General features: G+C 41.0%; 1 protein-coding gene across 1 annotated transcript; it reads left to right on the forward strand.

The window, feature by feature from the left end:
• Nucleotides 1–12,050: 12,050 nt before the first annotated feature.
• On the forward strand, nucleotides 12,051–54,195 carry LOC308280241 (uncharacterized protein; the record flags this gene model as incomplete). Its single annotated transcript, XM_080720502.1, has 21 exons — nucleotides 12,051–12,284; nucleotides 13,122–13,343; nucleotides 13,795–13,890; nucleotides 14,001–14,231; nucleotides 14,687–14,837; nucleotides 15,235–15,442; nucleotides 23,437–23,671; nucleotides 27,639–27,857; nucleotides 28,336–28,431; nucleotides 31,908–32,138; nucleotides 34,478–34,637; nucleotides 35,443–35,505; nucleotides 35,843–36,368; nucleotides 41,169–41,409; nucleotides 42,415–42,636; nucleotides 43,427–43,522; nucleotides 43,810–44,040; nucleotides 44,502–44,652; nucleotides 44,950–45,261; nucleotides 51,969–52,031; nucleotides 52,655–54,195. The coding sequence occupies 21 exons, from the start codon at nucleotides 12,051–12,053 to the stop codon at nucleotides 53,194–53,196; spliced, it is 4,530 nt and encodes a 1,509-aa protein (XP_080576628.1). The 3' UTR covers nucleotides 53,197–54,195.
• Nucleotides 54,196–72,089: the final 17,894 nt, after the last annotated feature.

Here is a 72,089-nt window from a genome sequence, read left to right on the forward strand (position 1 = left end):
CCTAAGAAAAGCTTTAGGCAAGGGATAATTGACAGAGAGCCGGTCATTGAAGATAAATAAACCCAGACAGAATGATTTGTCTTTATCACCCTGAAGGAGTTTATTTGTCAATGATGAACGTCTCGCCGTCCATTATCCCGTTTATTACACGGCTACTTGATAAAGATATGTTGCTTCTTGTTGTTGGTGGTGGTGGTGGTAACATGCCACCCCGACTGTCAATCTCTTTGAATGTCAAGCATCAACAAATCCAGAGAACTTGACAGCACAACTGAGCAGAAGACATGAAGCACAGGTTACAAGACATGTAACTGACATTAGGTCAGTTACTGTGCATATTAACTGGCTGAGCCATACGGACAACTGATCAACGGTTTTATTTGTATTTATCTATTGATCTTCTATCCTGTCTTTACTGATCTACTTTGTCTCTCTGCTTGTCTCTCTCCAGAGCTTCAGGTCTCTCTCTATGTCCACTGCATCTCCAGTCTTGCCCACTAGCGTCGTTCTGACGTCCTTCACAGATGTGAGTGATGCTGTGTCTGGTCTAAGAGGCATACTAGAAGACATGCTGAAGACAGCTTGGCTACAGATATCAGATAGAGGTGAGATGAATGTTCTGTGTGAATGTGTCTTTATTGGTCCAAAAGGTCCAAAAGTCATAATTCATTTGCTGCCAAAGGGTCAACTTTAGTTTTTTAGCACTTCTGTCTGAAATGTTCAACTTGAGTTACCATTGTGTGGATACTGTGAATGACTTACACTTAGTTGTGTAGCCACATTGTGTGCAATTAGAGCACTTGTAGGAGGAATGTCTGATAGAAAAGTGGAATGGTTAGTTGTAGGAATGAACAAGTTGGTCCCTTAAAATGGGAGGACGTCTGAAAACCAACTTGGGGGGCTCTTTGAATACTTGTTTAAAGGGATATTACACTTTCAAAAAACTTTTGGTCATTGTATGGTCTAATCAGGCTTGTATGAACACCCTGAACAGTTTTTAATTTGCTTCATTCAATATTTAGATATTTGATGTAAATGTTACCAGCTCCAACACGCCCAGGCCCTCTCCACATACACACCCATTGTAACTTCAAACTCCATTTTAACCATGATAGATTCATTAAAAACACCCATTATTTTTTCTGGTGACTCATAATACCCTCCTAATACGTGAGCAGACCGTGTTTTTTCAATAACTTTTTTCAATAACTTTTTTCATTTATTTTCAATAAAATATTATTGTATTTAATGTTTTCCATTTTCCCAAAGAATTATTAAAAATAAAAGAAAAAGGTTATTGAAAAAACACGGTCTGCTCACGTATTAGGAGGGTATTATGAGTCACCAGAAAAAATAATGGGTGTTTTTAATGAATCTATCATGGTTAAAAGGGAGTTTGAAGTTACAATGGGTGTGTATGTGGAGAGGGCCTGGTCGTGTTGGGCCTGGTAACATTTACATCAAATATCTAAATACTGAATGAAGCAAATTAAAAACTGTTCAGGGTGTTCATACAAGCCTGATTAGACCATACAATGACAAAGTGTAATATCCCTTTAAGTCTCGAATCTGTCTCAATGATATACCAAAATTTGTGTAAGATCTTTCTAAATTCGAATTCGCCCATCGACGAGTATCTAATACAAAATGGAGAATTATTGTTTTGTTTTGTGCATGTGGCAGGAATCAGACAATCCTCCCTGATGGTTTCTTTACGCAGTTGAGTAAGACAATCTCTTTCAGCACCGGATGGAGCTCCACCGCCACAGCAGGATGACCAGCGACAGGGGCTCCAGTTCCTTTCCTCAGGGATTGACTCCAGCGAGGATGAGGGTGCGGCAGGACCACCTACCACCACGTGGCAGACGAGTCAGAAGAGGGCTACGCAGTGGACCATGTTCACTACACCCGGTCCTATGGCAAGAAAACATGGTAATTTTCTTCTATGCCCCTCACTGAGGTGGCTGTGTTCCCCGCTATCCTTTGCTCCTACCATTACGACCAATGACTTTGATACTTTCATTGATTTTCAAAAATATTTTTTGCTCATTGAGGCTTAGAAAATGTTTCCATCTTCTGACAATACACAGGCCGACGTGAACTCAGTTGACACTGAATTTGTTAATACTCCTGTATTGAATGAATCTGTGCCTTTCAGAAACACTTGCCTCCTAGAGATAGAAAGGAGCTCCATAAACATAACATATTTCTCTTTGGCTGAACATGATGTACAGGGTGCTCTGAAAAAGAAACAGGAATACAAAGCCCATAACAATTTGCCTAAAGCTGAAAGAGATTGTGTTGCTAAACTGCATAAAGACACCACCATTATTATCATTTTTATATCTTTTATTGTGCAACATCCTCATGCATTGGGTGGACTGCAGTCTCAGGATAGCCAACATTGCTCACAGTAAGCACAATCCATCTGCACTGCAGTTTTACCAGTTTTTGTAGATGTAAGAATAAAGAAATACATAAAAAGAATAAAACTTTTCAGAAAAAGGCATGATCACATGCGCTCAATGCTCACCTTGTCAATACAGACCTTTGACGCTGATTATGCATGCCTACGCACAGGGCCGTTTCTCTGCACAGGCTCACTATGGTACTGTGCCTAGGGCCCGTATTGTGGGTGTTTACCTTAAAATTGTATTGGGGGGGTAGAGCGCTGTAGTGTTTACATATGAGCTGGAGGGGAGCGATTTACATTATATTAGGCTACTTACATTATAATAGGCTATAAATTATTGTTTAGTGACCTGAGAACCTGTCCATCTTTCTTGTCATGTAGATACCAGTGTCTTTTTTTGAGATTCTGAAATCTTAACTCCCCATGAGTCCCCATCTTTAAACCAATCCAGTGACTTTGATTGTTGGGCTGAGCATGGATCACATTGTAAATACCATCATTTATCTATTTCACTGCAGATTAGGTTATCATCCCTAACCCTTAAATTCAACAGATTCTTTCAATGGACTAAAATGTATTTATTTGGCCTTCCTGCCCTGGCATTTGGCCAACACGAAAGGCCAAGTGGCCTTGCCCCTAAAACGATGAAATTCCAGGCCTGGATGTCACAATGTGATGTCGCAACAATGTGATAGCTCATAGGTCAGATATAGACATTGAGGCATTACCCGGGCTCTGACAGGCGTTACTGACAAGATGTGACAGTGTTCATGGTTAACTGCGACCTACGGTCACAATAAGTGTGACAATATTTTTATTAATGTGAATTCACAGGTGTACCTACGAGGTGGCAAGTTGACTCACCGAAGCCTCAGACCAGAAGGGAATTTTTACAATGTGAGTACATATTGATCTGTAGTGTAGTGATGACTGCAGAATACACACACGCAAATGCACGCATACACGCACACACACACGTAACAGGTTGTGAGTTTTTACTGTTGATCAGAATATTCTAAAACAATGCCAAATTACACACTTGCAACGTGTCTTCATCACAGGCATTGTGAGCTTAAAAAAATTACAAAATGTGTAAACGTTCCTTGAAAAGCCCTCTAAGCTTAACACCAGACATGATTGGATGATGGATCCCTCGCATGTTTGCATGCACTCAGTGAATGATGTTTAATGTTTTCTGTCTTTTTTTCTCAACAGATTTCCATCCTCTCACACTGGACAGAAACACAGTTCACAGAAACCTCTGTCTCTCTGAGAACAACAGAAAGGCGACATGGGTGAGACAGGCTCAGTCGTATCCTGCTCACCCTGACAGGTTTGATGATGACGATGAATATGTTATGTGTACAAATGGTCTGACTGGACGCTGTTATTGGGAGGTAGAGCGGACTGGGCCAGTTGACATAGCAGTGATTTACAGAGTAGTCAACAGGGAAGGATGGACTCTTGGACATGATGACAAGGGCTGGACTCTTGAATGTTGCTATTTTGGTAAAAACAAATACACTGTCAGGCACAATGGTATTGGCACTGACCTCACTGTCCGCCCCTCTGGCTCCCGCAGAGTAGCTGTGTATTTGGACTGGCCTGCTGGGGTTCTGTCCTTCTACGACGTGTCCTCTGACACGCTGACGCACCTGTACACCTTCCAGAACGCATTCACTCAACCCCTCTACCCAGTGTTTGCTATTAACCGTATGTCCTCAGTGTCTCTGTGTCAGGATAGATAATGGGCCTCATTCATGATGCTTGGATAATCACAAGTTTTTTACTCTAGCGCAAATATGTTTTCTTTATTCTTGATTCTTTTTTTTTGCGCATGGCAGATCATGTATAGCTGTACTAGAATCCGTTATTCTTCATGCAAAACCTTACATTGTAAGATTGAGATCTGTTCTATTTGAGAGACAAAGTTGAACTCCTTCAGAGCGGTGCCGGTGAAGTTCCTTTCACGTTGGGTATTTCCAGTTGCTCTTTATGGTGTTAAATGGGGCGCCGGTTCAATGCGAACGATCTACACGTGAATGCGTTTTTCCTTTTATGAACAACTGGGATTCATCTACTTATATCACACTTGTGATCCACACAGATCAAGGCTCTATCGGTGGGGCCTCTGTGTGTCTTCTCGCATGCGCAGTAGTGTCACCTCCATGCACAAGCTTGTGAGTCGAGCCCATTGGTCATAACGGTTTCCGCTTTCCGCTTGTGTCTGGCCACAGCTGTAGTAAACTGCTGACTGCCTCTGATTGGCTTCCTGCCAGCATCCAGAAAGGGGTTCAGGCCAGGTTCAAACAACATCCAAAATCATGCTCACTGTGTTGGTGCCATGGTTCATGTTCTAGTTTCAATGCAATGTTTATGTAAACGAGAGGTTCACACTTTTCCTTAGCATCACCATATTAGACAGCAAAAAGCGTAGCTTCAAAACAATAAAAGCTGAACTTGCACTCGCGTCCAGCCAATCACAGCCCCTTCTTCCCGATTTTCTTTTTACTTATTAATCTGCGTATAAAATATAGATTCCACAGAAAATCTCTTAGTTACACCAACATTGCTCCCGTGAAGCAGTTGGTTCAAGTTTACTTATTAAGATGATAAATCTCTTAGACAAAAAAAAGTCGATTTACAGGCTCACGTTTCCCTCAGAATATGGATGCTGGGGTTCAAGTGGTTACATTTGGAGATAATTAAAATGACTCTCTTCATATGCCAATGGTCAATGGCCAGGTCAGAACAAATTGGTCAACCCAATGTGGAAAAAAATGGGTGGGGACGGACAGACGGACGGACGGACGGACGGACGGACGGACGGACGGACGGACGGACGGACGTTCCCTCATTCTATAGTTTGATAACAGTAGAACTGATCATTATGATTTCTGTTAAGATGAATTAAGATTTTCTTAATGCCATTGTTGCTCATTGTAATAATATTATGTATGTAGAGTTTATTGATTTATTTGGTATATTTTGATTGCAGCGTTTCTCAAATGTGGTTATGCCCTGCCTAGGGGTACACAGAGGTACTACAGGGGGTACTTGAGAGAACATGGAAAATGGAAACATTTATTTTGCTTGTACGTTTAATGATGAAACATTGACAAATGTAGGCCTATGTGAACGTTCTGCTCTGTAGCTTTAAACCAAATTAAGTAAAGATTTTACTGTTACGGATTAGAAACAGGCTACTTACTTATTTTCAACATATTGACATCGTACTCGACTTTTTATGTCAGTATTTTCTAGTCAAAATGTTGTTGTTGATTAAAGGGGAGACTTGGATTCAGCATTCAGGAAAAGGGGTACTGATTAATCCCAATAGATTTGAGAACCACTGATTTTTTTTTGTACAAAGCCATATATTTGAGCAAATGCTATCTTGCAATAATGTCATTGTATCGATGTATTGTGTATGGTCATGAGATGGGTTGTATAATTGTGTGCTTTAATTACTCTTATGTAATGCTTTGTGCAGGCAGGTACTGTAGTAACCTGTGTAACGTCTACCTGCTTTGTCACATCAAATAAAGTCACCTTGTTTTGCTGAGTACTTCTATCTCTAAGTGAATGTAATATAAGGAGCACACACAATAATCTGAGACTTAAATAAATAATAAAACGGATACATAATCTAATTTCAGACTAAGAGCCCATAAATTGAGAGAGGGATAAAACAGGGACCCCCACTACATATTGCATAAAATTGTCTTAATAAATCAGCTTCACAGACTTGTTTGATAGCACTATCATCAGTGTTGTGTAAATAAAAAAAAAATGCTTTGTTTGTTTACACACTATTCTATTAATATGTTCGATTCATGTTCATGTGTATTTTCAGACATTTAACCACTTAAACGTCAATAATTATTAAAGTTGACCTTTGGCGTTGTACTAGGTCTGCTCTTCTTTCCCTCTACACCAAACTTCTCCAAAAATAGCAGATCTAAAGCTCAATCTGCTTTTCTTGATGCTAAACTAACTCTCTGGACCCCCTAGGCCTAGGGGTCTCAGACACCCTGTTGAAGACTCATGTTCTAACTTCTAATGTAAGCATATGGAATGGTATGATAGACACACAGTTAACATAAACAATATGAAAAAAAAGCAAGTTAACATGCTGAAATACTGTACATTGTAACAGTAATACGTTTTCTCATTCTAACTTGATTGAGAAAACTTGGCACTTACTGTAACAAAATGGAGGATGTGATGCTACACATGATTGTCTGCCAAGGCACATCGTGCCTTTAGGCATATAGATTCTGTTAACGCCTCATTCATTGTGTATTTATGTGTGGAGGGTAACAACTTACAGTATATTTTTATGTTGGTTTTAAATGCATACAGCTTCTAAATAGCTGATGGTTATGAGGGATTTTATCTTGTGGTGTTTTTTGTGGGGGAATTCCACGTGCAATCTGTGTATCAGATAAATATGCATGGATCAGCTCATGAACAAACACTATTTATGAATGAACGCAACCATTGTCACTTTCAGGAATATAAAAGAAGTCAAAGACATATCGCAGGTATTTTTACAATCACTTGCTTTTTGATGTGCGCAGGACATCATCATTTTATTGAGGCATCTAAACAGCGGCAGGTATCGTTTCTAGCTCGAGGTATCGCGAGATTTGGTTTCCAGACAGGAAATGGTGGACAGTCTCACGATACTAGCTATTTCAGAAACATACTTTGTGCTTTTTAGATATAAAATGATACAGTGTACACACCAAAAAGCAACACAGCAGAAAACAATGTGTGACACGTCTAATTTTATTTTCCTGAGCTGATTAAGGTCTCTATCGTTCAGAAATAGTGTTTGTTCGTAAGCTGTCCAGCCGGTGCGCCAATGTTATTTCACTGTACTTCCCAGTGCGATAAATCTGCCGTCTGGAATTGCAGGCAAGGATTGCAGGGTAGAGAAAATGACGTCAGTGTCCTTTCCTTCTTTTACTCAAAACTTGTATTAGACTAAGTTCATACTTACCTCCCGTATTCCACTGTAAATATATTTTATTTCGTATTTATTTCATTTTTCTTCTTTGACAGTTATTTCCTTTTGCTATTGACGATATTCTCTGCATAGTAGGCCTACTGTGTTCTATCCGTCTGTCATTAAATGTTATATGAGATACATAAAGGTTTCCTGTGTAAATAAGCCAAAAAGCTTACTAGGATCTCCTTTTAGTTGACCTTGTACCAGTGAACTGTACTGTCATGAAACTGTAACTTTTCCTATGCAAACTACTAATAAAGTCTTCAATCAATCAATCAAACCTTCCTTGATAGGATTCACTCAACTGTGGCAGCTTGTAGGGTTAGAAGAGTAGGCATATAGTAGAAAAGAACGGTAGTCGTACAGAACTGGACTAGATGGCCATTGGTGAATGTCTGCCTCGCACTGTTGGTGTTTGTACTGAAGGTACTGTTAAAGGAGTAGTTCACCCCCAAAATAACTTTTTTTCTATTGATTACTCACATGGGGACCCAAATGCATTGGGGTCAACATCCGGAATCAGTGGAGGTACATTTATTGTAATAAAATTATTGTTTTAGGAATACGACAAAAAACTAACAAATATCCATGAATTCAAGTCTCCATGGCGTGAGTAGCCTATTAGGCTACTAGGCTACTCACGCCATGGAGAGTAGTTCTGTTCACCCCCAAAATGACTTTTTATCTATTGATTAAATCAATAGATAAAAAGTCATTTTGGGGGTGAACTACTCCTTTAAGTACTGCATGTTGTTTATAGCTCTTATGCCTCATTCACACTACAGATATATAGTTGAACGTTTTGCTTGGTAATTCAATGTAATCTCAATGGAAACCAGCTTTAAAGATACAGGACACACAAAGAACAAAGCTTTAAAGCTGGTTTCCATTGAGATAACATTGAATTACCAAGCAAAACGTTCAACTATATATCTGTAGTGTGAATGAGGCATTACACCCTAATTAGGATGCAGGCCTGCAGATCAAATCTATCACAGCCTTCACCTCTAATCAATGATGTCAGACACGTACGTATGTACGTACGCACGCACGCACGCACGCACGCACGCACACACGTGTCAGTCAGGAATGTCCCTCGTGGGCTACTGTAGAGACAGGCCTGAGCTCCTCTCACTTCCTGTTTCAGATTGTTTGGCTCACTATAAAAGCCACAGTTTATGTCCCTGTGGTAGCAGGTTGCCTCTGTTTGCTGTGCCTTAGGTAGGTTTATATTGCAAGTAATGGGAGAAAGCCAACAATACTTGCCCTTGGCCTTGAGACTGACCTGTTTGTCACACTTTAGGCCCTGCTCCATAGACTGCTGCCCTGTGTTGTGCCTCCATGGACTGTGTTCATTAATGAATGAGACAGAGGTAAATGTCATTCAGTTTTTATATATATTATGTTTTATAGAGTGATAACGTGTATGATTTGTTTCTTTTATAGATAGACTGCCACTGCCGTTTTGTTCTGTTTGAGTTTTGTTGTTGATTTCAGTTCTTCCTTTTTCTTCGTTTTTGTGTAATAGTATTTATTGGAATGGCATTTTAACCTGAACATTCTTTGTTCAACATCCTTGTATTTCCCCCAAGAAATATTTATACTCATACATTTATACTTGTGGTAATCTATTACTGTGAATATAACATTGTTTCCTCTGTTGTTCCTAATATACGTGAACGACATGGCATCTGCTTGCGACTGCAACCTGTTCCTGTTCGGGATGACTCGGCTCTCCTAGTCTCGGGCAAGGACCACTTGCAGGTTGAAAAGACACTTAACTCTGAACTAAGTAAGATCTGCACATGGCTTAACGATAACAAATTATCAATTCATCTGGGAAAAACTGAGTCCATCCTCTTTGGATCAAATCATAACCTCAAAAAAGTCGATAACTTCACAATCAAAGTGGGTGACAAGGTCATAACACGAAAAAACAAAACATCCTTCCTACTTAGGATGTATCCTTGAAGCTAATCTTTCCAGCGAAAAGATGACTTCTAAAGTAATAAATAAAATCAACCAACGAACTTGTTTCCTGAGGATCGCACCAATGGTAAATTTCAACACACTGAAGACCATAGCTGGTGCTATGGGAGTGTGGATCCCTAGCATCCTTTAAAATTGCCCTGAAAAACCACTTACAGGCAGCAGCTGTTCACAACTGGTAAAAAAAAAAAAAACCTAGCCCAGCCCTACCCTCCCCTGCCCGCTCTTTGTATATACTTACTGTTTGCTTCGACTTACTGTTTTCTTCTTTTTGTTCTTTCATTTTATTTTATTTACATATCTACTGCATAGTACTGTGTTCTATTCATCTGTCATTCAATTTTATATGAGATACTTAAATGGTTTCCTGTGGAAATAAGCTTATTCTTTTCTAGGATCTCCTTTTAGTAGACCTTGTACCAGTGAACTGTACCGTCATGAAACTGTACCTTTTCCTATGCAAACTTCTAATAAAGTCTTCAATCAATCTTCAATTCTGCATGCTCTGCTTTACTTTATTGAATGCCTTAGCTTTTACCTTTAGGTGGTTGTGTAGGGCACTTGTTGCTAGGCCCTTACAGTAGTTCCCCTCCCTTCCTTTTTGGCAACGCCTGCCATCCTGCAGTGCTCCTTTTCCCTTATTTCCCTTTTATTGCAGTTGTACTATATAGAGCTTCTCGTTTAACTGATGTTTTAAACTATTTTTGATACAATAAAGTCCTTTAATCATTTCTGAATTATTGAATAAACATTGTAATCTTTATCATTGTAATACGGCCCGGTCGTACACACACACACACACACACACACACACACACACACACACACACACACACACACACACACACACACACACACACACTCAGTGGTGTGATACAATGGCTCTGTTTGAAATATATGTTAATCACGTCGCTCAAACAAATGTTATCTTGCGTTGGGATTGCACTTGTAGCTCTATTCTTAAACATTCACACTTCATTTGCATGATTAGCAATAAGCATCAGAATATAGAGCTATCTAACACAGTTGTTAACCAAAGAAACCACTAGCCCTAACTTAAATTAATTCAATGGACTTAAAATCATTATTTAATTTGATTGCCTTCCTGCCATGGCATATGGCCTTTGTGCCATATTAAAAGGCTTGCAAACAAACACTGATACAGAGGTTGTAAACAGTTACTGATTTTCCTGATTGGCTGGCTTTTCTTCTAGGCACCTCCAGGCTCCAGACCAACCCACAGTACTGTCTCCAACTATCACTGCACAACATGTCTGCAGGTAAGTGATGCCTCACACCTGCAATACTGTCAGTGTGGATTTACGAGTGTGCCACTGCTACCTGTGTACCTGTGATTTAATAAGTATGTTATTAAATCACACACATACGGTAGGACTGATGAAGGTGAAGAATCATCATCTTATTTTTTCACGGTCGCTTCTGCAGATGAATGTCAACTTTGACTTGATCTGGAAGTGAATTCACCAGGTAAGAATCTAATTAAGATTTGTTTTTGGGCTTTTTATGCCTTTATTTGATAGGACACGGTAGACTGACAGGAAATGGGGAGAGAGATGGGGAATGACATGTGGCAAAAATCATCCAGATTGGGAATCGAACCGGCGATGCCAGCAGGCATCATGGCCTAGTATGTGGTATGTGCCTAGACCACTAAGCCAGCGGGTGCCCCAAAATTAAATTAAGTTTGATGAGTAGTGAGATTTTTTCAAAACTATCACCATTATCTTTTATTATACAATTATTGCATACAGTCATGACAATGTAGTAAATGCATAATGTATTATATGATAGTTTTGTAAAAATCCTTATTTGATACAGATACAGGGTAGTGCTGCTGGAAATTAATGTACCCAACGTCCCTCCAACACTTTTTTCATCTGTGTCGTGTGCGGCATCACCATTAATGTTTTCATATTTGTGTATTTGTTTGTCACCAATAATGTTTTAATATTTGTAGTTTGTTTTCGCCACAGATGTTTTCATATTTGTCCAGTGCGTTACTCTGACTCTGACTCTGAAACAGAATTTCCCACACCCTCCTTTAAGCACAATCCATATTCCAACTGTATTTCACCCATTATGGTAAAGTCATGTGGTTGTTTGACATAGATATACATGATATGATGATGTGATAAACCTTGATTTAATGTAGCTCATGGGCGTGCAGAGGGGCGGCACACACCTTGTATGACATCACTTAATTGTGTGTATTTTACTGCATTTCTGGCCCATGAGCTACAAGTTTGACATGTTTTAATTTAGTAGATCAGCCTACAGTACATTTAAATGACATCTAAAATGACTGCACTACAAGGCGTTGATATCAATATGTCTTGACAAAATAGTTCCTGTTCACTGTCTTTCAAGCCACGCCTCCTGAACACAACCAGGAAATCTCCACCCATTTTCTCTTATCGCTTCACTCAGTGAAAGTGAAAGTCAGTAAAATAGTTTATTTTCTCTGTCGGTGTACCAGTGCTGCTCAGTAAAACCTTTTTTCTCTGTCAGTGTGTGAGTGGTGCTCAGTAAAACCTTTTTTCTCTGTCAGTGTGTGAGTGGTGCTCAGTAAAACCTTTTTTCTCTGTCAGTGTGTGAGTGGTGCTCAGTAAAATGGCACAGCGGCAGCAAATTGTTCAGGACCAGGATCACTACTGCTGCTGTCCTATCTGCCTGGACCTTCTGACGGAACCAGTGACTCTAACCTGTGGCCACAGTTACTGTAGAAGCTGTATTGAGGGTTGCTGGGACCAGCAGTATGAGGAGAGGAGAGTCTACAGCTGTCCCCAGTGCAGAGAGACCTTCAGTCCAAGACCTGTACTGAGGAAGAACAACATACTGGCTGAGGTGAGTGGATTCTTACTTTACTGATCATGTGAGTCAGACACAGAGCCCTACTCCTGGGAACAAAAAGAGAAACACCTTACAACATAATTTACCGTCCAAAATGCTTTAATGCCACAGTCACAATCCAGAAATTCCATGCTACAATGCACCTAAATATCAGAGCCTAAATCAGCATGTAAATATTAAATAAAGATCATGGGGTTGGGACCGCCCCCTCATATACAGTACCATAGATAGACTGAGTAGAGAGTCTAGGGGGATACAAAAGAAGGAATGTAAACACCTTTCTTTGCTCAATGTGCCCTGGGATTGAAATCTAAAGAAGTGTGAATTACTATTTTAGTCAGAGGGAGGTTTGTCGGACTGGTCAGTCTAAGTAAGCAATATCTGATTGATTGATGGATGGATTGATGGATTGATTGACTGAATACTTTACTGACAGTTTGCAAATAATACAGTGGTAGGACTATTAGTACATACTACAAAGCCCTTGTGCTTTCTTGGGTTTAATTCCTATTAGTAGACCTTGTATCTGAACTGTACTGTACTGTGCTTTTCCTATGAAAACTGCTATTAAGGATTCAATCAATCAATCAATGTAGGAACGTTAATATTTGGGGCTTTAATCCTTTTTAACTATCTGCTTATATTGTGCTACTCTTAACATACTGATGATATGTACGCCATAAAAAATACAAAATAATATTATTATTATTAAAGTTGTTTATGTTGTATGTACAACAACATAAGCAGTCAACACTCCACAGTATGGAATTAAAAGGTCGAAGGCACAGTGTTGAGATTGTAGCACATTCTATAATTTGTGATTACTTTCAGGTTGTGGAGAATCTGAGGCGTACAGGAGGCCAGTCTTCTGCTACTGAGGCCAAACTGGTTCGAGCCACTGCACGACTGCAGGACATCACGTGTTCCAGTCATAATGAGCCAAAGAAGGTGTACTGCCGCACAGACCAGCAGTGTATCTGCCTTCTGTGTGCCATGGATCACCATAAAGGACATGACACTGTGTCAGCTCTGGCAGAGAGGACTGACAAACAGGTAGGACCACAATAACTTGTTGGACAACAAATATGCCTATTGTCCATTATTTGAAAAATCAAAGTGGAAGTAACTAGTAATTAATCATGTACACATCAAAGAAGAAATGAGGTGGTTGTTTTGGGGTGGTAAATGAATTAATTTGTTCAATGGCTTCTGTTTAAAACCAAAATGAGAAAAGAGCACAACAGAGATATAGAGAGAGATACACAGAGTACAATACCTCTGTCAGGCCAGATTCAGCTCAAGGGCTAGACTCCTGTAGAGCCATACGGCCATAGGCTATAGGGTGATGTATAGGTATTTTACCCAATGAAAAATCAAAGAGAATGATGTGATGTAAATTATATGTCCCTGATTTTATTAAAAATGTTTACCGACTTAGTTTGTTGACTTCAGATGATGCGTGGATGGAACTCCAACTGTCTCTTCCTACATTGATTCCTTGCAGAAACAGGTGGTGACGAGTCAGCAGAAAGTCCAGCAGAAGATCCAGGAGAGAAAGAAGGAACTGAAAGACCTGATACCATCTATAGAGTTTCTGAAGGTGAGTTCATGAAGGAACTGAAAGTGTGTGCGTGCGCGCGTGCGTGCGTGCGTGCGTGCGTCCGTGCGTTAGTGTCTAAATGTGTATTGATGTCTCACTGTGTTAACTAGAGTTCTGCAGAAGCAGCAGCCGATGCCAGTGACAAGATCTTCAGTGAGATGATCTCCTCAGTTGAGAGAACACGCAGTAAGGTTAAAGAGCTGATCAGGGATCAGGAGAAGACTGCAGTGGCTCATGCTGAGAGACTCCAGAGGAGTCTGGAGGAGCAGATCGCCCAGCTGGAGAGGAGAAATGCTGAACTGGAGGAGTTGTCCAGCACTGATGACATCCATTTCATTCAGGTTCAACATAATCATTAAAACACACAGACAAACACAGAAAAGAATCAAGAATAGTATGATGAAATAACACCCATATTTATAAAAGGACGTTCAAGTGTACTGTATATGCACACATTGTTGAGAAATAAGCTCAGGAAAGGTGATTGGTCTTTCTTTATCATCCTCTGAGGATTATGAAAGTCTGACACCTCATTACTCTGTGTGCGGTTAGGGTTAGAGATAGGGTTAGTAATGGGGAGAGTCGGACAACGTCAGAGTAATGACACATCGGAACAACAACTTAGCAGATGACATGAAGCACTGGTTACAAGACATGTGACTGACATTAGGTCAGTTCCTCTGCGTATTAACTGGCTGAGCAACACAGAAAACCGTTTTGATCAATGTATTAATCTATTGATCTCTTATATCCTGTTTGTACTGATCTACGTGTCTCTCTGCTTGTCTCTCTCCAGAGCTTCAGGTCTCTCTCTGTGTCCACTGCATCTCCAGTCTTTGTTCCCCGTCCCCTGACGTCCTTCACAGATGTGAGTGATGCTGTGTCTGGTCTAAGAGACATACTAGTCGACATGCTGAAGACAACTTGGCTACAGATATCAGACAGAGGTGAGATGCATGTTTTGTGTCTTTATTGGTCCACCAGTCATCGTAAAAAGTCATAATTAATTTGCTGCCAAAGGGTCGACTTTAGTTTTTTTTCACCTCATCTATTGCCTCTATGTTGGTCTTAACTACATAAGCAGGTCCACAAGGGCATTTAATGAGATAGACCAAAAAAGTGGTAAAGCGTGTGATGACTCCTCGTATTTTATTTTGTGTAGATGTGTGAATGACTTACACTTGGTTGTGTAGCCACATTGTGCGCAATTAGAGCAATTGAGTAAGACAATCTCTTTCAGCACCGGATGGAGCTCCACCGCCACAGGTGTATGACCAGCTACAGGGGCTCCCTCCGAGAGCGGCCCAGTCCCTTTCCTCTCTTTTTGGAGGACATCCCACCCAGCGTCATCATCGCGGAGGTGGATCGAGAATGAGGGTACAGCAGGACCACTTACAGGACCTCCCTCCGATGTCCTGGCCCTCCAGCGAGGTCGATTCCAGCGAGGAGGAGGGTGCGGCAGGACCACCTACCACCACGTGGCAGACGAGTCAGAAGAGGGCTACGCAGTGGACCATGTTCACTACACCCGGTCCTACAGCAAGAAAACACGGTAATTCACTTTTCCTCCATGCACCTCACTGAGGTGGCTGTGTCTGCCCTCAACAAGGGGCTATGCTTTGCTCCTACCACCACATCCTAATAGCAACTTTATTGTGTCTTCGATGTGAACTCAGTTGACACTGAATTTGTTAATTCTCCTGTATTGAATAAATGTGTGCCTTTCAGAAAAAAAATAAGAATAAAAAGAAAGACAATTAACATTAACAATAAGGAACTGAACATCTATGGACATTTATCATGCTGTCATTCCCATCAATTACACTCCAAAGGTTCACAAATCACAGACAGTTCCTTTAGTAGGTAGACCAATTGTCAGTGGCATAGGTTCTTGCAATGTTTACACTTTTATAGTCTAGACCATTTACCTTCCCCGAAAACGTTAATAGTCCATATATGTACGGTATATGGATATATATTAATAAAGGATACAATAAATAAAATGTCCATAATGTATGGGCATTCCCAGATGATGCCTTGTTAGGGTACCCCCTTATGCCCATATATGGAGATCCCCAGGCATCAAACCCAGGCCCTAACTCGCCAAGGCTTTGCTTGGCTTTACTAATTAACATACATTTTATGCCAATATATGGAGATCCCTGTCCCAATGTCATCAATATTAAGGACATATTTGGGAATGCCCATATGTGGTAATGCCCATATATGGGCATGTTTTGACATAACATTGTTGACTATCATGCAGGGGTCTCCATATATGGGTAACTGGTCCGATATACATCACTGGCCAGATGGCCAAGAATTGGTGCGAGGGCGAGGTCGCATGTCACCCTGAGGCGTCTTACTAGTACTTAATTTCCTGCTCTACCCCACACCGAAAATAGCCGATAAGCTTACAACGTTACAGTACAGTTAACGTTGCAGAATTTTCGCCCAAAGTACCCTTTTAGAAATTTCAGCCCCTGCCTCTCTAACATTCTCTGCACGTCCCGTCCCTTAAAATACAGTGTACAGATTTGTCCTTTCCTCTTCTATTATGATGAACTCCCACCTTCTCAGAGCTACCATATGTTTGTAACGAGTTATGAAGTGCAAGTACATGCACACTAAACAATAGGCTTCCAAACCTATATTTTACCAACATTGTGTTGTATGTTACAATCAAATTTGAATCAGTTACTTACAGTAGTTGTTTTACACTATTGTATTAGGATAATTTAGCATCTGAGATAGTGCTCTGGCACACAGTAACATATAGATCAAGATCAATCAAATCAACAACTAGGCCTAAATGATTTATTACATAATTACCGGTATAGCTGTTATGGGAACAAGAGGAACATGTTGAACATGTTTGCATTCAACGAGCCTTGCATTGTGCAACATCCTCATGCATTGGGTGGACTGCAGTCTTAGAATAGTCAACATTGTTCACAGTAAGCACAATCCATCTGCCCAGCAGTTTTACCAGTTTTTGTAGATGTGATAAAACGCTTCAGAAAAAGGCATGATCACCCTGCCTGCAAATGTGCTCACTGCTCACCTTGTCAATCTAGACCTTTGACGTTGATTACAGTATACACATGCCTGTGTGTGTCATGTCATCGTATATGATCAAATTTGACATTGACATGACAACATAGCCTAGCAATCATATCATATGGGTTAGACAACACAACCTTTTTAATAGTTCATTTATAGTTCTTATAGTTTATGTAGAATTAACACATACTATAGATTGCTAAAGACAATTTTACCAGGCCTATATAAAGGAAGTGCCAGTGTGACAATATTTGTATGAATGTGAATTCACAGGTGTACCTACGAGGTGGCAAGCTGACTCACCGAAGCCTCAGACCAGGAAGGACTTTTTGCAATGTGAGTACATATTGATCAGTATTGTAGTGATGACTGCAGAACACACACACACACACACACACACACACACACACACACACACACACACACACACACACACACACACACACACACACACACACACACACACACACATGCACACGCACACATATTTATATTTAAATAAGTAGAAATAGAAGGCCTACAAGCTCACAATGTGTCACATCATGGTGAGTTGTGATCAGCAATATTGCAAAAGCAGCCATTCATAAAGCTCACACTGATCGTCTCTATTTCAAACATAGCAACAGAGCCGATCTACAGTACAAGCTCTCAGCACATTGCAATGCGTGGTGTGATTGTAGATCTGGTATATTTCCAAACAAGCCAATCTACAACCTCACAATCATCGTACTGGGTTTTGAGCTTGTAGATCTAAAATATTTCTAAATAGCCAATCTACAAGCTCATACTGTAACACAATGCATTGTGACAGGTGACAGGTGTTGTTCCGATCTGCTTCAAACTTGGCACCAACGCTGTTAAAAGAATCACACTCACAATGGGACACTACAGCAGTGTTACAGCCGTGTCTAACATTTCAAATGTCCATAACTCGGTGACCATTGCGCTGATCAGCTCAATATAGGGCTGGATTGCTTAGAAGGTTGCTCAGAAAGTGTTGCATCATGATGCAATGTGAGCTTGTTGATTGGCTATATTAAAAAAAGCAAAAATAGCTGATCTACCCTTTTTTAATGAATTGATGATGATTTATTATGTTTACTGTCTTTGTTTTCTCAATAGTTTTCCATCCTCTCACACTGGACATAAACACAGCAAACAGAAACCTCCGTCTTTCTGAGAACAACAGAAAGGTGATGTGGGTGAGACAGGCTCAGTCGTATCCTGCTCATCCAGACAGGTTTATTGACAATACATTTGTTATGTGTGCAAATGGTCTGACTGGACGCCGTTACTGGGAGGTAGAGTGGAGTGGAACAGTTGACGTAGCAGTGATTTACAGAGAATTCAAAAGGAAAGGATGGAATTTTGGATGGAATAAAATGTCCTGGACTCTCGAATGTTACCATGATTCTAACAAATACACTGTCAGACACAATAATAAGGCCACTGACCTCCCTATCCGCCCCTCTGGCTCTCACAGAGTAGCAGTGTATTTGGACTATGCTGCTGGGGCAGTGTCCTTCTACAGAATGTCCTCTGACACACTGACACACCTGCACACCTTCCAGAACACATTCACTCAACACCTCTACCCAGCATTTTACATTAATGATGCTGCTTCGTCAGTGTTTTATACTCAAGCGCAAATACGAATAATTTTACTTTATTATTGATTTCTTTTTTGCACTTGTGTAGCTGTTACTAGAATCTATTATTCTTCATGCAAAACCTCAAAAGTTTAAACTTTTGTCACAACAAAGCAAACCAAAATGATGTATGTTAAATAGGGCTGGGATGCGATTAAAAATGTTAATCTAATTAATTACAGGCTCTGTGATTAATTAATCGCAATTAATCACATTTTAATCGCACATCGATATTTGACCTGAGAAGCATTTTTTTTCAAGTAAAACATATTTTGTTGTATGAGGGAATCAACAAGTGCGTTTTTTAAATCTAAATTTTGCATCCACTGGGCCAAGCAAAGTGCTCTGATCAGCTACTTCTGCCTTTGCGTTTGTTGTTTCTTCTAGTTGGTGCATCGCTTTGATCAGTATGCCCGAAACTGAAGGTTTTGTGGTGCAATAACTAAGTGCGATTAAAATGCGTTAATCTTTTTAATCGCGTTAATTTTCTGTAATTAATTAATCGCAATTAATCAGTTAAAGTCCCAGCCCTAATGTTAAACAATCTTAGATTTTTTTGTTTTACTTTTCATTTACACGAGAGCAATATTTCATCCATTGCGACACAATACTTTGTAAGCTTGCAGATCTGTTCTTTTTGAGAGACAAAGTTGAACTCCTTCAGAGCGGTGCCTGTGAAGTTGCTTTCACGTTGGGTGAAGTTGCTTTCACGTTGGGTATTATTTTTTATTGTGTTAAATCGGGCGTGGAACAATGTGAACGATCTACTCGTGAATTCGCTTTTCATTTGGGAATTCATCATCTCATACAGTACACCTGTGATCCACACAGATCAAGGCTCTACTTACCTACCCTCTTTCATGATGATTCATATCTACATTAAAATCTACACAACAATATTCTACGAGGTTTACGAGGAGCTTTGTGAATGAGGCCCATTGTTGTCTCCAAGTGAGGAGCATGATTCCTTTCTGCCACCACAAGCAAAGACCAGCCCTTAGGTCCACCCTCATAGAATTATATAAATCTAGAGAGGTAACAGTAAATCCCCACCCATTTGCTTGAATGGAGTTGCTCCCCAAGCACACACCTTTTTACAGCTTCTTCTTTTGGGTTGGGGACTAACTTAAAGTTTCAATGCAATGTTTCTATAAACAAGACGTTGATGCTTTTCCAAAAGCGTAGCTTCAAAACAATAAAAGCTGAACTTGCTCTAGCGTCCAGCCAATCACAGCCAATCCCCCTTCCTGACTTTTAACTTTGTTTTTAATTTACTTAATAATCTGTGTATATAATAAAACTAGTCCTGTGCCCGGGGGTGTGCACAGTATATGAGGCATTGAATGTAGGAGTCTCAGAAGTAGTGTTGGAGAACCCAAACTGGTGCCTGTTGGGAAGAATAGTCACCATTGATGTCCAGTTTGCAATACCCGTTGTATCTGTCTATGGCTCTCTTTATGCAGATATTTGGTGGTCTGTGTCTAGACCAGCCTGTGTCGTGATGTCATCTCCAAATTTGGGCATTGTAGTGATGTCCGTGCAGTGATGCCAGTCAGTGATGTCAGTTGGGCATTGCTTTCCGTCTGTCTGTCTCTCTTTTATGCCCATGGTATTCCGTGTCCAGGCCAGTTTGTGATGTCATCTCCAAATTTGGGCACTGTAGTGATGTCAGTCAGTGATGTCAGTTGGACATTGTTTCAGCATACGGCTGTTACCATGGTGGTGACACTGTTTTGTATCAGTGATATCAGCATGCAGACGGCAGGCGGACAGACATTCGCTAAATTAATAGTTAGATAAACATTTAATTAAAATTAGTCTGTTCATATGCCAATGGTCAATGGCCAGGTTAGAACACATTGGTCAACCCACTGAGGAGAAAAATGGATGGGGACAGACAGACAGACAGACAGACAGACAGACAGACAGACAGACAGACAGACAGACAGACAGGTTTCGTCATTCTTAGGTAGGATAGAGCAACTGATTTGTTGCATTGTTTTTTTTAACCTGTAGAGCACTGGTCGGTGACAGTAATCTTTTTATGTGCTATATAAATAAAGTTTGATTTGATTTTTGATTTGATAATTAGGCTATATGATTTCTGTATGTAAGATTCTCTTAATGCCTTTGTTGCTCATTGTACTTGCATATCTTTGACAGTCTGTAATAGGGCTTGTGAGTTTGATTTATTGTATAAATCAAAGCAATGTATTTGATCAAATGCTATGTACTGCAATAACATAATGTTTGTACATGTATTGTGCGATGCCTGTTGTAACCTGTGTAAAGTCTACATGCTTTGCTGTCACATCAAATAAAAACAATGAGAAAGTCATCTTGTTTTGCTTTCTTTATAAGTGAATGTAATAATAAGGAGCACACACCACAAGAAACCTGAGACTTCTCATTTCAAACCAAGGACCAGTAAGCTGCGAGAGAGAGATGAAACAGGGACCCCATTACATGCACTTGACAGCACTATCATCGCAGGGATCGCACCTGTAGTGTTGCATTCTACTTTTAAACATTCATACTTCATTTGCATGATTTACAGAATATTATGTTTTTTATAACAAACTGTCATTCTCACACGCATGTCCTATAAGCAACTAGAAATTTTGAACATAAAATAGTGTATTTTCTCCAACAAGTTGTAAACATGCGACGTTTAAAACGGTACATTTTGTATTGACAGTTTTGTTCCTCTTTTGCTTTGGCAAGGTAAATGTAGACTATATCTATCTCATGACAACCACTTAAAAAAACCTTCCTTTTCCCCGGTAGGCCGATACCAAATATAGTCTGCAAAGATAGCAAATCTTCTGTATGCTATTGGGTTCAAAGTGATTGCTCGGTCATTGTGTTGTCTACAGGTTACAACAGCCTTCATATCATTCTGGTGCTGTTGGAGTGCTAAGTGCTTTGATAGTCTACTGATATTCTTAAGTAAGCCATAGAATCACAATTTAATTTAATATACATTTTCTTTTTGCAGAAATACAAACATGCAAAGAGTAGACACTGGATAAGAAATCTGTACAGGAATACAATGACTAGGATTCTTGTTGCCCTCTGTAGGCTACACATGGTATGACATGGCTGTACTCACAGCATTTACAAGAAATGGTCCCACTTCTTGTAAATGGCAGAGAACGATCTGTCTCCCCCTATTGGAGGAATTCCACACAGAAACCCACAGGCACAGACATGTCAGTCAGCTGTGGTCCTTTTTGGAAGCTTCATATTCTGTCTTTATATTCATTCTATTCAAGTCTTTATTAGCAGATTGTCTTTCTTTATTCATTCTATTCAGGTCTTTATTTAGCAGACTCACAACTTCCTCCTGTATAAAGGACTTCTCTTCTTGAAGCAGGTAAGACAGACCTTGTCTTTAAGTGTAAACACATATGTAGACTACACCTTAATCTCTTGTCATTGTCCAAATGAAAGATATAAATGTATCTGAAATTGTGACTTTTTAATGAATCATACATGTCTAATTCATTCACAAATTTTTAAAAAAAGACTATCTACAGTTCTACAGTATAGGATATAGACGGCAAAGCATATACATGTAGATCTATAACTGAGGGTGTGTGTGTGTGTACAGTAGGCAATTGTAGGCTCTGGGGGGGGGGTGCAAATACATCATACTATAAACATATGAACACTGAATAAAAACGGCACCATCCAACATCTTTAAAGTACTTTAGCCAACAAAACAATGAAAGTAGCAGGCGGTTGCACAGTAAGCAAATCAAGCGGTAAGTGTCACAGCTTGCTTACATTATATCCTTCACACACATGTAGGGGTGATAGACAGCCCTATAATTCCTTGCTCATAAGTGAAAGCCAGTACCAGGCTTTAATTTTTTAATTTCATACACAGGTATTTTGTTCTTTCAGTCCCTTCATATTTATTTCTCCAGATCACCACCATTGCGGTTTGGCATATACTGTAGCTTACTGAAAAATAATACCAGTAAGACGCCTAAGGGTGCCATGTCTCGCCATGCCATATCGGACCAGTTACCCATATATGGAGTCCCCTGGTACCCATATATGGAGATCCATGTACTGTATATAGAGATATGCTGTGAGACCCGAAACATGCTTGCTTACTCAGTTATTCGTTATGTGAAACGTGTGGTATGAGGCCGATGTGGCCTCCATATATGGGCATTGCCATATAAAGTCCAGTTTGATATGGGCTTAATATTGATGACATCAGGGATCTCCATATATGGGCATAAAAGGGATTCTGTTAGTGTAGTTCCCCTGACATCACAGTGATGTCAGAGCGGAAAGCCCAGACTGTAAAAAAGCGTACACGTCCGTTTAGTTATTTTTCCACTCTCTGACATTGGGAGTAGGACATTATGACATTAATATTGTTGATTTGTTGAGTTCCCTGTATCTTTTGGCATGACATTATTTTCCTTTGTATTATTTGTTACTTTCAATGATACTATCTATCTCGGATATCAAAAGGCACTTTGCACTTTACCTTTTAAAGTCACATGACCATGGTCAACACAGCTGTCTGCAATGAGTGATCACATTGATTGTTTGAGGAACTGGGAATAAGTCTTCTCTTCTCAAACCACTTCCCTTTATGTTGAAACTTGTCATGTGGAATAAATACAAGACCAGGTATAGGAAATAATCCTTTTGAAAATCACTATGCCATTTATTTAATCTAAAATGACTGCACTACAATTGATATCAATATCAAAACATCCTCCGCCCATTGTCTCTTATCTCTTCAAATGTCAGTACAACAGGTTACTGACTGTTTGCTCTATTCTGTCAGTGTGTGAGTGGTGCTCAGTAAAATGGCACAGCTGCAGCATGGAGTTGTTCTGGACCAGGATCACTACTGCTGCTGTTCTATCTGCCTGGACCTTCTGACGGAACCAGTGACTCTACCCTGTGGCCACAGTTACTGTAGAAGCTGTATTGAGGGTTGCTGGGACCAGCGTGATGACAGAGTCTACAGCTGTCCCCAGTGCAGAGAGACCTTCAGTCCAAGACCTGTACTGAGGAAGAACAACATACTGGCTGAGGTGAGTGGATTCTTACAAATGACTTTACTGACATACTGTATGTGACTAGATCTGAATGAGAATGAGTAGGCCCTACTCTGGGAACAAAAGGACAAACACCACACAGAATCATTTTCTGTCCAAAATGCTTTGATGCCACAGCCACAATGATACAATCCAGAAAAACCAGGCTACCATTCACCTAAATGTCAGAGGCTAAATCAGCATTGGGAGTAGAGTTCTAAACAAGCCGGTTAATTAAGGTCCGGCCCTAACTGGCCTGACTAATTTGCATACATTTTAGGCTCTACCCAGCCTGAGAACGTCAGTCGGGTATAGGTTTGTGGAATGAACTATCACAGAGTAAATAGTAACTACTAACTAGAGAAATTGCAATTTGGGAAATTGCGAGTGTGGTTGCCTAAAAGGTTACCTTACTCTTATATCACTAAAAGTTACTCACTATATATGGTGTTTCCCATTCAAAGTCAATGGGAAAGGTCAGATACCTAAAAGTTACCTTACTATATATGGTGTTTCCCATTCAAAGTCAATGGGAAAGGTCAGATACCTAAAAGTTACTCACTATATATGGAGTTTCCCATTCAAGTCAATGAGACTAAGAATTGTAAAAACTGCAAAATTCCCCAGAGTAATAATGTGGTTGCCCTGGCAACCACACTAACTAGAAAGATGCAATTGGTAATTGCAAGTTTGGTTGCCGTGACTATACTGTGCAGCAAGCTAACTGTCATGTGAAGCCAGAATCTTCGATTGGTCCACCACTCCTCCATCGAGTTCCACTCCCTCATTGAATTCCAATTGCACTTTTCCCCCATTGAAAATCTGGTTTGCATCAATTTCCAATGACAGCAGAAATGTTTATCTAGTGAAACGTTTATCTAGTGAAAAGAAAGTTTCCCCAGAACTACAGTGTGTTGCCCTTCGGGCAACTACACTAACTAGAAAAGATGCAATTGAAATTGCAAGTGTGTTTGCCTACTATATATAACCAGATAGCCAAATTGTCGTGTGAAGCTCGACCAATCTTCTAGCTAGCACCACTCCCCCATTGAACTCAATGGATTTGTCATTCACAAATAAAGTTTATCTAGAATAAATAAAGTTTCCCCAGGACTACACTGTATTGCCCTAATAAATTAATACCAAAATATATTTATTTTTACATTGAGCCAGAGGCCCTACCCGGCCCGACTAATTAGCATACATTTTAGGCCCTATCCTACAATAAATGTCGGGCAGGATTTGAAAACTCTAAATTGGGGGCCTGTGGTGAAAACCTTGCATTGGGGCCCGGTGGGGGGTCCCTAAGCCCCTGAGACAGACGGTCACATTTAGAGCACTGCAGAGGGAAGGTGTTTGTGTCTGTCTGGCTAGTTAGTAGTTGATGATGCTCCAGGCCCGGCGCCACGAGGGGGCCTGGGGGTGCAAAGCCCCCTGAGTTGCAAGTTAGGCCCCCTTAGTTTATATTCTATGTAAATTGTAAAGTCAAGAAAATATCAAAAACCAAAAAAATATTGGCTGAATATTATTATTGTCATAGAAATTACAATAACAGTATTGAAACACAGTTTCGATACTGTTAATTATCTTATGATTATTATCAGCAGCTGGCGCAGCAGCACACCTCCCGTAAATCCCCAATTTAAAATCACCTCAAACACAGGCAGAAGCTAGCCAGCACCATGGACAGAGCTGTGTTCCTCTTCCGTTCGTGGGAAATAGACAAAACGCGCAAAAATTAATCCCAACACAAAACAGTTCGCAGGGTAAACATGGACATCAGAAAGTGGTTTAGTAAAAAATAAAGAAGACAGTGGCTACCTGTGCGACGGCAAGTAGGCTTAGCCCTGCCCTGTAGCAGCGGATTTCTCGTTTAATGAAGGGTACGGCTGGAATAGCCTATGCAGTGATTACTGATCCTGCCTTTTGTTTTCATGTGAGTTTAGTAGGCTATTGGTTATAGTTGTAATGCCGACAGGAGCCTTCACTGAAACGACATGCATGATATGCGTGACCGCGTCCATCAAGGAACATAATATGAAATTCTTACTATGGAAGGAATAGAACTATATCAACTTGACTGGTAAGTGTTGCAATTTAGCTGGCTAATTGCTTCTGCTGGTTTTATTTATCTGTCATGTCTGAGACAGACGCATAGGCTATTTTAGGCTATAGGCTTAATTCCTCCAGTGTTACCAGATGGGAAATGTTGAATTATCGTACCGGAGGCTCAGAATTATCGTATTTGACATGAAACTATCGTACACGGCCAAAAAAGAGAAATCACTCGCGTAAAAACGTAATTTCACCAAAAAATGCGTCTTTTCTTTAGTGTAAGAAACGACCTCGTTTTAGACTCCTGCGTGACAAAAACGCATCAGATATGCTGTGTGGAGGCAGGCAACTTCTTGGAGCTTACACAAATAAAAGCCTGAACCTGGTCTGGAAAGATACAACCAGTGTTTTTAATGCCTCCAAGTACAGATCTAGGGTCAGATTGACTGATTTCCTGGCTTATTTTGAGAAGCCAAACCAGATCCCAGATCAGCAGCCAGGGAAAATAGTGAATTCACGCTCTTTTTGATGATATGCCGAAATTATCGTACATTTGGGCATTTTTGGAATTATTGATCGTACATCGTACAGAGGGTCAAATTATCGTACAAATACGATAATTATCGTACGTCTGGCAACACTGAATTCCTCTATCATTGTATTTGTATCATTGTAGAAAAAAGTCTGCCGAACGCACATTGCATTCAGACCACGGAACTGTGGTGTTGCCAGGTTTTCTATTATAAGCGACCTTGGTCTTTTTTCTTGTAAAGTCTCTTGTTGCCATGTTTGCTTATTATAAGAGACTTTGGTCTTGTTTCCTTGTAAAGTCTCTTGTTGCCAGGTTTGCTTATTATAAGTGACTTTGGTCTTGTTTTCCTGTCTTGTTGCCAGGTTTGCTTATTATAAGCGAATTTGATTTTGTTTTCCTGTGTAGTTGCTTATTTGGCATTGCTTTCAAGATTAATTCTGATGTAATACAGCTAAAGGGTGAAAATGGTTGCTTCTTTTGGGCTTGTTTTCATAGACCTGTTCACTTGTTTCCCTCCCAGAAAATAAAGGTTGCAACTCTCTCAGTGAGAGAAAGTGAACACATTGCATATTTACTGCTATAGCTTTTTGATTGATTGATCGATTGATTGATTGATTGAATACATTATTCACAGTTTGCAGATTGTACACTTTAGTTAAATAAATGCAATTTAATGGCACTCCATTTTATTAGCCTATATATTTTATATCAGCTATTGTGTTGTTAACTATATAATGTTCAGTAAACAGTGAAACACCAGGCATGGATTACAGACAGTTTGGTCTAGTTTAGTGGGTACGCAGCAGAGGAGATGTTCATATGAATGACTGGCATGATGCTGATGGTAGCTGATGGTAGCCCGACTCATGCGCACGGGGTGGGGGATAACTTGCCCCCTCACAATTTTCAAAAGCCCCCTTAGTCATTTCATCCTGGATCCGGGCCTGTGATGCTCGTTAATGCATCAAAGGAAGGCGATTATGTCTCTGCACTGTCAAATAGGTCACTGTCATTAACAATTTCTTAACATTACAAGTTAATGTTTGGCCATCACTGGCTGCTGTTATACAGATGCATACTTTTCAGACTGTAACAATGAAATATGGTTGGTCCTTGTGTGACCCTCAACACAGGATTTAAGAATCCCAGGGCATAATTATTGGTGCCACAACCAATCATCATTATAGTAATGGTGGTACAGTATAAGGGCAGCAGCAACACTAGTATCTGCACTGTTAGAGGGGTACCAGCTTGGTACCATAGACAAGGCCCTTGGGGAAAACTAATTGGGGAACCGTCATAGAAAGTATTACTCTGATCATCAGTGAGTGTGTCCCCCCCCCCCCCCCCTCCCACCCCTTTACTGATTATTTTCAGGTTGTGGAGAATCTGAGGCGTACAGAAGGTCAGTCTTTTGCTGCTGAGGCCAAACTGGTTCGAGCCACTGCCCGACCCCCGGAGAAGTGCTCCATTCATGATGAGCCAATGAAGGTGTACTGTCGCACAGACCAGCAGTGTATCTGCATGCTGTGTTTCATGGATCACCATAAAGGACATGACACTGTGTCAACTATAGCAGAGAGGACTGACAAACAGGTAGGACCACAATCACTTGTTGGACAACACATATTTAAGCAGTATTACACGAGAGGTTCTGCTTTATCATGCTTATCGGCACACTATAGCCCTGCTGCAGGAACAAGGCGAAGTGCCGAAGGCGTGTTCTGTAGGCAGGGCTGAAGTGCTGATAATTATGATAAAACACGACCCTCAAGCGTGATATTGCGATTATACAACAGCTACCCTTTAAACACACACACACGCATGCGCACGCACGCTCGCACACAGAAAACACGTCAACTTAATTTCATTGTAATCTAATCAAGATATTCTATAGAAATTGTATTTCTCTAATGCCAGATTTCCCTACTATGTCCCTGAACTGCGAGTGTAGCCGCTTAGCCAGCTGAGTGGTAAAAAGTATAGGCATTTGAGGGGGGGGGGGGGGGACTTCAGATGATGCGTGGATGGAATTGGAACTCAAACTATCTCTTCCTACATTGATTCCTTGCAGAAACGGGTGGTGACGAGTCAGCAGAAAGTCCAGCAGAAGATCCAGGAGAGAAAGAAGGAACTGAACGACCTGAGACCGTCCATAGAGACTCTAAAGGTGAGTTCATGAAGGAACTGACTACTGAGAGACCTGAGACGGCTAGTCCATACACTGAAGGTGCAGAAATCATACATATAGTTCCTGACATTGTGTTATTTATTGAGGATGGAGGAAAGATGGTGATGATATACAGAGTTCTCACAAGCCATACAGTACCAAACTCTGAGAAATTAACATTAATATCTGATCAAAATTAGTTTTCTCGGCTACCAGGCTTGCTGAGTATTGTTTAACATGCATAATAGATGTCTATACTTTATCGATGTCTTGATTAGAACGTTTTTTGTATAAATTATACTCCTCATGCGCAGCCAGACAGTTTACCCCTCCTCCTCACACTAAACAGAATATAGTTTCTGTTTCCCAAAAGCATGAACGACAAGAATGCTACCAACATAACTAATATTACCAGTAAGACTCCCTAATCGGTAAAAATAGGCCAAAAGTTTGTTTTACCAATTATCAAGACATACGGGCAGTTGACAGTTTGCCATGGTTACTCATTGGAAGTTGAATCTCCATATATGGAGATAACCTACGCATCACACTAAGTCTGACCTCACCAGCCCATATTTGGGCATGAGCAACTTATGTCTCCATATATGGAGATATGATGACATCACACAGTCCTCAGCCGATGATGTGGCGTGATGTCATACAATACACAAACGAGCCCTACAGTATAAAGGGGCAATTCTTGCCAGGAAAGAAGCATTTCTTCGACTCAGACCTTATCGCCAGGGTTGGCTTATAGCAGCTGTCGGTAGGACCATATGGATTCTGTTAGTGTGGATCTCCTAACAGGGCATCATCTGGGATACAATCCCTTTTATGCCCATATATGGAGATCCCTAACAGAATCCCTTTCATGCCCATATATGGAGATCCCTAACAGAATCCCTTTTATGCCCATATATGGAGATCCCTAACAGCATCCCTTTTATGCCCATATATGGAGATCACTAACAGCTAACAGAATCCCTTTTATGCCCATATATGGAGATCCCTAACGGAATCCCTTTTATGCCAATATATGGAGATCCCTAACAGAATCCCTTTTATGCCCATATATGGAGATCCCTAACAGAATCCCTTTTATGCCCATATATGGAGATCCCTAACAGAATCCCTTTTATGCCCATATATGGAGATCCCTAACAGAATCCCTTTTATGCCCATATATGGAGATCCCTAACAGAATTCCTTTTATGCCCATATATTATGGAGAAATCCCTGCTCTGAGTATCTGACATCAGTGTGATGTCACCTGTTTATGTCCATATATGGAGATCCCTGCTAGGGTAAAAAAACATGGTTGCTATGGTAAACAGTTGGTTGCTAGGGTAAACAGTTGGTTGCTAGGGTAAAACCATGGTTGCTAAGGTGGTTGCTAACGTACACTAACAAACCAGCAACAACAGACTGTTGCCACAGCAACGTACACAAAGGTTTGTGTACACATGTGGTGTGATGTCATACTGATGCGGAGATATGAGCAGGGCAAAGGTGTGACGTGTGACGGACGGACGGATGGCCGGTGGAGGTTTTCATAGTAAACTGCTCCCTGACGGTCGCAATTATAAACCAGTAAGACTCCCTAATCGGGAGATAAGCGACCGTTGGTCGCTTATCTCCACAAATATCACAACCTCCACCTCTCACGTCATACGGGCAGCCATAGTTACACCTGGAATGTTGAATCTCCATATATGGAGATAACCTACGCATCACACAAAGTCTGACCTCACCAGCCCATACTTGGGCATGGACGACTTATATCTCCATATACGGAGATGGCCATATATGGAGATACGATGACATCACAGAGTCCACAGCTGATGATGTGGCGTGATGTCATACAATACACATGCCAAACTTTGCGCACACACTCTTTGCCTGCCAATCCACAACCTCCACCTCTCACGTCATACGGGCAGCCATAGTTACACCTGGAATGTTGAATCTCCATATATGGAGATAACCTACGCATCACACAAAGTCTGACCTCACCAGCCCATACTTGGGCATGGACGACTTATATTTCCATATACGGAGATGGCCATATATGGAGATACGATGACATCACAGAGTCCACAGCTGATGATGTGGCGTGATGTCATACAATACACAAACAAGCCCTATATAAAGGGGCAATTCTCACCAGGGAAGAGAGCATTCCCCACTAGCTGAGTATCTTAAGATGGTTGGATGTGATGATAAGCTATAAGCTTAGTTGATCCTGGCGATAAGGTCTGAGTCGAGGAATGCTCTCTTCCCTGGTGAGAATTGCCCCTTTATATAGGGCTTGTTTGTGTATTGTATGACATCACGCCACATCATCAGCTGTGGACTCTGTGATGTCGCCACATCATCAGCTGTGGACTCTGTGATGTCATCGTATCTATGAGTTGGGGAAAAGTGTGACGTGTGACGGACGGACGGACGGACGGACGGACGGACGGCCGGTGGAGGTTTTGGTAGTAAACTGCTCCCTGACGGTCGCAATAATAATTATCATGATAATGATAATGTGTGACATTCAGAACATTCCCTCAGTACATCCACCATTGTCTGTAGGAATTATTAGCTTCAATAAAGAAACAACGAGCACAAGACAGACAAAATATTCGCTTACCTAATAGTCATTAGTAGGTATGTTTCTTGCATTGTTATTTATAATATCACCAGTAAGACTCCCTAATCGGGAGATAAGCGACCGTTGGTCGCTTATCTCCACAAATAGGCCAAAAGTTTGTTTTACCAATTATTACACTCTATGTGAACATTTACATCAACAAATCCCAAGTACTATGCAGAACGACCCATTTCAAGTTTTTAATGTACAACAATATTTAGAAAATAGGTCTACAAGCTGACAGTCCTCGTCCCTTATATTCCCATAGGTTATATGGAGATCTCAGTGTTTGTCAGTCCTTGTTCATTTATGCCCATATATGGACATCTCTATATCTACTGTAACAGTCCTTGTCCCTTTTATGCCCATATATGGATATTCCTGATGTCATCAGTATATGAACATATATGGGCTTTCTGATATGCCCATATATGGAGATCTCTTAACTGTAAGCCCTTGTCCCTTTTATGCCCATATATGGATATCCCTGATGTCATCCGTATATGCCCATATATGGGCTTTCTAATATGCCCATATATGGAGATCTCTGTATCTCCATATATGGGTATAAAAGGATACTTCAGGTCTGACATCAGGTTTGTTTATATTGGGTTGCTAGGTTTGACATCACAAACTCTATGGGCCATCTGACCTAGAAATCTATATTTGGGCATAGATGACTCATCGTGACCTCATCACACGTCGACCGCACGTGTGACGTGCGGTCGACCGCACGTGTGACCGACGGACGGCCGGTGGAGGTTTTCATACTAAACTGCGACCTTACGGTCGCAATAATCTATCTGTCGTATGTGTGTTGTCTCGCTGTGTCAACTAGAGTTCTGCAGAAGCAGCAGTGGCTGCCAGTGACAAGATCTTCGGTGAGATGATGGCCTCAGTTGAGAGAAGGCGCATTGAGGTGAAAGAGCTGATCAGGGATCAGGAGAAGACTGCAGTGGCTCATGCTGAGAGACTCCAGAGGAGTCTGGAGGAGCAGATCGCCCAGCTGGAGAGGAAAAATGCTGAACTGGAGGAGTTGTCCAGCACAGATGACATCCATTTCATTCAGGTTCAACCGTTTATTTTTTCTCACAACATAATCATAACACACAAATGAATAAGAATTGTAAGATGAAAACACCCATAGTTACAAAAATAAGTTTATTCTATATGGACAGATAGGGCTATATCATGTGTGTGTGTGTGTATGAAGCCTGTTGAATCATGTTTACATCCACATTATATTTTACGTGCTTTCGTGTTGTAGGCTATATAAGAAAATATGGTTGTGAGTTGTGACTGAGTTTATTGGGCTTTGCTGCTGATGCAGCCTGCAGCACTCTGTACGGCGCAATATTGGCAGATAGTGGCAATGATTTTGTCGGTGGTCTGTTATTGAGCTCAGTCATTCAAAATTGCACATAGTTGAATTCAGTGATTGACCAGGATCATTTAACCAAGCTGTGTAATAAAATCAGACTGTATAATTGTTGTTGCTGGTGGCAACATGCCACACCAAATGACAATCTCTTTGAATGTCAAGCATCCATGAAGCAAAGGTCACAAGACATGTGGCTGACATTAAAGGGATAGTTCACCTCCAAAATGTTTTTTTTTTCTTTCTTTTTTCTCCTTTCCTTTCCTCACCCCACGGAGACTTGAATTCATGGATATTTTTGAGCAGTGCTTCTGGAAGGAGCTAAGCTCCAACATCTGGATTTGTCCGGTTCCCAAAAAATATCCGGTGCCCCCAAAATATCTTGGCCCAAAAAAGTGACGTGTGGCCTACATCTTTGCACAAAAAGTTGAAAAAAATTATGAATTCAAGTCTTCATGGGGTGAGTAATCAATAGAGGGTATGCGCATGCATAAATTGAGTGGCAAATCGAGTGGCAAAGTGAGTGGCAAAGTGAGTTTAACGTTGTTTAATGCAATCAGATATGACTTTTCTGTTTGGATGTATGGGCTGTCAAGGCCAGAAAGTAGTTTTTGCCACTCAGTAGGTGTTCCCGCATAACTTCCGGGTATGATGATGATGTCACACGTATACCCTCTATAGAAGAAAAATAATGCCATCCCTTTAAGTCATTGCGACCGTGAGGGAGCAGTTTACTATGAAAACCTCCACCGGCCGTCCGTCCGTCCGTCCGTCCGTCACACGTCACACGTCACACCTTTGCCCTGCTCATATCTCCGCATCAGTATGACATCACACCACATGTGTACACACACCTTTGTGTACGTTGCTGTGGCAACAGTCTGTTGTTGCTGGTCTGTTAGTGTACGTTAGCAACCACCTTAGCAACCATGGTTTTACCCTAGCAACCAACTGTTTACCCTAGCAACCAACTGTTTACCATAGCAACCATGTTTTTTTACCCTAGCAACCAACTGTTTACCATAGCAACCAGATATGCAGAGCAGGGATCTCCATATATGGGCATAAACAGTGACATCACACTGATGTCAGATACTCAGAGCAGGGATTTCTCCATAATATATGGGCATAAAAGGGATTCTGTTAGGGATCTCCATATATGGGCATAAAAGGGATTCTGTTAGGGATCTCCATATATGGGCATACAAGGGATTCTGTTAGGGATCTCCATATATGGGCATAAAAGGGATTCTGTTAGGGATCTCCATATATGGGCATAAAAGGGATTCTGTTAGGGATCTCCATATATGGGCATAAAAGGGATTCTGTTAGGGATCTCCATATATGGGCATAAAAGGGATTCTGTTAGCTGTTAGTGATCTCCATATATGGGCATAAAAGGGATGCTGTTAGGGATCTCCATATATGGGCATAAAAGGGATTATGTTAGGGATCTCCATATATGGGCATGAAAGGGATTCTGTTAGGGATCTCCATATATGGGCATAAAAGGGATTGTATCCCAGATGATGCGCTGTTAGGAGATCCACACTAACAGAATCCATATATGGTCCTACCGACAGCTGCTATAAGCCAACCCTGGCGATAAGGTCTGAGTCGAAGAAATGCTTCTTTCCTGGCAAGAATTGCCCCTTTATACTGTAGGGCTCGTTTGTGTATTGTATGACATCACGCCACATCATCGGCTGAGGACTGTGTGATGTCATCATATCTCCATATATGGAGACATAAGTTGCTCATGCCCAAATATGGGCTGGTGAGGTCAGACTTAGTGTGATGCGTAGGTTATCTCCATATATGGAGATTCAACTTCAATGAGTAACCATGGCAAACTGTCAACTGCCCGTATGTCTTGATAATTGGTAAAACAAACTTTTGGCCTATTTGTGGAGATAAGCGACCAACGGTCGCTTATCTCCCGATTAGGGAGTCTTACTGGTTTAATGTGCGTATTAACTTAGTGATCTGTCTGTACTGATCTATGTATCTCTCTGCTTGTCTCTCTCCAGAGCTTCAGGTCTCTCTCTATGTCCACTGCATCTCCAGTCTTGCTCAGTATCGCTCTGCGTCCTCTGACGTCCTTCACAGATGTGAGTGATGCTGTGTCTGGTCTAAGAGACAAACTAGAAGACATCCTGAAGACAACTTGGCCACAAATATCAGACAGAGGTGAGATGAACATGTTCTGTGACACCAGTCATCGTACTAAACAGTAGCAAAGTCCCAATTCATTTGCTGCCAAGGGGTCAACTTTGTTTTTGTTTGTTTTTTAGTGCTGAACCACCTTCTGTCTCAAAGGTTGTAGGTCCCTATATAATACAAGCACACAAAACATTAGGCTTCCATATCTACTGTATATTTTACCAACATTGTGTTCGATGTTCCAGTCAAACTTGAATGAGTTACTTCAACAACTAGGCCAATAGTTGCTTTAATATAGCTGTTATGGGAACAAGAAGAACATGTTGAACGGCATTCAACGAGCATTGTCTTGTGCAGAACCCTCATGCAATGGGTAGACCGCAGTCTTAGAATAGCTCTAAGCACATTCCAGCTATGTAGCAGTTATACCAGTTTTTGTAGATCACACTACCTGCAGACTGTGCTCACTCTTCACCTTGTCAATCTAGACCTGAGAAAGTCTTACACCATGCACTATGCTCTAAGACCACCAAGGAAGGTAGAGTATGCCAGTGGAACAATGGCTGTCTGTCCGCGTTGTCTTGCATCTTCAATACGACAAATATACGGCAACATTAATGAGACTCCCAACACTTACAAGTCACCAATCATTCAAATTCTTGAAAGAAAATAATGTGAATATTTAGGAAAAAAATACAAAATGTGCCATGGACTAGTCTTGCCATGGACACGTTTGTCTGTGTACAGACATGCTGATGACCCCTGAATGAAAACAAGGATGTATAAAGGTGTGACAATGTTTCTATTAATGTGGGTTCTTCTTTGAACGCAGGTGTACTTTCGAGGTGGCAAGCTGACTCACTGATGCCGAAGACCAGAACTGACTTTTTGCAATGTGAGTACATATTGATCAGTAGTGTAGTGATGACTGCAACACACACATACACACACACACACACGCACACACACTCGGCTTTTTTTTTTCAATTTCTGCACAGTAATGCTTTTTTTTCTCTTTCAATTCCTGCAAAGTAATGATTTTGGACATACAAAGACATAAAATTGTAACCTTGTAGTTCAGTTATAATTATTATATTATAGTTATAATTATATTTATTATTATTTTTAATTTGTTTGGTGAAATACATTTTGGTGGTGGTGGTGATGATGAGGATGATGGATACCTCATGTTTGGGTACGTCTGTGTGTTTACTGTCTTCTTTTCTCAACAGATTTCCAACCCCTCTCACTGGACACGAACACAGCACACCGAAACCTCCGTCTGTCTGAGAACAACAGAAAGGTGACATGGGTGAGGCAGGTTCAGTCGTATCCTGCTCATCCTGACAGGTTTGATGACAGGAAATATGTTTTGTGTACAAAGGGTCTGACTGGGTGTTTTTACTGTGAGGTTGAGTGGAGTGGAACAGTTGACATAGCTGTGATTTACAGAGACTTCAAAAGGAAAGGGAACGATACTGAATGTTATCTTGGATGGAATGAAAAATCCTGGACTCTGGAATGTTATGATGATGATAACAAATACATTGTCAGACACAATCGTAGGCACACTGATCTCCCTGTCCGCCCCTCTGGCTCCCACAGAGTAGCTATGTATTTGGACTATGCTGCTGGGGCTCTGTCCTTCTACAGAGTATCCTCTGACACACTGACACACCTGTATACCTACCAGCACACATTCACTCAACCCCTCTACCCAGCGTTTAATATTATGGATGCTGGTTGCTCAGTCTCTTTGTAACAGGAGAGATGATGGGCCTCATTCATGATGCTTCGATGAGCACCCCACCCCCCCTTTATTCTTGATTTTCTTGTGCTGGGTAGTAGGTAGGTAATCAGGTGTAGCTGTTACTAGAATCTGTTATTCTTCATGCAAAATCAATTAGCCTACAATAGTGAAAAACCTCAAAAGATTGAACATTTGTCATAACATAAAAGTAAAGCAAAATGATTCATGTAAAACTTTTTATTATGCAATAGGTTATAGACATAAGGCAATATATAGACATGATGCAAGAGCTACATATTATGTCCCTCCTAATGTTTGCCTAAAAAGTCATATGCTTCCCCCTCGGATCAATATAAAGCGGTCAATAATCTATCAGGCAGTGTGATTGCAGCATTCTAGTGTATCCTGGATTCTAGCTTTTTTTCCCTACCTTTTTCTCTACCTGGGTGGAAACTTATACTATTATCCTGCCATGGTGTGCTAGCCTATGGTCATGTATATTTTTGAACTTTTTTCTTTTCATTTTCACATGAGAGCAATATTGTATTTAGCAGATCCATCCCACAAGGGACTGCTTGCCAAATGCACTGATCTACATGTCCTCAAGGCGTTGCAACATGATGCCTTGTAAGCTTGCAGATCTGTTATTTTTGAGAGACTTAGTTGAAGCATGGTTTCACATTGGGTGAAGTTGGTTTCACGTTGGGTATTTCCTGTTGCTTTGTATGGTGTGAAATGGGGTGCAGATTGGAACAATGCAAACGATCTATCCATGAATGTGCTTTTCATTTACGAACAGCTTAGATTCATCATTTGACCAATCTATATAGTAATAGGCCTAACACATGATTGTATTGGTGTATTGTGTATGGATTGTGAGATGGGTTGTACAATGTTGTGCTTATTAAGTCTTCTGTAATTCTTTGTGCAGCCCTTTAGTAACCTGTGTAAGGTCTACATGCTTTGTTACATCAAATAAAAGCAATCAGAAAGTCACCTCTTTTTGCTGAGTGCAATCCAAGTGAATGTAATAATAAGGAGCACACGGCACAAGAAACCTGAGACTTGAATACATTCTAATTTCGAACCAAGGACCAGTAAGCTGAGAGATTCATGTTCATGTGTATTTTCAGACATTTAACCACCTAAAACCTAAATGATTATTAACCTTGGCCTTTGCAGTCAACATAAACAATATTAACACCTACTGAAACAACACATGATACTGGCATGTTTAAAGGAGCTATAGTCAACTTTTTTATTGTAGGGCCGACACTTTGTTTACATCCTAGTCTATAGACTATAATGTAAACAAAGTGTCGGTCTGACAATGGCCAAAATGATTATTTTATCGTTATTTTACATTTTTTGTGGTCATTTTTTAATAGAAACACATATATGAAGCTTATTTTTTTATAAAATATTTTCGAAACATTATTTTTATTTTAGCATCCGTTTTTCAAGAAAAAGTTGACTATAGCTCCTTTAAAGAAAGCAAGTTCACATGCTGAAATACATTAAATTAAGGTAAAATGTTGGGGCTGAGGTTGGGAATTGAGGGCATTGTTCACAGGTGGCTCAACTTTTGACCTTCAACTTGATCAATATTCACTCATACAGGTATGTGTTCTAGGGCATTCACGAATAGTGATTTTTAGTATTCGAATTATTCGACCTCAAAGTATTCGAATATTCGACAGGACTGTCCAAACTGTCAAATATTAAGCAAGAGGCGAACATTGTTGCGAGGCGTTGTGAACATGTTGATCGGCTATTTTCACAATATTTATCTGCAGAACCGAGTCACATTAAATGTAATACCTACAATTCCAAGTGCTTGTCAGGGTGGTGGTCCCCAGTTCAAATATGTTTATTTTGGGGGTCACAGACTAAAAAGGTTTGAGAACCCCTGGTATAGAGCATTAACAAATTCATCCACCAGGGACATTGACAACTCATTCTTATGACTTCTATCTAGCCAAGTTTTATAAACTATATATTTTTTAAAGAGAAAACAATATAAAAAATAAGCGAATATTCGACTTCGGTGAACAACGTCGAATAGTGACTTTGATATTCGAATATCCGAATATTCTAATATTTGGTGAATGCCCTAATATTTGGTGTTCAAATGCAAAGGGATTAATTCATAGAAAACTTGAACAAATCTTGAAACAGCTGAAGGGAATGTGAAATGCAGCTGGTTTTATTTAACTGGCGTTAATTGTAAGAACTGACATACTAGCTCTTGAGTCTTGCTCTACAATAATAATTCGTAAATAATCCTTGCCGAGCCATGACAGGAGCTTATCTCCTGTTTCCTTAGCGTGAGGCAGCTTGATGTACACCCCCTGGACATGACACTAGTATGTCACAGCCACAGGGACTTGCCTCAATCCAACCCTTGATGCTGAGTGCCAAGCAGGGAGGGACTGGGTCTGAGTCTTTGGTATTACCTGGCTTGGGATCAAACATTGACCTCCCAGTCTCAGGGTGGACATGCACTCTAACCACACGGCCACTGAGCTGGTAATAATAATACATATGATACTAATAATGGCCCAGATGTATAAGTACCCAATGGTGCTTTACATATAATGCTAATCTGCTAAGTGGTGACTCTAGCAGCTATAAAGTATTGGGTATATGCTATCTATTAATGTAGTTCCACTGCGCCAGTTTACCACTTACTTACCAAACCTGGTGGTATCCCTGCAGTGTTACTTAATGACCTGCAGATGGTGCTACATTTAAAGGTATATCACATGAATAGCACACACAGCTGGTGGAGAATAAGCCTATTAATGTGTACCATTTCACTGCTGTCATTAAGGCCTTTTTAGAGTTCACCACAGCAGTCAAGGAACTTTAAAATAATCTTTTAATAACAAAGGAGTGCATTTGATTTTTATTTATTTGAGGGCTCTACATTATGTGTACGACAAATGGTGCTTTATATATTGTATTCTTTATTTAATACATATTTAATATTTTTGTGCTTTTTGACGCATAATCAAATGTTTAATGGTCATGATTCACCAGGAGCATGGGTGGCTTGGTTCCAGGCTTAAAATAGTATAAAAGTTTAAAACCCAGTAGGCTAATGTTTTTTTTTTTTAAATAGAAATGTCAACTCATTGTGACTTTCTAATCATTGGATTCCATTGGCATATTCATTTTGAGTTCTTGTCCTTTCCCAGACTCAGGAATGTCCTTTAACAGCCTCTGCAGACATTTTCAAGAACCATCTAAAACACTACCGTTAAACAAGCATTTGTAGAATGTATTTCTTCCCCTCCGGGTGTGTAATATGTCTGCCGTTTTGCTTCCTGGAGTTTTATTATATTGTTTAAAATGTGGCTTTGAAGTTTGCAGATCTGTACTGCATTTGTCTTAATGTTTGAGCAGGTAATTAAACTGGTAAATAGATTAATTTGTTTTATTTTCAGTGAAGACGAGATCAACTCAAATGCAGGTAACAATAGAATGCCACTACACCTCATTCCATTAGTGAGTCAAGTGTCAGAGCTGTCGGAAAGCTTGAATAAGCTTCAATAATAGCCTGGTCAATGGGTCCGGTGTGCAGCCCATGCAGTACCTGCACATTAAAACTATAGGTAGAGTAAATATTATACAGTTAATAAATGCTTCGATCCTGGAGACTGAAGGGGTATTTTTGCTCTCTCAGTCCCTTCATATTTTTCTCCAGATTACCACCATTGTGGATTGGCAGACAGCTTACTGAAAAACAATCTTAATGATATTAAGTATAGTCCTACATTTTGGAGCTGTGTGTGCCAGAGCATTTTAAACACCCTGACTGAAACACACACCCTCCTTTAAACAATCCAGATTTCAACTGTATACTTCAAAACAAGCACAGATTGTGCATGATGGTGAATGAAGTCATGCGGTTGTTTTACCTACATAGATGATAGATGATATGACGGAGAGATTAGGCTTGCTTTATTATAGCTCATGGGGACAGTATGGACAGAGGCACAGAGTGGACAGTAGAGGCACACACCTTGTGTGACATCACGTCCGTGTGTGTATTGTAGGCCTACTGCTTCACTGGCTGCATCTGGCCCATGAGCTACCAATTTGACATCCCTGTTTTAGTAGATCTCAGCCTACATTTTTGAACATCATTCACTGACATTTATTTTGAAAGGTGTTGAAAGAATACAAGACTCTCATTGCTAGGTATAGGTATCCTTTTGAAAATCACTATGGCATTTATTTAATCTAAAATGAATGCACTTTAAAGCATTGATATCAAAACTCAATATGTCAGCGAAAAATAGCTCCTGTTCACTTTGTCTTACAGTTCTCAAATTCTGCCCGAACCCGATCGTACCTGAACCCGACCCAACCTTAGGGTAGGGTAGGGCCTAAAATGTATGCTAATTAGTCGGGCCAGGAAGGGCCTCGGGCTCAATGAAAAAAGAAAATGTATTTTGTTATTTTATTACTATTATTACTGTGATAGAATTCTTTCCAAACCCGACCATACCCGACCACCCCGACGTTTTCGGGCCGGGTAGGGCCTAAAATGTATGCTAACTAGTCGGTCTCGGGCCGGCCAGTTAGGGCCCAGTTAGGGCCAGGTAGGGCCTCGGGCTCTACCTGAAGCCCTACCTAATTTTCAGGAATCCTCCGCCCATTTTCTCTTCATCGTCAGTAAAACAGTTTACTGACAGTTTGCTCTGCTCTGACAGTGGTGCTACAAAAGCTTTTTTTCTCTGTCAGTGTGTGTGGTGCTCAGTAAAACCTTTTGTCTCTGTCAGTGTGTGAGTGGTGCTCAGTAAAATGGCACAGCGGCAGCATGGAGTTGTTCCGGACCAGGATCACTACTGCTGCTGTACTATCTGCCTGGGCCGTCTGACGGAACCAGTGACTCTACCCTGTGGCCACAGTTACTGTAGAAGCTGCATTGAGGTTTGCTGGGACCAACAGGGTGAGCAGAAGAGAGACTACAGCTGTCCCCAGTGCAGAGAGACCTTCAGTCCAAGACCTGTACTGAGGAAGAACAACATACTGGCTGAGGTGAGTGGATTCTTACTTTAATGATCATGTGTGGCTAGATCTGATTGAGACAGAGTAGGCCCTACTCCTGGGAACAAAAAGAAAAACACCTTACAACATAATTTACCGTCCAAAATGCTTTAATGCCACAGCCACAATCCAGAAATACCAGGCTACCCCTCACCTAAATATTAGAGCCTAAATCAGCATGTAAATATGAAATAATGATCATGGTGTTGGGAGCGCCCCCTCATAGACCATAGACCAGGGGGATACAAAAGAAGGAATGTAAACACCTTTCTTTGCTCAATGTGCCCTGAGATTGAAATCTAGTCGTTGAATAGAAGTGTGAATGATTATTTTAGAGTCAGAGAGGGGTTTGTCGGACTAAGCAATTTTAATTCTTTAAGCTTTATTTTCAAAAGCAGGTGGGTCAATCTAAGTAAGCAATAACTGATGGATGGATGGATAGATTGATGGATGGATTGACTGAATACTTCATTGACAGTTTGCAAATAATACAGTGGTATGACTATTAGTACTACATACCACAGTCATTTTCAATTAATTGAATACAAAAGGCCCCAATGTAAACAGGCCCTTGTGCTTTCTTGGGTTTAAATCCTATTAGTAGACCTTGTATCTGAACTGTACTGAGCTTTTCCTATGCAAACTGCTAATAAAGGAATCAATCATTAAATCAATCAATCAATCAATGTAGGAACATTAATATTTGGGGCTTTAATCCTTTTGAACTATCTGCTTATATTGTACTACATACTGATCATATGTACGCCATAAAAAATACAACATATTATTTTAAAGGTGTTTATGTTGTACAACAACATAAGCAGTCAACACTCCACAGTATGCAATTCAAAGGTCAAAGCCACATAGTGTTGAGATTGTAGGACATTCTATAATGTTTGTGTTTTCATCATGAACCTCATATTTCCCATTGCTGCTGTTATTGTTGTTTTGTCATCAGTGAGTGACCCCCCCCCCCCCCTTTCTGATTACTTCCAGGTTGTGGAGAATCTGAGGTGTACAGGAGGCCAGTCTTCTGCTGCTGAGGCCAAATCGGATCGAGCCACTGCCCGACTGCAGGACATCACATGTTCCAGTCATAATGAGCCAAAGAAGGTGTACTGCCGCACAGACCAGCAGTGTATCTGCCTTCTGTGTGCCATGGATCACCATAAAGGACATGACACTGTGTCAACATTAGCAGAGAGGACTGACAAACAGGTAGGACCACAATAACTTGTTGGACAACAAATAGGCTTATGTCCATTATTTGAAAAATCAAAGTGGAAAGAACTAGTATGTACCGTACACATGAATTCAAATAAGAAATGAGGTGGATGTTTTGGGGGGTAAATGAATACATTTGTTCAATGGCTTCTGTTTAAAACCAAAAACCAAAGAGAATGATGTGATGTAAATTATGATTTTATTTAAAGCTATACTGTGTAAGTTGCTCAACTTGTGGTCAGTAGCTCTATAGAAAACCTCGGTCGCGTCCGCGTCTTTCGGACGTTTTTCGGTTCTCACACCCCCGCGTCTGCCTCCACCTCGCCGAGTTCTATCTTTTGAGGGGTCCCTGGTTCCTGTGCGTTCAGCCATTCCGGAGATACACTCCTTCACTCATGCTTCACGGTGCACCCGAGTTTAGAGACACACGGGAGACTACAAATATGCCCGCCCTAGCGACCCCACTCCAAGATGCGCTGTGATTGGCCGGCAGTGTATAACCCTCGCTGTGATTGGCCGGTAGTATGACAACGTCATTTTGCCGCGAAATTCTCCCCCCCTCACGGCTCATAGAAAACATATAAAGAGAAGGCTTTTGAAGCAGAAAATAACGGAGTGGGGGTTCTAAAACTTTAGCGATTTAACAGTTAGGACCATTTTAAGATTTGTTTTATAAAAAAAGTTACATGGTATAACTTTAAATGTTTGACTGACTTAGTTTGTTGACTTCAGATGATGCGTGGATGGAATTCAAACGGTCTCTTCCTACATTGATTCCTTGCAGAAACAGGTGGTGACGAGTCAGCAGGAAGTCCAGCAGAAGATCCAGGAGAGAAAGAAGGAACTGAAAGACCTCAGACCGTCCATAGAGACTCTGAAGGTGAGTTCATGAAAGACTGAAAGACCTGAGCCATAGAGACCCTGAAGATGCTGAAATCATGCTTATAGTTTCTGACATAATGTTATTTACTGTGGATGGACAAACAGAATATTCACATATATAGCCTAATGCTAGTCACTAGTTAGGGATGTTTCTTGTATTGTTTTTTTAATAATATAATCTAATATAAGATAATGTAATAGCATACAGTAATGCAATCTGTCCGTGCGTGCGTGCGTTCGTTAGTGTCTCATCAATGTGTATTGATGTCTCACTGTGTTAACTAGAGTTCAGCAGAAGCAGCAGCCGACGCCAGTGACAAGATCTTCGGTGAGATGATCTCCTCAGTTGAGAGAACGCGCAGGAAGGTTAAAGAGCTGATCAGGGACCAGGAGAAGACTGCAGTGGCTCATGCTGAGAGACTCCAGAGGAGTCTGGAGGAGCAGATCGCCCAGCTGGAGAGGAGAAATGCTGAACTGGAGGAGTTGTCCAGCGCTGATGACATCCATTTCATTCAGGTTCAACATAATCATTAAAACACACAGACAAACACAGGAAAGAATCAAGAATAGTATGATGAAATAACACCCATATTTATAAAAGGACGTTCAAGTGTACTGTATATGCACACATTGTTGAGAAATAAGCCCAGGAAAGGTGATTGGTCTTTCTTTATCATCCTCTGAGGATTATGAAAGTCTGACACCTCATTACTCTGTGTGCGGTTAGGGTTAGAGATAGGGTTAGTAATGGGGAGAGTCGGACAACGTCAGAGTAATGACACATCGGAACAACAACTTAGCAGATGACATGAAGCACTGGTTACAAGACATGTGACTGACATTAGGTCAGTTCCTCTGCGTATTAACTGGCTGAGCAACACAGAAAACCGTTTTGATCAATGTATTAATATATTGATCTCTTATATCCTGTTTGTACTGATCTACGTGTCTCTCTGCTTGTCTCTCTCGGTCTCCAGAGCTTCAGGTCTCTCTCTATGTCCACTGCATCTCCAGTCTTTGTTCCCCGTCCCCTGACGTCCTTCACAGATGTGAGTGAGGCTGTGTCTGGTCTAAGAGACATACTAGAAGACATGCTGAAGACAACTTGGCTACAGATATCAGACAGAGGTGAGATGCATGTTTTGTGTCTTTATTGGTCCACCAGTCATCGTAAAAAGTCATAATTAATTTGCTGCCAAAGGGTCGACTTTAGTTTTTTTTCACCTCATCTATTGCCTCTATGTTGGTATGTTGGTCTTAACTACATAAGCAGGTCAACAAGGGCATTTAATGAGATAGACCAAAAAAGTGGTAAAGCTTGTGATGACTCCTCGTATTTTATTTTGTGTAGATGTGTGAATGACTTACACTTGTGTAGCCACATTGTGCGCAATTAGAGCAATTGAGTAAGACAATCTCTTTCAGCACCGGATGGAGCTCCACCGCCACAGGTGTATGACCATCTACAGGGGCTCCCTCCGAGAGCGGCCCAGTCCCTTTCCTCTCTTTTTGGAGGACATCCCACCCAGCGTCATCAACGCAGAGGCGGATCGAGAACGAGGGTACAGCAGGACCACTTACAGGACCTCCCTCCGATGTCCTGGTCCTCCAGCGAGGACGATTCCAGCGAGGAGGAGGGTGCGGCAGGACCACCTACCACCACGTGGCAGACGAATCAGAAGAGGGCTACGCAGTGGACCATGTCCACTATACCCGGTCCTACAGCAAGAAAACACGGTAATTAACTTTTCCTCTATGCCCCTCACTGAGGTGGCTGTGTCCCCCCCTATCCTTTGCTACGACCAATGAGTTTGATACTTTAATTGATTTTCACAAATATTTTCGCTCATTGAGGTTTAGGAAACGTTTCCATCCCACCGTAATAGCGATTCTATTGTATCTCCTGACAATGCACAGGCTGACGTGAACTCAGTTGACACTGCATTTGTTAATACTCTTTCAGAAATAAAATCTACATTCTTGCTAGAAATAGAAAGGAGCTCCAAAGGTGGTTGAACACGATGGGGTGCTCTGAAAAAGAGAGAGAGAGAGAGAGAGAGAGAGAGAGAGAGAGAGAGAGAGAGAGAGAGAGAGAGAGAGAGAGAGAGAGAGAGAGAGAGAGAGAGAGAGAGAGAGAGAGAGAGAGAGAGAGAGAGAGAGAGAGAGAGAGAGAGAGAGAGAGAGAGAGAGAGACAGAGACACAACTATTTTGAACTCATTGAACTTGTTCTCACTACTAACTACTTTAAATTCACATAATAATATGGATAACTCGAAATTAAGGGTACAGCTACCATTTACTCTCGTACCAACATTATATTGATGACATTTTTATCATTTGGAGTCTTTTTCACCAGCATCTAAATTCATGTGCATTCATGCAGTTTTTGTTTACAAGAATTGCCCTCTTTGTATAGAAATCCATGCCTAGTTGAGTGCTGTGCCCCACACCAAAAATAGCCGATCTACAAACTTACAACATAAGTACCCATTTAGGCCTAACCTATAGTTGGGGCTAAATCAGAAATAGCATACAAAAACAAATATCTTGCTACATACTGTACATGTACCGTAAGCCCCTCCCAAACAGCAAAATGTGTTCCCGGCCTGAATGGGTTAAAGTAAAGTTAACGCTGCTGTATTTTTGCCCAAAGTACCATTTTAGAAATGTCATCCCCTGCCTCTCTAACACTCTCCACTTCTCTGATGCCTATTGCCTGTATTGTATCAGATCTGATGAAGACCCGCCAGGGTTGAAACATTGTTATTCTAATACATTTTCTACTTCTACTGGGAGCTAATATGCAGTGTGCAGATGTGTCCCTTACTCTTCTATTATGATGAACCCCCACCTTCTAGTAAGTGCTTAACTAGTAACTAGTTATGAAGTGCAAGTACACACACACTAAACAATAATAGGCTTCCATACCTATAATTTTACCAACATTGTGTTCATGTTACAGTCAAATTTGAATGAGTTACTTAGTTGTAGTACACTATTGTATTGGGTGAATTCAGCTTCTTAGATATTGCTCTTACGCACAGTAACATCAATAGATCAAGGTCATTCAAATCAACAACTAGGATTAAATGATTTATTGCGACCGAAGGTCGCATATACTCTGAAAAGCCGTGTCGCTTGAGTGTCCTTCCTTCCTTCCGTAACCTCTGTGATGTCAGCGAGTTGTGACATCACTTCCTGTACGGGGTGGCTACACAAAATGTGGATAACAGTATATATGGAGATAGTCCAGTCCATCATGACATATGGGACTACCGTCATAGACAGTAGCCAAAAGAGAAGGATACACAAGACTAAGAAAGACAAAAAAAGGAGGAGGAGGATAAAGATACCAAAAAGAGAGAGAAGAAAGGGTGGATGAGGTACAATATGTCTCAGAAAAGAAAAGGAGGTGGCAACGGGGGCGGCTAGATAAAGTTATTAGGCCTGGATCCGACTTTAAGTCGACGCACAGGATTCCAGAAGTGTAGCGCTTATTCGCTCTTGTATCAAACTGGTACTCGAAACGTTCTTAGAATTTAATATATATTTTCTAAAGTAAATATGGTGGCGGCTGTGAAAAAAAGAGAAGAATAAAAAAGAAAAAAAGGAGGAGGAGGATAAAGATGGCGATAGGGCCTTTCTGTGTGGAGTTTGCATGTTCTCCCCGTGTCTCCTAGGGTTGATACCCTCACAAGAACATGAACAAACTCCCCCCAGAATGATAACAACTAGAATCGTCAGAGAAACGCTGTGGTTGGCCAGATAGTCAAGAATTGGCGCGACCTCGCCCTTTAGGACGAGGTCGCATGTCACCCTGAGGTCGCATTCCACCCTCAGGTGTCTTACTAGTTACATAATTACCGGTATAAATAGCTATTATGGGAACAAGAGGAACATGTTGAACAGCATTCAATGAGCCTTGTCTTGTGCAACATTCACTGGGTGAAAAGATAGATTATCGGACCGGTATACTACATTCTATGACAGGTATATTCAGTAAATAAACCGGCATAAACACGAGGTATTCAGCCAGATAATCAGGAATATTCAGTTCGGTATATAGCCGTTTTGTACCACTACTTAAGTATTCGTGAACCCCTGCTGTGAAATCACACCTCCGGAGGTCCCAGGATTTCTCACTGGTGGGAGGGATTTTTCCCCCTCCCTGTACCTGCATTTTCACTGAGCATGTGCACTGAGCCAGCTGTGATTGGCTGTGATCTGTGACCTCTCCACACTGGGGGGGGGTTATGGGGGGGAGGGGGGTTTATGGGGGGGGGGGGGGGGGTATTCGTGGCCCCCCCTTCCACATTGGGGGGGGGGGGGGTATTCGTGGACCCCCCTTCCACATTGGGTCCATTATATATTATATATTATTGTATATTTATATTCTAGTTAATCATTATTCAGTATTCCAATTTTTTTTTAAATAGCAAAATAGCAGATCTACAAGCTCAAAGTGATATTCTAGTTAATCATTATTCAGTATTCCAATTAAAAATAAATAGCAAAATAGCAGATCTACAAGCTCAAAATGTGTTGCACTGTGTCACATAGAATTAATTTATGAACGAATAGGCATCAGTCAGGTAAATTGTTTTTATTGAGAGAAACACAACAGAAAAGCATAACGTTACAAAATATTTAAATGGTGCATACATGGTGTCAGTTTTCAATTACAATTGTGGGGATCCTTGACATGAAAACGCATGTATATCAAAAAACTAAATAATAACAGCAAACCACATCTAAAAATAATAATAATCTAAAAAGGTGTAAATAGTAAATAGTAGTAAGACGTAAAAAATAAAGTGGAGTGCAATAGAGTGCAAAAGGCAAAAGAGCAACAGGAAAAGAAAAGAGCATCCTCAGATGTACATGTGCAAACAGTTTGACATATTCTATACGCCAACAGCATATTTTTCCCAGTAGTTGCTACTGTACTGTAGGCTACTGTACTTAACTTTTGTAAACATCTTCACAGTGTGTTCTATGTGCAACAGATTAATATTCAACTTCACAGTATGCAGCATTCAGAAAACATTTGTAGAAGAAACAACAAATTGTAAAAAAAAAAAAAGGGAAAAAAATTGTAAAATGGTGGCGTAAAAAATGTTCGAATGTTCGAAATGAAAATGTAACAGCGACTGTCAACAATTCTGCTCCCACAAAGGGGACAATAATTACAAAAATGAGCAGTTCTGTGCAGTGTATCGCTGGCTGAACAGTGTCCCCATTTCCTCTCCGTCCAAACTGGACAACATAGACATCCTTGTCTGACATCAGCTCCCAGCATGCATGCGACCACACAGCTCTTTCTTCATCTGTCTCCAGATGTGCACTCCTGGTGGTCAGCAACTGTAAAACATAGAATAGCAATTAATTGTATGTATTTAATTACCATTATTACATTGATACAACATGTAAAACATAATAACAACAGCAAAAAAAAACAGTTCCAAACTTACCCTGGTCTTTCTTGTCGGTGCTTCATTGACATAGTCAATTTCTTTTTGCGGAGAGCATTTTCTGGCTGGTCCAGTCGATGGCTCCTTTTCAAAGACTCAAAATGGGTCCTGCAGGCAGCTTAAAATATAAGGAAAATGCATTTAGGATTTATTTCGTTGTTTATGTACAAACACAATCTAATTAAACCAGTTCAAAGGTGTTATCACGAAAATGAGGAATAGAACACTGTAGTATCATGACTACTAAGATATTTAGAATAACCAGTCTGATATTATGGGTCAGTAACAGGGTTTATTCCACGCAAGGTCGGCAGGGACAACTCACATGCACCCACAGAGGTTAAGGTTAGGGTGAGGGTTAGAGTCGGTGTCGAAAAGATGACATGCAGTAACAGTGACACGTTCCCATCACATCACAGGCTCAGTCAAAACAGGAACTGGTCCAGCATGCCATGCGTGACTACTTCAAAGCTAAATGAGTAAAAAACACAACAAACACACAGGACATTAATGGGGAAATTATATATTTTTTACCTTTTATTAAGTCACCGTCTATGTCAGGAAAAGCAATGCTGACCTGCTCCAGCACGTGTGTCATGACACCAAGATTGTGTGGTGAGTTGATACTGTTGAGAGAAGCAACACATTAGTTTGTATTCCAGAAAAGGCATTTCCTGTGAAGAAATCACCCCCTAAAACAACTCACACCTCCCCCACAGTTGACCATTTCTTCCCTTCCAGCCAATGCACTTTCCCTTCCCCCCCCCAATTCAAATAGCCAATGCACTTTAATAGCGTGTCTTTTTACTAGCCTACAATATGTGATATTATTTAATTGGTTTAATTACACAGTGATACAGCAAAGAACAACAAAGAACAAATAGTTACCTTTCTTGCGGGGATAGTTTGTGTTCGTTGTTTTCCGAGTTGTGAAAATGTCTTACAGCCTCCTATAAACAAAGAGAATGATTCACAAAGTTAGTTAAGCATAAATGCCTTCTTGCATTTGGTGGACACATACAGCCATATGCAGACATAATTATAATTTCACTTACTTTTCACCCAGTGTTTGTTGAAGAGATTTGGTGCAGAGGGACAATACAAAATGGATCCACAATGCATGCAATGCAATGTTTAAGTGGTTAAAGCCCATAAAAGTGGTTATAAAGGCCTCCAGTCCACGGTTTGAAAGACATGGTCACTGATAAATACAGACAATATGATGTGAGAACAACAAGCAATACAACCTAATTTAATATAATCTAATCAACAATGTTTGTCCCCCTTAATTTGGCAGAAAACAAAACAAACATCTATTTTAGTTAGCTGCTATGCTTTGAGAAATGGTTACATGTCTCTACTATTACCTGTCTCTAACATAGGCTACTTACATAGAATTATAGTAGTTGCAACTTACCGAACAGTTTGAAAATGATCCATTCGTTTAAGTAACACTTCTCCTCTCTGTCTTCTTCAGCAAGCAGTTACTACTGTGCCAGAGAGCCAGACTGTGAGGCACTTAGAATTCAAAGGTGGTGGCAAGAAACCTGATTGGTCACATTTTCACACTGATAAGTCAAGTGATTGGTTAAGACAGAATAAAGGAAGCCTGGTCTGAGCTACTGTACTTGTCATGGTGTTAATAATAATAATAATAATAATAATAAGGGTAATAATAATAATACATTTTATTTGTAACATACTTTATATTTGAAACAAATCTCAAAGTGCTACATTAAAATGGCAAAACAAAGCCAGCAAAAGATTTATAAAAAAAAGAACTAACATGGTAAAAACTGTTAATTCCATGAATTAAGAACAGTGCACATATTAGACACATCTCAAGGAAGATTTAAAAGAACATTAAGTAAAAAAAAAAGAAGAATTAAAAGCACACGGGGCATCCAAAAGGACCATCTAGGCAAATGCCTTATTAAAAAGAAATGTCTTAAGTCCCCTTTTAAAAGCGTCAACTGTTGTCTGAACCCAGGTCAGAAACAGCGTCTGTTTTATGTACAGTAGACTTTGAAATAAATAGCCGATCTACAAGCTCACAATGCGTCATGATGCAACACATTGTGAGCTTGTAGATCGGCAATTTTCAGCAAAGAGGTTTGTTGTAGAGGGGGGAAAGAACGGACTAAGTACAGAGTATAAGGTCAAATGTATTTATACAACTGTTTCTAATTAGTCATCATTGAATGTCATTATAGTACATGAGATTGCAAGTTTCTACTTTTTACAACATTGTAATTACTTGAAAATGTGAGTTAAGGCAAATTAAGCCCTTTATACTTGGGATATCCAAGGTAAACTAAAATGTGTCTTTTTGGGAGGGGGGCTGTTTGCCCTCCTCCCCTTTCTTTAAACAAATAGTCAATTTGTAGGTCAAAGGAATGAACCAGACCCCCTGGTGTGCCTTTGTCTAGCTGGGGGCAGTATATCACCTATTATCACTGAATACAGAGGAATATTCCAGAATATCCCTCAAAAAGTATATACCCAATAATGTCGGTATATGCCCAGTATACCTGTAAATAAACTGTCATATACTCTACCAGTATATGTCAGATAATCTCTCTTTTCACCCAGTGATTCTCATGCATTGGGTGGACTGCAGTCTTAGAATAGCCAACATTGCTCATAGTAGCACAATCCAGCTGTGCAGCAGTTATACCAGTTTTTGTAAATATGATAAAACCTTTCAGAAAAAGGTGTGATCACACTGCCTGCAAATGTGCTCACTGCTTGCCTTGTCAATCTAGACATTTGACATTCAGATTATGCATGCCTAGGTGTGTCACCTTATCGCATGGTCAAATTTGACATTGACATGACAACGTAGCCTAGCATTCATATGGGTTAGACAACAAAAACTCATTTGTAATATTTCATTTATAGTTCATTTATTTTATATTACTTATAGTTTATGTAGAATAAACGCATAAAGATTTATTAATGTGAATTCACAGGTGTACCTACGAGGTGGCAAGCTGACTCACCGAAGCCTCAGACCAGAAAAGACTTTTTACAATGTGAGTACATTGATCAGTAGTGTAGTGATGACTGCAGAACACGCACGCACGCACGCACGCACGCACGCACGCACGCACGCACGCACACACACACACACACACACACACACACACACACACACACACGGCACCGCTGGGTTGGACTGGTTTCTCGCTATGGTTTTCTTCCACCGGGAACGGTCCATGGCCATCTCATGGTCAATGCCGAGTGCTTTCATGTCAGTCACTGACATATATAAACTGATTTAAGGTGTAGATTATAGTCTCATATATCACAGCAATTTACGGGAAACCAGACAATCCGAACCAAGGAATGGAACTAACCGTTTTAGAAAGCAGTTTTTAACATTTCAAATGTCCATAACTGTGACAATGTGACAATTGCTCTGATCAGTTCAATATTGGAATGGATTTCAAGGTTGCGTTGCGGCCTGGAAAAACAAGAGAAAAAAATGCCTGTTTCAGTGTGATTGTCAGCTTGTTCCAAAAATAGCAAACATAGCTGATTATTTTAAATTAATGTGTTTGGATGATGATGATGACTGGATGATGGATCCCTCTCATTTGTGCGAGTATGAGCGTCACTCAGTGAATGGTGTTTTTAATGTTTACTGTCTCAACAGATTTCCATCCTCTCACACTGGACACAAACACAGCACACAGAAACCTCCGTCTGTCTGAGAACAACAGAAAGGTGACATGGGGGAGCCTGGCTCAGTCATATCCTGCTCATCCCGACAGGTTTGATGACATCCCAAATGTTATGTGTACAAAGGGTCTGACTGGACGCTGTTACTGGGAGGCAGAGTGGAGTGGAACAGTTGACATAGCAGTGATTTACAGAGAATTCAACAGGAAAGGACGCCAGATCGAATGCTATTTTGGATGGGATAAAAAATCCTGGACCCTGGAATGTTACCACGGTGATAACAAATTCAAGGTCAGACACAATAGGTGCCTCACTGAACTCACTGTCCACCCCAATGGCTCCCACAGAGTAGCAGTGTATTTGGACTATGCTGCTGGGGCTCTGTCCTTCTACAGAGTGTCCTCTGACACACTTACACACCTGTACACCTTCCAAAACACATTCACTCAACCCCTCTACCCAGCGTTTTTCACAAGAGATTCTTCTTCCTCAGTGTCTCTGTGTCAGGAGAGATAAGGGGCCTCATTCATGATGCTTGGATAAGCGCATGTTTTATACTCAAGCGCAAATACCACATTTTCTTTATTACTATTCCTTTTTTTTTGCGCTGGGTACATTGAATTTCACACCTACTGTTCAGCACTCGTATGTGCCACAGATCATGATCGTTAGCTCACCTCCGTGAGCAAACTCGTGAGTCGAGCCTATTAGTCAAAACGTTTTGCTCGTTCATATCCCTGCATGGCCCCAGCTGTAATAAGCTGTATTAACAAAAATTGGTAGCTTGACTAAGGCGCTTCACTTCTCCCTCGCGATTCTAGTGGCTTGCCGACCCTACCTGCCTCTGATTGGCTTCCTGCCAGCAAGTGCCATGAGGCCTGCACCCAGAAAGGATCAGGCCAGGTTCAAATTACATCCAAAATCATGCTCAAACAGCTCACTGTGTTATGGCTTTGAATTGGTTATAGGTCTAAGCATATTTCAGTGAGGTTAGTTCATTCACATAATGCATAACAGCTTCAGCGTTAAGGACTAACCTAGTTTCAATGCAGTGTTTATGTTCACGCTTTTCCTTAGCATCACCATGCAGCAAAAAACATAGCTTCAAAACAATAAAAGCTGAACTTGCACTAGTGGCCAATCACAGCCCCCTCTTCCCGATGTTCTTTTTACTTATTAATCTGTGTATATAAAATATAGATTCCATAGCAAATCTTAGTTACACCAACATTGTTCCCCAACATTGACAAATGTATGTGAACGTTCTGCTCTGTATAACTTTAAACCAAATTAAGTACAAATTGTACTGTTACGGATTAGAAACAGGCTACTTGCTTATTTTCAACATATTGACATCAAACTCGACTAATTGATGTCAGTATTTTCTAGTCAAAATGTTGTTGTTGATTAAACTGGAGACTTGGATTCAGCATTCAGGAAAAGGGGTACTGATTAAGCCCAAAAGGTTTGAGAACCACTGATTTTTTGTGTACTTATCAAAGCCATATATTTGAGCAAATGCTATCTTGCAATAATGTCATTGTATCGATGTATTGTGTATGGTTGGTGAGATGGGTTGTACAATTGTGAGCTTTAATTACTCTTATGTAATGCTTTGTGCAGGCCTGTACTGTAGTAACCTGTGTAACATATACCTTTGTCACATCAAATAAAAACAATCACAAAGCCACCTTGTTTTGCTGAGTACTTCTATCTGTAATAATAAGGAGCACACACAATAATCTCAGACCAAGCCCCATAAACTGAGAGAGAGATGAAACAGGGACCCCCACTACATATTGCATAAAATTGTCTTCATAAATCAGCTTCACAGACTTGTTTGACAGCACTATCATCAGTGTTGTGTAAATAAAAAAATAGCAGATCTAAAGCTCAATCTGCTTTTCTCTATGCTAAACTAACTCTCAGGACCCCCTATAGGCCTAGAGGTCTCAGACACCCTGTTGAAGACCCATGTTCTAACTTCTAATGTAAGCATATGGAATGGTATGACACACACACACACACACACACACACACACACACACACACACACACACACACACACACACACACACACACACACACACACACACACACACACACACACACACACACACAGTTAACATAAACAATATAAGAAAAACACCACACATGACAGTATTTTTTAAAGAAAGCAAGTTAACATGCTGAAATACTGTACATTGTAACATTAATATGTTTTCTCATTCTAACTTGAATGAGAAAACTTGGCACTTACTGTAACAAAATGGAGGATGTCATGCTACACATGATTGTCTGCCAAGGGCAAGGCACATCGTGCATTTAGCCATATAGAGTCTGTTAACGGCTCATTCATTGTGTATTTATGTGTGGAGGGTAACAACTTACAGTATATTTTTTACGTTGGTTTTAAATGCATACAGCTTCTAAATAGCTGATGGTTATGAGGGATTTTATCTCATGTGTTTTTTTTTCTCGCGTGCATGCTATCTGTGTATTTGCTTCATGATGGTGTGCACTGGGGGGCATCCTAAACAGGGTGCAGAGGGGCCCCCTGTAACCACGCTATGCAACTGGAGACCCGTCAGCTCTCTGTATCTCATCAACTTGTGGTGTCTTGCTGACAGGAAGCTAAACTACAACCTGCCCTACATAATGAACATGGGCTCCTGCACTTGTTCAATGGGGGGGAGTCTGATAGCCCGCTGTGCCAATCTTTCTATTAATTATACAGTACCTAATACCTCATTATTTGTACACTTTGCTAACTGTGCAGTGTACACTGAAATTGAGTTGCTGTAAGCCCGGCAGTGAAACAGACAGGCGGGCAGGTTCGTTGATCTTAGTGGGCTATACCAAAATGTAGCAGCTATGGCTGGAGGTGATCAATGGGGCCACTGTGACATCGCACAAAGACACTAATAAGACTCAATTTTGAGGGCAAAGATAAGTATTCATTAAATACAAAAAGATTCATCATTTATTTTCTATACTGTCTAATTATTAAACAAGCTTTTAAACAAAGAAAATTCCTGATGAAGTTCCTTGTGATCAAAATATTGAAGAGCAAAAGTTCAATAAAGTTTATTTAAAAAGGAAAGGCACATATTTTAGGGGCAGTCGTAGCTGAAGGGCGCTGTGTCCGGGGAGCATTTAGGGGTTACGTTTTTCTTGCTCAAAGACCCTTTGACACTTACACTGTATGTGGTGTGAACCATGCAGGGACCCTCTGTTTCCCAGGCTGCCTCAGTCCACAAGTTTCCCAACAAGCTTACTGGGGAAAAGGGTGTGTTTTAATGTGGGCTTCACTTCCTCCACACAGCCTAGAATAAAAAGAGAAGGATATCACACTGGGCGTGTCCCAGCCGTGGTACAGGGGTATGGCACATGCACAGTACAATCTGGCCTGCACCTACACTTTGGCTCAGTAGATGGCGGCGTGTCTGGGGACTTGCTCTTTGCTCAAATTAAATGTTCTTATGCCACAAAACAAGTAGGCTTATTTGGTGCCCTAATAGGCACAACTATGTGTTGCATATCCTGAATGAATATAAGTTATAGAAATCAATCGTATTCTCATCTAGCTGTTTTACTGATATTTTGTGTAAGTGCTTATAAATAAATTAAATTGTGCGGTCTGTTGAATTTTTTGCACCATACAAGTACGGCACACAGTACAAGTTAAGACATATGCTTCAAAGTACAGGATTATATAAAAGCATCCCTCTGAAGACCAATTATTTCCCACAATTGATTGATTTAAAACTTTATTAGAAGTTTGCATAGGAAAAGGTAGTTTCATAACAGCTGGTACAAGGTCAACTAAAAGAGGATAAACACCTCCAAAGAGCCTTGGGCTTGTTTCAACTGGGGTCCTTTAAAAAAATCACACCCGTGTGAAGTGGAGCTGTGTGTGTGTGTGTGTGTGTGTGTGTGTGTGTGTGTGTGTGTGTGTGTGTGTGTGTGTGTGTGTGTGTGTGGATCATGTGTACCGATTTTTGTGACATTTGAAGAAAATAGAAAATAGTTTTGGAGAAAATTCAAGATGGCGGAAAATCTATCATGGCGCAAATGGGCGTGGCCTATATGGGGAGATGCGTCATGACCCAAGGAATCCAGGGAAAAAATATTTTTAATTTTCCGATCTACGGTTCAAGAGTTACAGGCCAAAACGTAAAGTGGGGTGTTATGGCGCCACCATGCGGCCAAATGACACAATTATTTTTTATTTAATCCTTGAAACCATTATGAACCTCCTCTCCAAGTCTTGAAACTCTAGCCCCTATGGTTTGCGAGAGACAAATAATTGAATGTGAGTTTTTGCGATTGCCATTATAAGTCAATGGGGAAAATTAATTCACTAATAAATTAATATCAATTAAACTATTGAACCTTTCTCTTAGCAAGTTACTAGCCCACTATTCCCGAGTAAGCCGGTCGATTTGACATATGGCGCGAGTGTGTGGTGGCAAAACTGTGGGACTAGTAGCGTGCCGAAGTCAGGCTACATACAGACACACAGACAGACAGACACACAGACAGACAGACAGACAGACACACAGACAGACCCACAAAGCTACGTATAGGGAGCCTGTGTTTCACACAGCTCCAAAAATAAAACACAGCACTATGCAGAAAATATAAGAAAACCTGCAGCTGTTTAGGTGATGAGTGGAGAGAGAACAAAACAAACAAACACACACCTCGCTCTACTGAGAACGGATCATGATCTTTTTTATCTAGTGCCTCTGCTGGAACACTCCACCATGGCAGTTCCTGTTAACACTGTGCATGTGCAATACCCCGGTACCACGCTGGGACACGCCCAGTGTGATATCCTTCCTTTTTATTCTAGCACACAGCCAAGGAAGTTAAACTAGAAAAGAAAATTTCTACGAAATTTTAAGTGTGCCTGCAGCTCGCTAAGTCTGTGCAACCTCGTGTAGCGGTTGGTGTTAGTGTTTCGTTTTGAGAGGGTCGTTCCCCCTGAAAAACACGTTTTGGCATGAAACGGTTACGTTTTGCGCGTTTGTGGTGCCCCCTATGGGTCGAAGTGGAAATGCTTTTGGGTATATGTTCAGTATAGCGCCCCCCACTTGTGGTTAAAATTTGGTGTTGACTGGATGTTTCGTTTGTGATTTATGGCTACTTCTTACAAAACGGGCTCCTCCCGCTAACTTTGGAACCCTGTTACGGAAGAACGGTATGGACTATCAAAATATCGTTTAAATATGTTTATCGCATGAGTCCATAGATCGTGTGTATCGATTTTTGTGACATTTGGAGAAAATATGTAGGAAAAGGAGCAAAAAGTGTGTTTTGAAGAAAATTCAAAATGGCGGAAAATCTATCCTGACGCAAATGGGCGTGGCCTATATGAGGAGATGCGTCATGACCCAAGGAATCCAGGGAAAAAGGAATTTTAATTTTCCGACCCACGGTTCAAGAGTTACAGGCCGAAAGGTAAAGTGGACTGTTATAGCGCCACCATGAGGCCAACTGACGAAATATTTTTTTATTTAATCCTTGATATCATTATAAATCTCCTCTCCAAGTTTTGAAACTGTAGCCCCTATGGTTTGCGAGAAAAAAAATATTGAATGTGAGTTTTTGCGATTCCCATTATAAGTCAATGGGTAAAATTAATTCACTAATAAATTAATATCAATTAAACGATACAACTTTTCTCTTAGAAAAGTAATAGCACCCCATTCCCGGCCGAGCCGCACGTTTTGATGTATATATTGCGGGGGTAGCGTAAATTGTGCGGCAGTTATTACGTGCCGAAATTTGCAAGAACATTACTTACTTACTGACTTACTTACTTAACTCATTCTCTGCCAAGTTCAACTTGCCTGTGCAATAGAACTGCCAAGGATTTCTGACGATTTCACTCATCTTGGAGGGACAATTGCGCATTGATGTTGAGGCATAAAATAACAAAACAAAGGCCTATTGGAAAGGCCTATTCGTGTGCTTTCCAGTGGTCCAAACCATACGTTTCAAACATGTTCGCTTATCTCAGAAAGTGGAAAAGTAAGGGCATGGTATGGGGTCTTCACAGGCTGCTGAGAAGACATTTTGAGTAAAAGCATGTTTTAGTTTTGAAAATGGAATAACTTATGAATAAAATATGATTGCTATTATAAACTATACCTTGCTGGAAAGGCAAATTCGTGCTCTTTCCAACGCTCTAAACCATACGTTTCAAACATGTTTGCTGATCTCGTAAGGTGGAAAAGTATAGGGTATGGTATGGCGAAAAAACGGCTTCTGAGAAGAGTTTTTTTTTGGGGGGAAAATTGAATAAATATGAAGGAGCTATGAATACTATATAAACTATACCTCTCTGGAAAGATGAAGTCGCCTTCTTTCCAGTGCTCCCATCCAGATGTTTCAAACATGTTCTGTTGTTTAGAAAATTGGCCATGTATCACCCAAAACACCTCTAGGAACAAACTGAATACATGTTTTAGTAAAGTAGACTCTCGATCAGAACTCCTTTCTGCCTTTTATTTTTGGCTTCAGTGATGCAGAAGATATTTACAGTGTTTTCAAACAAAAGGGAAAAATAACAATGAATAAAAAATAAAGTGATTTTACAGACTTCAAGTGCATTCACAGTTCTCAATAGTGCTTTTTGAAATTACAAAAACAAGTGTTCTCATTCTCTCAGTAGTGGTTCAAGTAAATGACAATGAATAAAGGAACATTTCAACCCCCCCCCTCTGTAGTGGTTTTCAAGTAAACTACAAAATATGAACATTCCACGCCTTTTCAGTAGTGGTTCAAGTAAATGGCAATGACAAAAGGAACATTTCCCACCCTTTCAGTAGTGCTTCAAGTAAATGACAAAGAATAAAAAGTTCAGTTCTCACGTTCGCTGAGGGTTTCAAATGAAATAAAATAAAAATGTCAGGAACAGAAGAGCTGGGCAGTGAATCCACTGGCTCAGAAGCTGAAAAACACAATATAAAAAATAGGCTAGTTATAGTTTTTGCAAGGTAATATTGTGCACAAAATCAGTAGGCCTACATTGTTTCCATCCCCATCATGTCTCAATGTATGCATTTTGACACTTAGAATGAATGAAGACTTTTACAGTTGCTATGTGGATGTTTGGATTTTTAGATGGATAAAAGCATTGAACACAGATACAATAAATGTAGGCCATCTGTAACAAAAATAACCGTACCTTGACTAAAGCCAACCAATGATTCGCTGTCACCTGCAGATGGACCTGGCTCCTCACACTCAAGTGTCTAGATTGATCACAAAGAAACAAAGCACACAGATTTAGTACAAAACTAAACTGCAACATGCGTGCACACCCACACAGTGGCGCTCTCGCTCAATCTCTCTCTAGAGAAAGATCCACAATACATGTGGGCATACATTGTATATACTGTTTGTTCAGACTTACTGTTTTCTTTTTTGTTTTTCTTTACATATCTACTGCATAGTACTGTGTTCTATTTGTCTGTCATTCAATGTTATATGAGATACTTCAATGGTTTCCAGTGGAAATAAGCTTAGTCTTTTCATGGATAACCTTTTAGTAGACCTTGTACCAGTGAACTGTACCGTCATGAAACTGTACCTTTTCCTATGCAAACTTCTAATAAAGTCTTCAATCAATCAATACATGAGGAAAAACAATGCTGCCATTCGTTCCAAAAGCCATGTAACTATACAAATGCCACAATGTTTGGGCTCATTGCGCGCAGATCAGAGTGGGTATGGCAGGGGTATGCAGCTGCCATACCTTGGCTACAGAGGTAAATAATAAAAATGTAGGCTCTACTTTTCATCGTGCCTGTTGCTAAGGTATGGCAACATGACTGGTGTCTTGCACGCGTGCCCTGCACGCGCGCGTGCAAGACACCAGTCATGTTGCCATACTTTAGCTTGTTCTGAACTGACGCCACTGGGAGAGATGCACTCACTCCGTATGCAGAACACAGCGATCACATACAGTACAGAGAGAGAGAGAGACTGAAACACGATACAAATGCTGTTCCCCCCTTCTGATTTACCAAAGTCATGATTTACACAAAATGAACATTTGTATTTTATTCTAGAGCAACGAGCGCGCGCGCACACGCAACCTCAACTAGGCAACACAACGAGGAGCACAGATCCGTTGGGAAAGGCCTGGCGTTGTTTGCCAACGTGTTTGGGCTCATTGCGCGCAGATCAGAGTGGGTATGGCAGGGGTATGCAGCTGCCCGATCACATACAGTACAGAGAGAGAGAGAGACTCAAACACGATACAAATACAAATAAAATGCTTCGTACCACTGGTGTTGGCAGCATCCCTACGGCTCCATGTCGCCGTGGTCCGTCTCTTCCGAGTCGTAGGAACTTTCAGCCAGATCCCTGAACGCAGTGACTCTCAGGCTGCGTCTAAGACCTGGAGTCGCTGCCATCGGTCTCCACTCTCCACTGCAGCAGCCGCGGGTGCCACAGGGCGCTGGCTTCTTCTTGGGCGCTGCGCTTCTGGAGCCGCCTGGACAGCAGGGTCGGCGACGCGTCGATCAGTTGTGTGAACATAATCGGCACCCGATTGTGCATTGAAGATGGAAGGTTTAGGAGGATTGTTCAAGTGAGCTGAATCAAACTCGTTCACGCCATGGCCAGAGCCCTAGAGTTGCGTCACTCCCGTTCACTTCATGGGGCCAGGTCTTCTACGCACACATCTATTGGCGTATAGTGACAAACGGCGAACCGGAAGTTTACAAAATGCATTGAAGTCTATGAGGTGTAAAGTGACAATGAACCACGTGACCAGCGCTGTTTCTGACCCCGCGGTGACACCACTCTCTGATTATACTGCTCTGGCCATGGCCAAGCATGCCTGCAGGGAGAAAAAAAAGAGGAGAAACCGATCGCTAACGGTCTGTTTGAGCGACCGTCATGTTTCAGGGTTTATGGATTATAAACTATCAGGTAAGGCTATGTTTTACAACCATTTATACAGCGATCTGTCTGTGTTGTTGTTGTTGTTGTTACTTTTGGCACTGAATTGAAATGATGTTGTACTGTCTGAAACAGAAAGCGGACTGGTATCTGCTTGCTGGATTGCTATAGTGTGTGTGTGTGTGTGTGTGTGTGTGTGTGTGTGTGGGGACATCACGATAGTTTTTCACTTCGACGTGCTGTGTTAGTTGTGTGAACATATCGGCAATGTTTTACAACCATTTATACAGCGATCTGTCTGTGTGTTGTTGTTACTTTTTTTTTGTCTGAGAAGGGTAGAGAGAGGTTTTGAATGTTGTACTGAAACAGACAGCGGACCACCCAGCTGATTGGCTGGCACACACACACACACACACACACACACACACACACACACACACACACACACACACACACTAGCACGCCCACACACAAGCCACGGCTTTCTGGTTACCCGTCTCGCTCTCATTGTATAATTGGTTTCAGGTTTCTGAGAAGAGGTTTTTCTTTTTGGACAATTTAATGATGTTTAATTTCATGTGAGGCTGTGCACTTTTGTTTAATGTTGTAAAAAACACTGTCAGACTTTGAGGAAGTGTATCATATGTTGTGAGAGGCTGGATAAGGCTGAGATCTTTTGTGTACAGTATGTACAGTAAAAGACGTCCAGAAGACGTCTGGCACCGACATCCCCAGGGGAAAAGACGTTCTGAGGACGTTTAGCAGGGAGTGAGTTAAGTATGGCGGATTACAATAAGTGTTTTGCCATTGCATGGCAGGCACACTTAATAAAATATAAAGAAGGGAAACCACGTGACCGCCGGGACCGGCCATGACGCTGCCATGGGTGCCAGAATGATGGAGCCGGCTAGATCAGCTCATGAACAAACCTGGAAGAAACACTATTTATGAACGACTGAGACCTTTGTCATATAATCTGTTCAGGAATAAAAAAGAAAATATATCAAAGGTATTTTTACAATCACTTGCTTTTCGATGTGCACAGTGCATAATTAAATAATAATAATAACTGTAAATAATAATCGTTTCTGTCTCCGAAGTATCGCGAGATTTGGTTCACAGACAGGAAACGGTGGATAGTCTCGTGATACTGGCACCCATGGTGAGCTTCATGGCTGGACATGGCGTATTCCCGTTGTCACGTGATGTCCCTACCTCCTATTTACCTTGCACACAGCTGATTGAAGGGCGTGGTCACACTGCTCACGGCAGTGATTGGCAGTTACCCAACAAAATATTTTGCGATAGGGTTCCATACGTGGAACAAAATATTTTGAGATGGGATCTGCGGCCAAAACACATTTTGGGGGTCCTTAACCACTGACAGGCACATTCTACAAATGTCTTCTAAAACAGTTTTCTGAAAAAAAAGAAGAAAAAAAATGTTGCTATCAGTGTTTCTCAAACTTTGTCATGTCAAGGACCCCCAGAATGATATGTATTTGGCCACGGACCCCCATCGCAAAATATTTTGTTCCAGGGACCCCCAAAAGCAAAGATTTGATTTTGGTCTATTCTGCATCTAGCTTAAGGCCACAGACCCGTTGGGATACAGGCGGTCGTGCGAATGACGTCGAGTATACATTACAAATGATTTACTGTAATATTACTTTGTGAAGCAATGCATTACTTTCAGAAACTATATTTATTTACAGTTAAGCTTCTAATAAATTAATGAAGTGATGCACTAGGTGACCACTTGGTGGGAGTGTTTTGCTCATTTAATGCAGGATTATGTACAGTAAGGATGGACCCTGATCCATTCTCAGAAGTTCAAAGGGCATGCAGTCATTGCAGTGTGACACTGTCATTTATCTGTACTGTAAAGGGACATCACTGTCTGCAATTTTGCATTGTGTCAAAATTCTGTTCTACAACCTGTGATGTGTTGTGAGCTTGTAGATTGGCGGTTTTGAATATTATTTATAGGGCTTAGGTAAGTATGTACTCCTGTTACTGAACAAACACTCTAGCACACACTATAGCACACACTGCAGTACAACACCATAGCAATAAGTATCAGAATATAGAGCTATTTAACACAGTTTTTCACCAAATAAAACCACTAGCCCTAACTTAAATGAATTCAATGGACTTAAAATCATTATATAATTTGATTGCCTTCCTGCCATGGCATTTGGTCTTTGTGCCTTATTAAAAGGCTTGCTAACAAACACTGATACAGAGGTTGTAAACATTTCCTGATTTTCCCGATTGGCTGGCTTCTCTTCCAGGCACCTCCAGGCCAACCCACAGTACTGTCTCCTCCTATCACTGCATGACATGTCTGCAGGTATGTGATTCCTCACACCTGCAATACACTGTCAGTGTGGATTGAAGAGTGTGCTACCTACTATGTTATCAAATCACACACCCAGGACTGATAAAAGTGAAGAATCATCATTTTATTGTTTCACAGTCGTATCTGCAGATGAATGTTGATCTGGATGTGAATTCACCAGGTAAGAATCATACAAGAAAATAAATGTTTGATGAGCAGTGAGATTTTTACAAAACTATCAACTATCACTATCATGTTTTCATATTTGTCCAGTGCACTGGCACCAATAATGTTTTCATATGTATCGGCTGTCATCAAAAGGTTTTAATAATTGATGACCTGGCCACAACAATGTGTTCATATCATGTTGACACTCAACCTGATGAAACAATTCAAAACATTGGATCATATGGTCAGTTATACAGTAGTTAGCTAATGTAAACTTTCTACTATTGGTTATAACCTTCAATATGAGTCATGATTTGTGCTTGTCATATGCGCTGATACTTGAACAAACAGCTCATGGGGTTTGCAGAGGGGAGGCACACACACCTTGTATGTCATTACTTAAGTGTGTGTATTGTACTGCATCGCTGGCCCATGAGCTACAGGTTTGACAAGTTTTAATTTAGTAGATCAGCCTACATAGATTACATCTAAAATGAGTGCACTGCACTACAAGCCATTTATATCAATATGTCCGGAAACCTAGTTCCTCTTCACTTCCTATCAAGCCACGCCTCCTGAACACAACCAGGAAACCTCTGCCCATTTTCTCTTCATCTCTTCACCCAGTGAAGATCAGTTTATTGCCTCTGTCAATGTGCCAGTGGTGTTTAGCAAATCCTATTGTCTGTGTCAGTATGACATTGGTGTTTAGTAAAACCTATTGTCTCTGTCAGTGTGTGAGTGGTGCTCAGTAAAATGGCACAGCGACAGCATGGAGTTGTTCCGGACCAGGATCACTACTGCTGCTGTTCTATCTGCCTGGACCTTCTGAAGGAACCAGTGACTCTACCCTGTGGACACAGTTACTGTAGAAGCTGTATTGAGGGTTGCTGGGACCAGCATGATGACAGGAGAGTCTACAGCTGTCCCCAGTGCAGAGAGACCTTCAGTCCAAGACCTGTACTGAGGAAGAACCACATACTGGCTGAGGTGAGTGGATTCTTACTAATATTGCTTTACTGATCATATGTGACTAGATCTGATTGAGAATGAGTACTTAGGCCCTTCTCCCGGGAACAAAAAGCTGCCCTTCACCTAAATGTTAGAGCCTAAATCAGCATGTAGATACGAAATAATGGATGTGGAGTTCGTTTGGCCCTAGCTAGCTCTGGTCCATAGCGTTATCTAGAGTTATGAACCAGAGTTAGTTTAGACTCTAGACCTATAAACCTATTGTCCAGACCCAAACATACTTGAGTATTTGTAGGCTGTAGCACATTTGATCATTTCTCAATGTGATTTCATTATGAACCTCATGATCCCCGTTGTTGTTGTTGTTGTTTTGTCATCAGTGAGTGACCCCCCTTCTTCACTGATTACTTCCAGGTTGTGGAGAATCTGAGACATACAGGTGACCAGTCTTCTGCTGCTGAGGCCCGACCACTGGAGAAGTGCTCCATTCATGATGAGCCGATGAAGGTGTACTGCCGCACAGACCAGCAGTGTATCTGCATTCTGTGTGCCATGGATCACCATAAAGGACATGACACTGTGTCAGCTCTAGCAGAGAGGACTGACAAACAGGTACTGTAGGACCACAATCACTCGTTAGAAAATATTTGTAACTCTATTATTTGAAAGATCAAAGTTGAAGTGAAATCATGGACACATCATGGACTCTGCAACAGTTACTGTATGACTAGTATAAAATAAAATATAAACTTGTTGGAACAACAATGTTGATAATGTGAATCTCGGACTACATGTGGCCAGCCTCTGAACTCGGTTGTCTATGACATCGGTCATCTATTACATGACTCAAGTTTCAGCCCAATCATAGCCCCATTGATTTATGAAAACATAATTATGTGAGAGAAAAGAGTGGAGATAATAAGTTGGCCTACTGACAGTGTGCACAATGCTTGGTTGTGATCGATCCAGTGGAAGTTATTTTGTTTAACTCAGATGATGCATCGATATAAAACTGTCTCTTCCTACATTGACTCCTTACAGAAAGAGGTGGTGACGAGTAAGCAGAAAGTCCAGCAGAAGATCCAGGAGAGAGAGAAGGAACTGAACGACCTGAAACTGTCCATAGAGACTCTGAAGGTGAGTTCATGAAGGAACTGAAAGCTTGTAGAGACCCTGAAGTTTTCAGGAAAATATATACATCTGTGTATATATAATATATTATAACGTGTTTGCGTGTCTGTATGTCTATCGGCCTGTCTGTCTGTCTGTCTTTGTGCACATGTGTGAGTTTGTGGGTGCGGGCGTGCATGTAATATACTGTATGATGATGACTCGCCGTGTTAAATAGAGTTCTGCAGGAGCAGCAGCCGACACCAGTGACAAGATCTTCGGTGAGATGATCTCCTCAGTTGAGAGAACGCGCAGTAAGGTTAAAGAGCTGATCAGGGATCAGGAGAAGACTGCAGTGGCTCATGCTGAGAGACTCCAGAGGAGTCTAGAGGAGCAGATAGCCCAGCTGGAGAGGAGAAATGCTGAACTGGAAGAGTTAACCAGCGCTGATGTCATCCTTTTCATTCAGGTTCAAAACCTTTTTTTCCCCACAACATAGCCTAATAATATCACACACACACAAACACACAAAATAATGTTTTGATCAATGTATTAACACTAGTGTGATGGTAAAAACACCAATTACCACAAAGACGATCTTAGGTCAAAATGACTGCTATTTCATTGGCCATTCACTCCCCTCTGAGCTCTGCATGCATGCCCGACGTGTCTCTCTGCTTGTCTCTCTCCAGAGCTTCAGGGCTCTCTCTATGTCCGCTGCATCTCCAGTCTTGCCCACTAGTGTCGTTCTGAGTCCTTTGGCGTCCTTCACGGATGTGAGTGATGCTGTGTCTGGTCTAAGAGACAAACTAGAAGACATGTTGAAGACCGTTTGGCTACAGATATCAGACAGAGGTGAGATGAAGATGTTCTGTGTCTTCAATGGTCCACCAGTCATCGTACTAAACAGTGGCAAAAGTCACGATTACATTTCTGCCAAAGGGTCAACTTTAGTTTTTTTTAAGAGCTGAACCTCTTCTGTCTCAAAGGTTCAATCAACTTAAGCACCTGTGGCCTAATTTAGTTATGGTGCATGCTTAACTAAATTACATACAAGGAGGGGAATCTATCCTCATCTACCACATTATGTCATTGCCTTATCTTGTTTTATGATAGCTAACTTTGATGTGATTCTGATTCTAATAAAACTAGTCCTGTGCCCGGGGGTGTGCACACTGCAGTATATGAGTATATGAGTGCACAGTTCTGTATATGAGGGATTGAGGTATATGAGGTCCCCGAGGAGTCTCAGAAGTAATTTTGGAGAACGCAGACCGGTGCCCGTTGGGCAGAATAGTCACCATTGACAACCGTGGCAGAATAGTCACCATTGACAACCATGTCCAGGCCAGTCTGTGATGTCATCTCCAGATTTGGGCACCGTAGTGATGTCAGTCAGTGATGTCAGTCGTCTCCAAATTTGGTCACTTGTTTCATCATGTCAGACAGACATTATTTGGGCATTGTTTCTGCATGCGGCTGTTACCATGGTGGTGACACTGTTTAATATCAGTGATGTCATTATGCAGACTGTCACCCATTTATGCCCATATATGGTGTTCCATGATGTCAGTCAGTGACGACACTGTTTAGTGTCAGTGATGTCAGCATGTAGACAGACGGCAGACAGATAGACATTCCGTAAATTAATAGTTAGAAAATAGTATGAAAAAGGGTGAATTATGTTTGTGTTGTGTGCGTGTGGCAGGAAGGTGTGGCAGGAATCAGACAATCCTCCCTGATGGTGTCTTTATACAGTTGAGTAAAGACTATCTCTTTCAGCACCGGGTAGAGCTCCACCGCCACAGAAAGATGATGACCTACAGGGCTTCACGGCCGATTCCTCTTTTCTCAACTCTGCTTCCAGCGAGGACTCCGATTCCAGCGAGGACGAGGGTGCAGCATTACCTCCTACCACCACACAGCAGACGAGTCAGAAGAGGGCTACGCAAGAGACCGTGTTCACTACACCCGGTCTTACAGCAAGAACAAACGGTAATTCACTTTTCCTCCATGCCCCTCACTGAGGTGGCTGTGTCCACCCTCAACAAGGGGCTATCCTTTGCTCCTACCACCACCGCCACAACCAATGACTTTGAGACTTTCATTAATTTTCAAAAATATTTTCGCTCATTGAGACTTACAGTAGATGTATTGTGTCTTCTGACAATGCACAGAATTGGTTAACACATTCACTGCCATGGTAAAACAGAACAGAATCCGACGCTTCGCGTCGTGTTTGGCAACACGACTTAGTTGCCAAACAGCATTTCCGGTTGTGTGTGAAGAGCGATTCTTAGACGTATTGTGTCATCTCTCGTCTGTAGTAAAAATAAAAATAAATTGGTACACATTATCCCTGAAGATATGTTATCAAGATTTATCTGAAAGTAAATTGTAGTAAAACTGTTGTAGTTTGAAAACCTGACAAAGTGTTCAGGAGGGCACGTTTGCACATAATGCCAAGCATTGCCAGACCCATCAGTGAGCCAAGGAAAAAAATCAAAAGTCTTCACATTGTCCATGAGGTCAATTTTAGCTACCTGAACTGGTGGAGACCTGTGCTCCGAGGAGCACGTTTTCTAGTTGTATACTCAATTAATTCATATACTAATACATTTCTCTTGTTTTGTGTGCCAGATCCTTGCATGCTGCACCGTGGTGTGCATTGTGACGGCTGTCTGACAAAGCCTATTGTGGGGATCAGGTATAAGTGTATGGTGTGTCCTGACTATGACCTGTGCTCTGCCTGTCAGTCAACTGGGCTTCATAAGAAACACCCTCTGAGGTCCATCCAGCGCCCATCCCAGGTCAGATTATTATCATGGCTGTTGGCAGAAACCTCATATCTCCATATGTAAATTCTTATGTTTCCCCCTGCCGCCACCCCCCCTCTTGTAAATGAATGTCCTACTACCTGCATTGTCACAACGAACAGCGTAGCAACACTGTGGTGCAGTCCCAGCGCGGAGAAATCCCTTTCTACAAAGACCGAGCAGCGGATTGCCTGTGTCAACAGGGCTTTTGAGCATTGGGGGCGTGGTTGCTGCAATAGAGACTCCTACTAGTCATGGCACTTGTATCGGCAGGCAGGGGAATTCAGTGAGATAGAATGAAACTCGTATGTGAAGCAGATGTAGATCGTGTTCATAGCATCCTCAATCTTCATAGACAGATCTACAATAATAATAATGATACCCCTTCTCTCTCTTTTGTCTCTTCAAGAAAGCAGACACGTTTGCAAGATCCCAGAAGGGAGGTGAAGGTATGTTATCTTGCCAGAAGACACTAACTATCAATTAGGACCCGAGCACTGCACCAGTGCGAAGGCCAATTGAAATTGCAAAGATTATTAATGAATCATAGTTTTGAGGGCCTAAACATACTCAGAAGGTTGCGCAATTTTTTATTTTATTTTTTAACTTCCTGGAAGATGATGCCCATCCATTAAGCCCCCACTGGCTGTAGTTGCTGCTGATAGCAGTCGTTGCCGGTTTCTTTCCGGGTAACTGAAGTTCAAAGATAATTGAATTTAATTTGACGAAAAAGTGGCTTCGAAACGGTCTGTAGAAACCAATGGGGCTCATTTTGCACATCATTTTTTTACAATCTATAATCCAGATTAAGATTGGCTTCCAAAGTTTGCAGGAGAGGCCCATTTTGAACAAAATGTTTCAAATCATGAACGCAATATCCGATTGCCATGAATCTTAGGGTGCGTTCGGAAACCCGCACCGGGTGTGTGCTCAGTGTAGTGAGTGCAGTGGGCGTGACGTTGGAGAGTGCGTTCAGTGTGGCTTATTTACGAACGACCAGTTTTAAGAGGCAGCTGTGCGCTTTTTCACTCTTAACTCTGAAGGTAAACTTTCTGAAAAGCAGCAGTTGCTGCTGAGTATGCTAACGTAACGTTGCTATTAGGAGATGTAGGTCTAATTCACAACATTGGCATACCTACTGTTAATTTACATGTTGTTGATCAAGCCCAAACGACCAATTAAGCTGTGCTGTATTTTGCGGTTATTTCCTCCATTGTTCACAGCTGAGAAGCATTCAAGACACGGCCATGAAAACCAACCAATCAGAACATCGCACCACACCACCACACCGCCAAACCCCATCTTCTGAGTAGGGTTGGTGAGTGCGTGCACTCAACACACCAGTGCGCCGCGCACTGGATTTCCGAACGACAACGCACCAAGTGCACCGAATAAACAAACGACAACATGGCACACCAGTATGCGTTGAGTGCGCATTTCCGAACGCACCCTTAGTAGGCCTATGCTTTGGTTGCATAACAGTTTTTGTTGCTACTGTACTCCTACCAATTTTCACCCAAACTTCACTCAAATTGCTACACATTATCCCTGAAGTCATGTTATCAAGATTTATCTGAAAGTAAATTGTAGTAAAACTAAATGGAATTTGAAAACCTGACAAAGTTGTTCAGGAGGGGCACGTTTGCACAAGCATTGCTGTACCCATCAGTGAGCCAAGAAAGAACCTCCATTCAAAAGTCTTCACATTGTCCATGAGGTCAATTTAGGCTAGCTGAACTGGTGGAGACCTGTGCTCCGAGGAGCACGTTTTCTTGTTGTATACTCAATTCATTATACTACAGTTTTTTTCGATTGCTAAAACACAAAAAGCAAAAATTAGGCACAATTTTCACAACCTTTACTTCTGTCCCCAATCGCTTTACTCAATTTGTTACTACTTTAGATTTCCTTGTCATATTAGACTCTGACTTTCCTTCTTTACACTCTGATGTCAATTTCACATCACCTTGTTGTCAAAACACAACACACAATTTTCAGGTTTGCACACACTTTTCACATAAAATCTCAAAGCATCAATCCACAACACACAAATATTAAAATCTCTAAACTTTCAGGTCTGGCGTCAATTACACATCACCCCAGGAGGCAGACACACAACCGGAGGCAGAGATGAGCACAAAATATTTAAAAAATATTTGAAATACAAAGGTACAAATACCAGGATACTGTCACCAGGATAGTATCTTGGTGACAGTATCCCAGACAGTATTAGACCAAGTACGGACCAATTTCTTTCAAAATATCTTTTTGTTTTTTGTGCCCATCTCTGACCAGAGGCATGATGCCTAAATCTACTGTAAATCAAAACTTGTTTTGGATTCATATTTGTGTGCTGTTTTATGTTTGACTATGAAAAAAGTAGGCCTACACTGAGTCATTTTACAAAAGGATAAATATCTTATTCTCCAGAGCCATGGTCATTCTTATGGAGTGTTCAATTTCGACAATTGTGTTTTCAATTTTGCTCTTCAGTGTTCTGTGCATGCTTGGTAGTGTGTATTCAATGAATGGTATGTGTGTGTCATGTGAAAATATGGCTGTGTTTACCAAATGAAAACACGAGTTCCATTTTGTGAACATGTTAAAAGATTTGATGGCAAAGAGTTGTTTTGCAAAGGGATGCCAGGGTTTAGCAATTTGTGTGTAATGTTTGGAGTTTTGTGTGTGCAGTTTTGAAAAAAACATACAGTTTTGAAAAACGTGTTTTAGCAATCAAAAAAACTGTAATACATCTCTCTTGTTTTTTTTGCCAGATCCTCGCATGCTGCACCGTGGTGTGCATTGTGACGGCTGTCTGACAAAGCCTATTGTGGGGACCAGGTATAAATGTATGGTGTGTCCGGACTATGACCTGTGCTCTGCCTGTCGGTCAACTGGGCTTCATAAGGAACACCCTCTGAGGGTCATCCAGCGCCCATCCCAGGTCAGAATATAATCATGGCTGTTGGCAGAAACCTCAAACGTTTACCCCCTATACAAAAATTGCTCAATGCTGACAGGCGGTCAGCAGGTGGTTTCATGAATGTATATAGACACCATTTTAGGCCAGTTAAAAAAAC

The sequence above is a fragment of the Nannobrachium achirus genome (genome assembly GCF_963921795.1).
Source record: "Nannobrachium achirus genome assembly, chromosome: 24".
Classification (NCBI taxonomy): Eukaryota; Metazoa; Chordata; class Actinopteri; order Myctophiformes; family Myctophidae; genus Nannobrachium; species Nannobrachium achirus.